The sequence below is a fragment of the Aegilops tauschii genome, chromosome 1 (assembly GCF_002575655.3).
Source record: "Aegilops tauschii subsp. strangulata cultivar AL8/78 chromosome 1, Aet v6.0, whole genome shotgun sequence".
Taxonomy (NCBI): Eukaryota; Viridiplantae; Streptophyta; class Magnoliopsida; order Poales; family Poaceae; genus Aegilops; species Aegilops tauschii.
In genome coordinates this window covers 164,681,825-164,753,913 of record NC_053035.3, presented here as the reverse complement: position 1 = coordinate 164,753,913, position 72,089 = coordinate 164,681,825, and positions in this window count along the sequence as shown.

Here is a 72,089-nt window from a genome sequence, read left to right as displayed (position 1 = left end):
TAAGGGACAAAGGGATACATGGGCCTCGACCCAGATGCGCTGCACGCAGGCAGGGAGGGGCCGGATGTCTGGGCGTCGGGCCGGATGTCTGGGCCTTCGCGAGGTGCCGGATGTCCGAGCTAGCGGGCCGGATGTCCGGGCTGGAGTGGCCGGTCTCGGAGCTCTCTGGATAGGCAGGGTCCGGATGTCCGGGCTGGGGGCCGGATGTCCGGCGGCTCGGGAAGAGCTGGATGTCCGGGCCTCTGGCCGGATGTCCGGGCTGACGGGGTTCAGCTTCGAGTGCATTCTGTGATGGGCGCCAAATTTCCGGGGGTCGGGCCGGATGTCCGGGCTGGGGCCGGATGTCCGGGGCCTGTAGCAGCTATCTCTTCTTCCTTCTCCTTCCTTTGCTTCCGCGCACGCTTGGCCTTGGTCCTTGGGTTCTCCATGGTCTCCCCGGGTGTACCTGAGTATGAACAAGGTCCGCGCTTGAAGTAGCATCCATGTCTTGCATGCGGAAAGGGAAGATTCGGAAAGGAGCGAGTTCACCTTAGGTCCAATGGCGTAGGCTCGAGTGTACATGGGGATGATCGTCGGATGCTCCGCATCATCTCCCCTCCCTTGGGAAAGATCCGACCTCGGATCGAAAACCTCATCACCATGGAAATGGTTGTCGTGGATGGACTTGTAGTTGGACGAAGTGGAAAACATGGCGCAATCCAAGTACTCGAAGGTGTGTCCAGAGTGGTACACATGCAAAAAGAGCAAACACAAACAACACTTGGAAATACAATGGTTAGCGCACACAAAGTGTCCATCATGTAAGAATGAGTCCGTGAGGCAAGATTGTTCATGACAAAGCACATGAAGCTTAGCAAGATGATATGGAATGAGATGTAAAGCATTCATGGGAGCAAAAGCATTCATTGTGCACATAAATGTGTTGTGAATGTGATCAATGCAACCACGGTGCAAAATGATGTCATAGTGAGACGGTTTATCAATAGCATGAATATGGTAATGGATGCTCAATATGAATAAGTTATCATGCAATTGATGGTAGGCAATATGACCATGATGTATGAATATGCCATCAAGAAAGATCACAACAAATTTGCTAAGGAAGTGTACAAGCCCATATATCATGGATGACATCGAAATACAAGATGCAACAAGGCAATCATAATGTGAGTCAATCCATGCATAAGATGCAAATTTTTTATGGGTGGTGTTGTACCATAGCTTGATGTCGTGGTAGAAGTGTTGGTCCGGTGGTGCATCCGCTAAGTCCGAGCACTTCTCAACTTGAAGGTCCATAGGGTCCATCTCCAATGTTGCTCCTCCATTCACGAGATGTATCATGTAGACAACAAGAAGGAAACAACAATGAAAGAATGACCCATCCAATATGCGTATTTGAGAATGGCTCAAAGGGAAGGAGGTCACCTTTAGGAGTTTCCCAAGGATGATGGAGTTGCACATCTTATATGCCTTCACATAATCAATATGTCTCGTGATGGTACCTCCTTTTGAATCCTTCAAAATGAAAGAACATGACAAACACTCGGAAAAACAAATGAGGTTAGCGTAAATGCAAAACCTATCATTCGAGTGGTAAGATACCCAACAAGTGTTCTCATCATTCTTATCATAAGAAAGGACAAAGTGTGACATGGTATGTAAGCATATGATGCAACTACAACCAAAGACAATAGGCTCAATCAACCAAGCATGCATCACAAGTGAAGTATCCAAGTCTCCAAGATCATTAAGCATAGAGGCAACTATTGGAGGCAAGCGACAATAAACAAGATATATCATGTGAGAGGCATGAGCATATATGTCATCAACCCAAGAAAGCGATTAATGGAACATGGGTGATGCAACCAAGCAAGTAATCATAGTGATCAAGTCAAGCAAGCTAGTAGTGCGAAGATGCAACGTACTAGAAGGAATCATGGCAAGCATGTCATGTGTGCAAATAGTGGTAATGAATAATGCACAAGACATATCACAAGCATGAAAGCAAGATATGAGCAATATATCATCAATGTATTAGCGAGAGGCCGTATGTAAATAGCAATGGGACATCATGATTCTCCCAACACAACAATCAACAATAGCATGAGGCACAAGGAAAGCATGGTAATAGCAACAAGTATCTCCACCAAGCATGCAAATACACATAGAAGTAGCATAATGGTGAATCATATGTAAGTGCAAGCAAGGGTCACAATTGCATGTCAAAGGCATGGAAATAGGTGTAACATGCAAAGTGAACACGATAGAATGGGCATAAGGTAACAAGTGATAAATAGCCCAAAGCCGTGTGAGAGCCAAGTAGAAGAGATGCGCGTAGTCCTTGCGCAAATGGAATGGTGGTAACGATAGTCCACGAGATCCCAAGTCATCATTGCTCTCAAGAGCTCGTTTCGTCAACTCTTGGGATTGAGAGGTTGACGAGTATACGTGAGTACCTACACAAAACAAAGACAAAGGAAAAATTGTGTGTGTGTGGTATATGTACACATCATCCATCATGATGCATACGTGCATGTGTTGGTTAGCACAAAATAGCCAATGCTCAAATAAATGAGATGCGTGATATAGAAACATGTCATCCATCATGAGAGGTTTGTTATTATGTATAGCATAATGGAGACTCAAATTGTGTAATGCATCACTAGTGATATCTAGAGCATTTTTATGAATGGAATGCATATGGTGCAAACAATTATGGGAATCATGCAAAGTATGGAATGCATCAAGATCTCCTAATATGTATGAGGAAACTATGGGGGTCTCCTCATGAGCATTTGTAGAAACATCGCATGGAGAATATTGACAACATCCAAAACAATGCATATTTGGAACAATGTGATCATGGCATGGTATAGTAGATGAATTGCGCAAATCATGTAAAGGAAGCATAGCAATATCATCACATGAAAAACAAAAGCCAATGACCATCATCTTGTCATCTATGCCATAAGTGCAAATGGGATTTATTTTAATGGGGCATGCATAGTTACTATGTTGAGACCGAAATGATGCAATATGGGAGATCTCACTCATAGCATATGACATGTTCAATGGATTGTCAAACATGAAGTGACCAATAGAATTTTCACATGATATCCTATGGAGCATAGCATCACAACTAGGTAACTCAACATGCTCATCATCATATTCATCATAAATTGGTAAGTCATGACATGAGGAAGTCGCACTAGCATGAAGCATGGGAATAGGTGGATCAACATCATGCAAGCAATCATTGGTAAGATAGTCCACTAGTGGGACAAGAGAAGCACTATCACCTATGTTACCTTTGGAGCGTAGCTCATGTGTTGTAGGTGAGGTTGCAAATTGATGGTACCATGTGGGGGGTTCATCATCGTCCACCATGGCCATCGGTTTTCCCATTGGAGGTATGGAATCGTCAAGGATAGGCATGTCGTCATGTAGGAGACCTAGCACCAAGGAAAACACACTCGGAGTAGAGGTTAAGTTGTTAGAAATCAAAGTGGCCTCACATGTCGTGTCAACTACCTCACTCACTAAGTGTTGTGGCTCACTCACTCCCGGTAAGATGCTCTCACTCATATGGTTGGTGGAGTCACTCAAATGGCTCTCAACCTCACATAGGATGCGTGGCATGCTCTCATGTGTGGGGCTAGTGGTGGTCACACTCATCCTCTCATAGGAAATGCACTCAATGTCACATATGGTGGAGTCACTCATATCATTCATGGTGGTGTGGCTCTCCTCACATGGGAATTGGGGCATCTCTTCATATGTGGGTGTCAGATAGATGTTGGTGCAAATGTCTCCATGCTCAATCATGTCGTAGTCGTAGCGTGGATGAAGGCCGAAGATGGCACATCATCACTCTCCGGCAAGACCAAATATAAGGTCTCATGTACGGTCTCGTAGCTTGACTCGGAGTATGAGTCCAATATGGGTGCCGTCTTCGTGTTGTTGAAGAGGTTCGCGCTCGTCGCCATGGTCGAAGGGATAGTCCCATGCTCAACCTTCTTGTCGCCGTCTTGTTGTAGGAGGCCCATATGATGTGGCACCTCATAGCTCGTCTCCATGACCGAAGGGAATTTCCCATGCTCGGCCATCTTCCTTGAGGGGCTTCCGAAGATGGAAGTGTCGCCCTCGCTCGTAGGTGGTCGCCTTGTTGTCGAAGATGTTGATGTAGGCGAACTCATGGGAAGTAGGCGAAGATGCCGTACGTCCGAAGGCGAAGATGCCTTCATAGCACTTGGCGAAGATGCCGAAGTGGTTGTTGTAGCCATAGCTCCGTCTTGGTGGTGCTCGTCTCGCGGTCTTCTCTTTTGCTCTTGAAGCTTGGCCTTGGCGTGAAGTAGGGCTTGTTCAGACTTGTGCATTTGCGCTTGTGGAGCATCTTCATGTTGATGTTGTCGTTGTCGCACTTGAGCTCGTAGTAGATGTCGTTCATCGTCGTCGTGCACATGATGCTTGGAGGTGACTTGCCCTTCATGACGATGTGGATCACGAACGTGATGGTGGTCGCCATGGAGATGTGGATGTGGATGACTTGCGCTTGCATCATTTTGGCGCTCCGAAGATGATCGACTTGCTCGCCGCCGCCTTGAGGATGATGAAGGGGAAGAAGACTTGTAGTCGGCCACCATGTCTCGGAGTTGATCCTTTAGCTCATCCAACTTGGTGTCGATGTAGTCCCTTTTCCTTGCTTCGAAGTGTCGTATGTCGATGGCGAGGTTGTCGAGGCGCTCTCGCAAGGTAGATTGTGCACCTTGCATTTCGTGTTGTAGTCCGAAGATGGACATTTTGGTGATGTAGTTGTTCGCACCGTCGTTGTTGTCGAAGACCGGAGATGAAATGCCTTGCCTATCCATCACAAGACTCGAGCAAATATGAGTGGGAGAAAGAGAAGAACTATACCAAATGTACCTTGACCGATGTTGAAGATGGATCAATGATCACTCAATGTGTAACAAGGAAATAGCATAATTGGTACCAATTCTTGTCGGTTTCTCACACCTACACAAGTAAGGCTTATGGTGGAGCTCGGCGAGGATAGTGGCACAAAAATTTGATGCAAAATGTTAGCAAGAGTCAATAATGTTGAAAGAGATTCACAAATTCGCAAGTGAAACAAGTAGACCAATAGCAAAGAATGGCACACGGAAACACACACACGGATAGATAAATGGGGTCGTGCAACCAAGGAAGGAGCACAAAATGTGGAATCCACGGAAAACGCTCATGTTGCACAACTCAAGAGAGACGCTAGAACGATTGCTCAATAGGCGGATACGACACTTGTGCACAACCTATGATATGCAAAATGGATAAACTTTCTATCCCAAGTATGCTATGTATGTATGGCTCCCGGTGTTTCTCTCAAGATGATCCAAGATGATCGGATATGACAATCTTATGTGCAATGTGGTATGATGCAATGGCACTTGCTTACAAGCTCTTTGCTCTTTCTCTTTTGCTTAAAAGCTTATTCTTTTTGTGTATGTATGGCCACTTTGCGAAATGCACAAACCAAGATAGCAATTGTGTATATGCGGGAACAAACTTGTGACACAAGGGATGATATGATACCAATATGATATGGTATGTATGCAATGGGAGGTATAGATCACTAATGTGCACAAGTAACGTTGCCGGCAATACTCAAATGGCTAGTCTCGATAGGCAAGTGACGCAAAATGGGCTAGGGGTTATCAATGCAATTGCAAGGGGAATATACAATGGTGTCGTCGAGGTTACCGTCCTTGGCGATGATGAGTGGAGGTGTTCTTGATGTAGATACCAAGATGATGGAGACTCGTCTCTAAGTAGCCGAAACACCTTAGGAAACGGAAAAACCACAACTCAAAAATCTCAAGGACAAAAGTCAAACGGTGGTAGTGGAAAGCGGTGGTGGTTTTGCGGAAGCTCAATCGGATTGCGGGAATGCAATGATGGGTTTTGAGACGCAATGCAGAAGTGGAGGGTAAGGTGGTGGACTATACATGGTGTCGGAGTTGGAAGCACGGTCCCTAAGTAGCCGAAACACCTTAGGAGACACAACTCACAACACAAACAAAAATTTGGTTAAGTTGGGTTGGCGGAAGTGTATGGTGGGCAAGCCTATGCGGAAGTTATTGTGGTGGTGGTGGTTGATTAAGAAGCAACCGTCCCTAAGTAGCCGAAACACCTTAGGACACTCAAATCACAACTCAAACAACCACTAATGCTAAGGGGTATCAAAATGTGTTAGGTTGCGGAAGTCGGTGGTGGTTACGCGGAAGTTATGGTGGAAGCCCTAGGCAAAGATGCCAAAGTGCCAAAAATTTGATGGAGTAAAATGGTGATGGGACCTATCTAGAGGGATAGAGGATGTCAATAGCTACTCAACGAGCTAAAGAACGCGAAAATCAGACTCCGGATGTGAAAGTTACGGTCAAAATGGTGAAACGGGTCAGGCTGAATTCCCAGGGGCCGGACATCCGGGGTCGGGCCGGATTTCCGGGACCTGATGTCCAGAACCGCGCGCGAAATTGCGCTCCAGGAGCCGGATGTCCGGGCCGCGGGCTGGATGTCCGGGGGGCCAGATGTCCGGGCTCCAAATTGTTGGAAATATGCCCTAGAGGCAATAATAAAATGATTATTATTGTATTTCCTTGTTCATAATAATTGTCTATTGTTCATGCTATAATTGTATTAACTGGAAACCGTAATACATGTGTGAATACATAGACCACAACATGTCCCTAGTAAGCCTCTAGTTGACTAGCTCGTTGATCAATAGATGGTTATGGTTTCCTGACCATGGACATTGGATGTCATTGATAACGGGATCACATCATTAGGAGAATGATGTGATGGACAAGACCCAATCCTAAGCATAGCACAAGATCGTGTAGTTCGTTTGCTAAGAGCTTTTCTAATGTCAAGTATCGTTTCCTTAGACCATGAGATTGTGCAACTCTCGGATAATGTAGGAATGCTTTGGGTGTACCAAACGTCACAACGTAACTGGGTGGCTATAAAGGTGCACTACAGGTATCTCTGAAAGTATCTGTTGGGTTGGCATGAATCGAGACTGGGATTTGTCACTCCGTATGACGGAGAGGTATCTCTGGGCCCACTCGGTAATGCATCATCATAATGAGCTCAATGTGACTAATGAGTTAGCCACTGGATCATGCGTTACAGAACGAGTAAAGAGACTTACCGGTAACGAGATTGAACGAGGTATTGGGATACCGACGATCGAATCTCGGGCAAGTAACATACCGATAGACAAAGGGAATTGAATACGGGATTGATTTCCCGACATTGTGGTTCATCCGATGAGATCATCGTGGAACATGTGGGAGCCAATATGGGTATCCAGATCCCGCTATTGGTTATTGGCCGGAGAGGTGTCTCGGTCATGTCTGCATGGTTCCCGAACCCGTAGGGTCTACACACTTAAGGTTCGGTGACGCTAGAGTTGTTATGGGAAATAGTATGTGGTTACCGAAAGTGTTCGGAGTCCCGGATGAGATCCCGGACTTGACGAGGAACTCCGGAGTGGTCCGGAGGTAAAGATCGATATATTGGACGAAGGGTATTGGAGTCCGGAAGTGTTCCGGGGGTACCAGGCTATGGCCAGCATGACCGAAAGGTGTTTCAGGAGCCCCCGTAAGTGTTGGAGGGCCTCATGGGCCAAAGGGGAAGGGGCAAACCAGCCCACTAAGGGGTGGTGCGCCCCCCACACCCTTTCCCACGTTACTTGGGGAGGTGGGGCGCCTCCACCTGGCTTGGGAGGCAAGCCTCCACCTGCTTGGCTTGGGGGGCAAGTCTCCCTAGGATTTTCCCTAGGGAGATCCAATCTGCTTGGCCGCCGCCCCCTAGGGGAAACCCTAGGGCACCTCCCCCTCTCCCCTTGACCCTATATATAGTGGAGGGGTGGGAGGGCAGCCGCACCTCTTCCCTTGGCGCAGCCCTCTCCTCCTCCAACTCCTCCTCTTCCTCCGTAGTGCTTAGCGAAGCTCTGCCGGAGAACCATGAGCTCCATTGCCACCATGCCGTCGTGCTGCTGGAGTTCTCCCTCAACTTCTCCTCTCCCCTTGCTGGATCAAGAAGGAGGAGACATCCCCAGGCTGTACGTGTGTTGAACGCGGAGGCGCCGTCCGTTCGGCGCTAGATCGGATCTTCCGCGATTTGAATCGCCGCGAGTACGTCTCCATCAACCGCGTTCTTGTAACGCTTCCGCTTAGAGATCTTCAAGGGTATGAAGATGCACTCCCTCTCTCTCATTGCTAGCATCTCCTAGATTGATCTTGGTGATATGTAGGAAAATTTTGAATTATTGCTACATTCCCCTACAGTGGCATCATGAGCTAGGTCTATGCGTAGATTCTATGCACGAGTAGAACACAAAGTAGTTGTGGGCGATGATTTGTTCAATTTGCTTACCGTTACTAGTCTTATCTTGATTCGGCGACATTGTGGGATGAAGCGGCCCGGACCGACCTTACACGTACTCTTACGTGAGACAGGTTCCACCGACTGACATGCACTTGATGCATAAGGTGGCTAGCGGGTGTCTGTCTCTCCCACTTTAGTCGGATCGGATTCGATGAAGAGGGTCCTTATGAAGGGTAAATAGCAATTGTCATATCACCGTTGTGGCTTTTGCGTAGGTAAGAAACGTTCTTGCTAGAAACCCATAGCAGCCACGTAAAACATGCAACAACAATTAGAGGACGTCTAACTTGTTTTTGCAGGGTATGCTATGTGATGTGATATGGCCAAAAGGATGTGATGAATTATATATATGTGATGTATGAGATTGATCATGTTCTTGTAATAGGAATCACGACTTGCATGTCGATGATTATGACAACCGGCAGGAGCCATAGGAGTTGTCTTAATTTATTGTATGACCTGCGTGTCAATGAAAAACGCCATGTAATTACTTTACTTTATTTCTAACCGTTAGCCATAGTAGTAGAAGTAATAGTTGGCGAGACAACTTCATGAAGACACGATGATGGAGATCATGGTGTCATGCCAGTGACGAAGGTGATCATGCCGCGCCTCAAAGATGGAGATCAAAAGGCGCAAGATGATATTGGCCATATCATGTCACTTTATGATTTGCATGTGATGTTTGTCATGTTTACATCTTATTTTCTTAGAACGACGGTAGCATAAATAAGATGATCCCTCACTAAAATTTCAAGAGATGTGTTCCCCCTAACCGTGCACCGTTGCGAAGGTTCGTTGTTTCGAAGCACCACGTGATGATCGGGTGTGATAGATTCTAACGTTCGCATACAACGGGTGTAAGCCAGATTTACACATGCAAAACACTTAGGTTGACTTGACGAGCCAAGCATGTACAAACATGGCCTCGGAACACAAGAGACCGAAAGGTCGAACATGAGTCGTATAGTAGATACGATCAACATGGAGATGTTCACCGATGATGACTAGTCCGTCTCACGTGATGATCGAACACAGCCTAGTTGACTCGGATCATGTATCACTTAGATGACTAGAGGGATGTCTATCTGAGTGGGAGTTCATTAAATAATTTGATTAGATGAACTTAATTATCATGAACATAGTCAAAAGGTCTTTGCAAATTATGTCGTAGCTTACGCTTTAGTTCTACTAAGATATGTTCCTAGAGAAAATTTAGTTGAAAGTTGATAGTAGAAATTATGCGGACTGGGTCCGTAAACTGAGGATTATCCTCATTGCTGCGCAGAAGGCTTATGTCCTTAATGCACCGCTCGATGTGTGAACCTCGAGCGTCGTCTGTGGATGTTGCGAACATCTGACATACACGTTTTCATGACTACGTGATAGTTCAGTGCGTAATGCTAACGGTTTAGAATTGAGGCGCCAAAGACATTTTTGAAACGTGGCAGAACATATGAGATGTTCCAAAGACTGAAATTGGGATTTCAGACTAGTGCCCACGTCAAGAGGTATGAGACCTCTGACAAGTTTCTTAAGCCTGCAAACTAAGGGAGAAAAGCTCAATCGTTGAGCATGTGCTCAGATTGTCTGAGTACTACAATCGCTTGAATCGAGTGGGAGTTAATCTTCCAGATGAGATAGTGATGGTTCTCCATAGTCACTGCCACCAAGCTATTAGAGCTTCGTGATGAACTATAACATATCAGGGATAGACATGATGATCCTTGAGCAACTCGCGATGTTTGACACCGCAAAAGTAGAAATCAAGTAGGAGCATCAATTGTTGATGGTTAGTAAAACCACTAGTTTCAAGAAGGGCAAGGGCAACAAGGGATACTTCATGAAACGGCAAATCAGTTGCAGCTCTAGTGAAGAAAGCCAAGGTTGAACCCAAACCCGAGACTAAGTGCTTCTGAGATGAGGGGAACGGTCACTGAAGCAGAACTACCCTAGATACTTCGTAGATGAGAAGGCTGGAAAGGTCGACAGAAGTATATTGGATATACATTATATTAATGTGTACTTTACTAGTACTCCTAGTAGCACCAGGGTATTAGATACCGGTTCGGTTGCTAAGTGTTAGTAACTCGAAATAAAAGCTGCGGAATAAACGGAGACTAGCTAAAGGTGAGATGACGATATGTGCTGGAAGTGTTTCCAAGGTTGATGTGATCAAGGATCGCATGCTCCCTCTACCATCGAGATTGGTGTTAAACCTAAATAATTGTTATTTGGTGTTTGCGTTGAGCATAGACATGATTGGATTATGTTTATCGCAATACAGTTATTCATTTAAGGAGAATAATGGTTACTCTTTTTTTATTTGAATAATACCTTCAATGGTCTTGCACCTAAAATGAATGGTTTATTGAATCTCGATCGTAGTGATACACATGTTCATGCCAAAATATATAAGATAGTAATGATAGTACCACATACTTGTGGCACTGCTATTTGAGTCATATTGGGATAAAACGCATGAAGAAGCTCCATGTTGATGGATCTTTGGACTCACTCGTTTTTGAAAAGATTGAGACATGCGAACCATGTCTATTGGTATATATGCATGAAGAAACTCCATATAGATGGATCATTTGGACTCACTTGATTTTGAATCACTTGAGACATGCAAATCATACCACATGGGCAAGATGACTAAAAGGCCTCGTTTTCAGTAAGATGGAACAAGAAAGCAACTTGTTGGAAGTAATACATTTTGATGTGCGCAGTCCAATGAGTGCTGAGGCATGCACTGGATATCGTTATGTTCTTACTTCACAGATGATTTGAGTAGATGCTAAGTATATTTACTTGATGAAACACAAGTCTGAATTATTGAAAGGTTCAAGTAATTTCAGAGTGAAGTTTAAGATCGTCGTGACAAGAGGATAAAAATGCATATGATATGATGATAGAGATGAATATCTGAGTTACGAGTTTGGCACACAATTAAGAAATTGTGGAAATTGTTTCACGACTAATACCGCCTGGAACACCATAGTGTGATGGTGTGTCCGAACATCATAACTGCACCCTATTGGATATAGTGCATACCATGATGTCTCTTATCGAATTACCACTATCGTTTATGGTTTAGGCATTAGAGACAACCGCATTCACTTTAAATAGGGCACCACGCAATTCCGTTGAGACGACACCGTATGAACTATGGTTTAGAGAAACCTAAGCTATCGTTTCTTAAAAGTTTGGGGCTGCGACGCTTATGTGAAAAAGTTTCAGGCTGATAAGCTCGAACCCAAAGCGGATAAATGCATCTTCATAGAATACCCAAAACAGTTGGGTATACCTCCTATTTCAGATCCGGAAGCAAAAGTGATTGTTTCTAGAAACGGGTCCTTTCTCGAGGAATAGTTTCTCGAAAGAATTGAGTGGGAGGATGGTGGAGATTTGATGAGGTTATTGAACCGTCACTTCAACTAGTGTGTAGCAGGGCACAGGAAGTTGTTCCTGTGGCACCTATACCGATTGAAGTGGAAGCTTATGATAGTGATCATGAAACTTCGGATCAAGTCACCACCAAACCTCGTAGGACGACAAGGATGTGTACTACTTCAGAGTGGTACGTAATCCTGTCTTGGAAGTCATGTTTCTAGACAACAATGAACCTACGAGCTATGGAGAAACGACGGTGGGCCCAGATTCCGACGAATGGCTCGAGGCCATAAAATCCGAGAGAGGATCCATGTATAAAAACAAAGTATAGACTTTGGAAGAACTACTTGATGGTCGTAAGGCTGTTGGGTGCAGATGGATTTTAAAAGGAAGATGGAAGTGTCACCATTAAGAAAGCTCGACTTGTCGTTAAGATGTTTTCTGACAAGTTCAAGGAGTTGACTACGATGAGATTTTCTCACTCGTAGCGATGCTAAGAGTCTGTTGGAATTATATTAGCAGTTACTGCATTATTTATGAAATCTTGCAGATAGGGTATCAAAAAACATTGTTTCCTCGACGATTTTCTTGAGGAAAGGTTGTATGTGATACAACCAGAAGGTTTTGTCAATCCTGAAAGATGCTAACAAGTATGCAAAGCGCCAGCAATCCTTCTAAGGACTGGAGTAAGCATCTTGGAGTTGTAATGTACGCTTTGATGAGATGATCAAAGATTTTGGGTTTTTACAAAGTTTATGAGAAACTTGTATTTCCAAAGAAGTGAGTGGGAGCACTATAGAATTTTTGATGAGTATATGTTGTTAACATATTGTTGATCAGAAATGATGTAGAATTTCTGGAAAGCATACAGGGTTATTTGAGAAGTGTTTTTCAATGGAAAACCTGGATTAAGCTACTTGAACATTGAGCATCAAGATCTATAAGGATAGATCAAAAACGCTTAATAGTACTTTCAAATGAATACATACCGTGACAAGATTTTGAAGGAGTTCAAAATAGATCAGCAAAGAAGGAGTTCTTGGCTGTGTTACAAGGTGTGAGTATTGAGTAAGACTCAAGACCTGACCACGGCAGAAGAGAGAGAAATGACGAAGGTCGTCCCCTATGCTTTAGACGTAGGCTCTACAGTATGCTATGCTGTGTACCGCACCTGAAGTGTGACTTGCCATGAGTCAAGGGGTACAATAGTGATCCAGGAATGGATGACATGACAGCGGTCAAACTTATCCTTAGTAACTAGTGGACTAAGGAATTTTCTCGATTATGGAGGTGGTAAAAGAGTTCGTCGTAAAGGGTTACGCCGATGCAAACTTTGACACTAATCCGGATGACTCTGAGTAGTAAACCGGATTCGTATAGTAGAGCAGTTATTTGGAATAGCTCCAAGTAGCGCGTGGTAGCTGCATCTACAAGATGACATAGAGATTTGTAAAGCACACACGGATCTGAAAGGTTCAGACCCGTTGACTAATAACCTCTCTCACAAGCGAGATATGAACAAACCCCATGGGTGTTGGATTCATTACAATCAAATAGTGATGTGAACTAGATTATTGACTCTAGTGCAAGTGGGAGGCTGTTGGAAATATGCCCTAGAGGCAATAATAAAATGGTTATTATTGTATTTCCTTGTTCATAATAATTGTCTATTGTTCATGCTATAATTGTATTAGCTGGAAACCGTAATACATGTGTGAATACATAGACCACAACATGTCCCTAGTAAGCCTCTAGTTGACTAGCTCGTTGATCAATAGATGGTTATGGTTTCCTGACCATGGACATTGGATGTCATTGATAACGGGATCACATCATTAGGAGAATGATGTGATGGACAAGACCCAATCCTAAGCATAGCACAAGATCGTGTAGTTCGTTTGCTAAGAGCTTTTCTAATGTCAAGTATCGTTTCCTTAGACCATGAGATTGTGCAACTCCCGGATACCGTAGGAATGCTTTGGGTGTACCAAACGTCACAACGTAACTGGGTGGCTATAAAGGTGCACTACAGGTATCTCTGAAAGTATCTGTTGGGTTGGCATGAATCGAGACTGGGATTTGTCACTCTGTATGACGGAGAGGTATCTCTGGGCCCACTCGGTAATGCATCATCATAATGAGCTCAATGTGACTAATGAGTTAGCCACGGGATCATGCGTTACGGAACGAGTAAAGAGACTTCCGGTAACGAGATTGAACGAGGTATTGGGATACCGACGATCGAATCTCGGGCAAGTAACATACCGATAGACAAAGGGAATTGAATACGGGATTGATTCCCCGAAATCGTGGTTCATCCGATGAGATCATCGTGGAACATGTGGGAGCCAATATGGGTATCCAGATCCCGCTATTGGTTATTGGCCGGAGAGGTGTCTCGGTCATGTCTGCATGGTTCCCGAACCCGTAGGGTCTACACACTTAAGGTTCGGTGACGCTAGAGTTGTTATGGGAAATAGTATGTGTTTACCAAAGGTTGTTCAGAGTCCCGGATGAGATCCCGGACGTGACGAGGAACTCCGGAGTGGTCCAGAGGTAAAGATCGATATATTGGACGAAGGGTATTGGAGTCCGGAAGTGTTCCGGGGGTACCAGGCTATGGCCAGCATGACCGAAAGGTGTTTCAGGAACCCCGGTAAGTGTTGGAGGGCCTCATGGGCCAAAGGGGAAGGGGCAAACCAGCCCACTAAGGGGTGGTGCGCCCCCACACCCTTTCCCATGTTACTTGGGGAGGTGGGGCGCCTCCACCTGGCTTGGGAGGCAAGCCTCCACCTGCTTGGCTTGGGGGGCAAGTCTCCCTAGGATTTTCCCTAGGGAGATCCAATCTGCTTGGCCGCCGCCCCCTAGGGGAAACCCTAGGGCACCTACCCCTCTTCCCTTGCCCCTATATATAGTGGAGGGGTGGGAGGGCAGCCGCACCTCTTCCCTTGGCGCAGCCCTCTCCTCCTCCTCCTCCCTAGTGCTTAGCGAAGCTCTGCCGGAGAACCACGAGCTTCATTGCCACCATGCCGTCGTGCTGCTGGAGTTCTCCCTCAACTTCTCCTCTCCCCTGGCTGGATCAAGAAGGAGGAGACGTCCCCGGGCTGTACGTGTGTTGAACGCGGAGGCGCCGTCCGTTCGGCGCTAGATCGGATCTTCCGCGATTTGAATCGCCGCGAGGACGACTCCATCAACCGCATTCTTGTAACGCTTCCGCTTAGCGATCTTCAAGGGTATGAAGATGCACTCCCTCTCTCTCGTTGCTAGCATCTCCTAGATTGATCTTGGTGATACGTAGGAAAATTTTGAATTATTGCTACGTTCCCCTACAAAAATCCGAGGATGAACTCGAGGAGCTCGATTTTGGGGGCGGAAATTGATGATTTCAAGGGCAAAATTGGAGAGATTTCGTGGATGGAAAGTGGGGAAAATTGGGGGAAAGCTAGATCTACAAGTAACAAAGCAAATCCACGGATCAAATTCAACAAAACATCATCAAACCAAGAAATCACAAAAAAATTTGGGGCTATTTTTGTGGGGCAATTTTTGAATTAGGAACAAAATCAACAAAACTAGGCTAGAAAACACAACGGGGAGGCTCCGAAATCGTGATCAACGTGGCTCATGATACCAAGATGATGTAGGGTGGAACCCTAGATGGCCGATCTTTCACGAAAGGAGCGGATCCCTACGAAGAACGCGATGAACACGAGGGGAAACATGAGGGAAACATGAGAGAAATCACTCAACCAACAAGAATAGATCACACATGCGCTAGATCGATGAACACAAAGGTAAGATACAAGATTCAAAGTCAACAAAGGACAATACAAAGGTAACCGGTTCTTCTCCGTGAGGAGGTCTTGATGGGGGCCACCCAAGAGGGGGGGTCTTGAATCCAAGGTGATCTACTCCGAACAGGGGCCGCAGTCTCTCTCGAGGAGGAGATCCGTAATGGATGAGCAAAGCTCTATCTCAACTATGAGCTAAACCAATGCTAACCCTAACTAGGAGGAGGTGGGGGAGTATATATAGTCTAAGGGACGAAGGGGTACATGGGTCTCGGCCCAGATGCGCTGCACGCAGGCAGGGAGGGGCGGGATGTCCGGGCGTCGGGCCGGATGTCCGGGCCTTCACGAGGTGCCGGATGTCCGGGCTGGAGTGGCCGGTCTCGGAGCTCTCTGGATAGGCGGGGTCCGGATGTCCGGGCTGGGGGCCGGATGTCCGGCGGCTCGGGAAGAGCCGGATGTCCGGGCCTCTCGCCGGATGTCCGGGCTGACGGGGTTCAGCTTCGGGTGCGTTCTGTGATGGGCGCCAAATTTCCGGGGGTTGGGCCGGATGTCCGGGCTGGGGCCGGATGTCCGGGGCTTGTAGCAGCTGTCTCTTCTTCCTTCTCCTTCGTTTGCTTCCGCGCACGCTTGGCCTTGGTCCTTGGGTTCTCCATGGTCTCCTTGGGTGTACCTGAGTATGAACAAGGTCCGCGCTTGAAGTAGCATCCATGTCTTGCATGCGGAAAGGGAATATTCGGAAAGGAGCGAGTTCACCTTAGGTCCAATGGCGTAGGCTCGAGTGTACATGGGGATGATCGTCGAATGCTCCGCATCACGTACCAATCTAGATCATCAATCAACCCAAAGACAAAGGATATCTACTCAAAACATCATAGGATGGCAACACATCATTGGATCATAATATGTGGCATAAAGCACCATGTTCAAGTAGGGATTACAGCGGGGTGCGGGAGAGTGGACCGCGTAAAAGAGATGAGGATGGTGATGATGATGGTGATGTTGATGGTGATGTTGATGGTGATGTTGATGAAGACGATCACCGCGGCGATGATTCCCCTCCCGATGGCACTCCGGCGCCACCGAGAGAGAGGAGGAGAGGTTCTCCCCCTTGTGCTTCCTCCTCCATGGCCTCCCCCTGGATGGGGAGAGGTTCTCCCTCTGGTCCTTGGCCTTCATGGCGATGATGGCCCCTCCGGGATCCTCCTCCATGGCCTCCGGTGATGATGGCCCCCTCCGGCAGGGTGCCAGAGAGGGCCTAGATCGATTTCTCGTGGCTACAGAGGCTTGCGGCGGCGGAACTTCTGATCTAGGTTATTTTCTGGGGGTTTCTGTATTTATAGGAATTTTTGGCGTCGGTTTCACGTCAGGGGGGTCTCCGAGTCATCCACGAGATAGGGGCCCACGCCCAGGGGGTAGGGCGCGCCCCCCACCCTCGTGGACAACTCGGGACTCTTCTGGCCCAACTCTTTTACTCCGGGGGCTTCTTTTGGTCCATAAAAAATCGTCAAAAATTGGCACGTCAATTGGACTCCGTTTGGTATTCCTTTTCTGTAAAACTCAAAAACAAGGAAAAAACAGAAACTGGCACTGGGCTCTAGGTTAATAGGTTAGTCCCAAAAACCATATAAAATAGCATATAAAACATCTAAGATGGATAATATAATAGCATGAATACTTTATAAATTATAGATACGTTGGAGACGTATCAGCATCCCCAAGCTTAATTCCTGCTCGTCCTCGAGTAGGTAAATGATAAAAGAAATAATTTATGAAGTGTGAATGCTAGCAAGTGCTTAAGTTTGATCAATGATAGTTTCAATCACTTTTTATAGCATCATTATATATCATAACAGTAGCTCAACTCATAAAACTTCTCATGATCAAGTAACAAGCTATTCACATGTTAAAGTATAGATCATAAACTTTTTTAAAACTAACAAACCGTGCTCTTAGTCATCAAACAATTGCAATTCATCTTATTTTCGGGAAGGGTCTATGTAAGAGCTTTGATTCAGCAAACTCCACATACTCAACTATCATTTAATCTTTCATAATTGCTAACACTCACGTCATATTTATGGGTTCAAAGTTTTAACCGGACACAGAGAAAGATAGGGGCTTATAGTTTCGCCTCCCAACCTTTTACCTCAAGGGTAATGTCAACAATAATAATTCATGAAAACCTACATCCAAGTGGATATATATATTCGGATCTCTCCAACACAAAGTGCTTGCCAAAGGAAAAAGTGTAAAAAGGAAAGGTGATGATCACCATGACTCTTGTATAAGGGTAGAAGATAAAAGTAAAAGATAGGCCGTTCGCAGAGGGAAGCAGATGTTGTCATGCGCTTTTATGGTTGGATGCACAAAATCTTAATGCAAAAAAACGTCACTTTATATTGCCTCTTGTGATAAAGACCTTTATTATGCAGTCCGTCGCTTTAATTTTTCCCTATCACAAGTTCGTTTAAAGCTTATTTTCTTTGCACTAATAGATCATACATATTTAGAGAGCAATTTTTTATTGCATGCATCGATGACAACTTACTTGAAGGATCCTACTCAATCCATAGGTAGGTATGGTGGACTCTCATGTCAAAACTGGTTTAAGGGATGTTTGGAAGCACAAGTAGTATTTCTACTTGGTGCAAAGAATTTGGCTAGCATGAGAGGGAAAGGGAAGCTCAACATGTTGGATGATCCAAGACAATATAATGTTTCGGATATAGGAAAACATAACCCATTAAGTTGTCTTCCTTGTCCAACATCAACCTTTTAGCATGTCATATTTTAATTAGTGCTCACAATTACAAAAGATGTCCAAGATAGTATATTTATATGTGAAATCTCTCTTCCTTCAATATTCTTTCATGAATTGTTCAAGTGACCAGTTCTGCATTTGCTAACTTTCAACAAGTTTACTACCTATACTTATTATGTGTGAAGTCATTACTCCCCATGTTATAAGCATATGAAACGTATATAAATTCAGATTTATGATATTCAATTCATTCAACCATTTACTCATAGGATATACGTGAAGCACGTGAGTAAATGACAAACTACTCCAAAAGATATAAGTGAAGAACACTGAGTAGTCAAATAATTAACTAGCCATGGGATGATTCTTTTTCATTCAAGATTTCAGATCCAATGATTTTATTCAAATAGCAAGTAAAATTGAAAATACGCTCCAAGAAAAATACATATCATGTGACGAATAAAAATATAGCTATGAGTAAGGTATACCGATAATTTTGAAGAAGAAAGAGGGGATGTCTTCCGGGGCATCCCCAAGCTTAGGCGCTTGAGTCTTCCTTGAATATTACCTTGGGGTGCCTTGGGAATCCCCAAGCTTAGGGTCTTTCCACTCCTTATTCTCCTCATATCGATATCTCACCCAAAGCTCGAAAACTTCAATCACACAAAACTTAACGGAACTTCGTGAGATAGGTTAGTATGATAAAGAGTAAACCATTCACTTTGGTACTGTCAAAGACAAGGTTCATAATTGTTCTCACACAATGCCTACTGTACCATACCATTTCTACAATTTATATTGAGAAATATAAGCCATAGAAACTAGAAAACAGGCAAACTATGCAATAAAAACAGAATCTGTCAGAAACAAAACAGTCTGTAATGATCTGAACAACAACCATACTTCTGCTACTCCAAAAATTATGAAATAAATTGGTGGACGTGAGGAATTTGTCTATTAACTTCTGCAAAAAGAATCAACTCAAAAGCACTCTTCTGTAGAAAGTTACAGCTAATCTTGTGAGCGCAAAGTTTCTATTTTTACAGCAAGATCAGATTAACTTTCACCCAAGTATTCCCAAAGGTCTTACTTGCACTTTATTGAAACAAAAGCTATAAAACATGATTACTACAGTAGCTTAATCATGTAAACACACAAAAACAATAAGGGTAAATATTGGGTTGTCTCCCAACAAGCGCTTTTCTTTAATGCCTTTTAGCTAGGCATGATGATTTCAATGATTCTTACATAAAAGAAAAGAATTGAAACATAAAGAGAGCATCATGAAGAATATGACTAGCACATTTGAATCTAACCCACTTCCTATGCCTAGGGAATTTTGTGAGCACATAATTTATAGGAACAAGAATCAACTAGCATAGGAAGGCAAAACAAGTATAACTTCAAAACTTTAAGCACATAGAGAGGAAACTTGGTATTATTGCAACTCCTACAAGCATATATTCCTCCCTCATAATAATTTTCAGTAGCATCATGAATGAATTCAACAATATAACCATCACCTAAAGCATTCTTTTCATGATCTACAAGCATAGAAAATTTTCTACTCTCCACATAAGCAAAATTCTTCTCATTCGGAATAGTGGGATCACTAATTCCTAAAGTTGACACTCTTCCAAACCCGCTTTAGATATAGTATTATTCATACTCCAAAGGATATAAGTGAAGTTCATGGAGCATTCTACAATTAATAAAGACTAACCAATATCCAAGCTCAACATATATAAGTGAAGCACACGAAGCATTCTATAAAACCATACTCAAAAGATTTAAGTGAAGCACAAAGAGCATTCTATAAGGTCATACTCAAAAGATATAAGTAAAGCACATGAATCATTCTATAAATTGATGAAGGGACATCTCATACTAGCATGGTTCTTAAAGAAAAAGAAAAACACAAAGGACACAAATCATGTGAACAAAACAAAAACCGAGGTATACCGATAATTGTTGAAGAAGAAAGATGGGATGCCAACCGGGGCATCCCCAAGCTTAGATGCTTGAGTATCCTTGGAATATTTACTTGGGGTGCCTTGGGAATCCCCAAGACTGAACTCTTGCCTCTCTTTATTCTTCTCACATCGGTAACTCCTCGTTCTTCGAACACTTCATCCACAAAAACTTAACAAAAACTTTGTGAGATCCGTTAGTATACTAAAGCAAATCACTACCTTTAGGTCCTGTTGCAAACTCATTCCAATTTCATATTAGCACTTTATTTACTGTATTCCAAATTCACCATGGTTCATACCCCTCGATACTACCCATAGATTCATCAAAATAAGTGATCAACACATAGAAAACAGAATCTGTCAAAAATAGGACAGTCTATAGTAATCTCGAAGTTTAGTGAACTTCTGTAACTCCAAAAATTCTAAAACAAATATGAAAATTTAAACAATTTGTACAGAAGTAATGTGCAAAAAGTTTCAGACCCATTTGATGAGGACATGACTACCTTGGATACGACCAAAAATATTGCATACATGCATATTTGTCAGGTGATTTCTAGTGTAAACTATTCAATAATCTATTTATGTTATCCAGAACAAAAATACTTAACACACTTTTGTGTTTTGTCTAATTGCAAGTGTATGGGACATTTGTACAATCCACATATGAAGATAAGGCAACATGAGAAGTTTAGGTTCTGTTCAAAAAGTCCTCTCACGTCACTTTTGGGCCAAGAGAAGATAGAGTCCAAGTCTGTTACGTTCTGGATTCAGATTCGGACTGCACAGACATACCTGACTCAAAACCCAACAACTTTTTCATACGGACTCCGAATTGGGTGATTCCTTTTTTGTTGGAAAGTAGATTTCGTCCTCTTTCCAACCCAATTGGATTCACCTTTAAATTTGTCCGGAGCGTTGAGATATGGATGAAACAATCTGACGCTACACCAGAATCCAAGTCAAACAACAAGTCCAAAGGTGTTGCATCACCTCCACTTGGGCCCATGAGCCTTGTACGACCTAGGGTTGGTTTTAGGCTGCCTTGGGACGTCCTCCCACCTCCTTGGACGCCACCCCTTGTTCCTATATAAGTAGATCCATCTAGTAGCTTTTTCCTTGGGATTTGTTTAGTTAAAAGTTAGCCATCACAACTTCGTGTACTTCGTTTGTGTCCAACGACCAGACCAAGACAGCTTACGGATCCCCACCATTATCATTACTTCATATATATTTGCAATATTCAGATTGCTTTTATCATATTCTTGCTTGCTCTTTGATTGCTTGCAGGAATAGACCTTCGTGGTCAGGTTGATCGTGCTCCGGCGTGGTCAATAACCTCTCGGAGTTGGTTTAGCGATTGCTAAGGCGCAACGTCATGCACGTTTGTAGTCGGATCGTCAAAGTCGTCTCCACCAAATCGATAGTTATCATCTCATCGAAAGATCGGGACACCCTCGCCTCTATCACCATTTGACTTTCCAGTAAAAAAAATGTAAATTCACGCGCTACACCCAAAGTTTCTGTTTTTGTACTACACAAAGTAAACAAGCAATCTAATCATCCTAAAACCAAAGCTTGGCACATTATTTTTATAATACAATGGGATAATTATTTTCAGAGAAGCTTCCATGAAAAATTCTACATTGTTTCCATGAGCATGAACACAAGTGCTCAAGGTCGACCCTCACTTCTTCAATGCATAATCTTCCAATCACTTCTCTTATTGAAAAACTTTTTAGGCATAAGAGACAAGTATTTTTTTTTGTATTTTCATTATTTTATTTATTTTTTATGTTTCATAAACAGAAACAAAAAGGAAAAACAAAATCTACTTAGTGAAGAAAGCAAACAAGCACACACGAGAATATCAACCCCACGCTATTGCTCCCCCTGCAACGGTGCCAGAAAAGAGCTTGATAATCCCCAAGTGCAGGGAATCATCGTAGCAATTCCCAAAGGTGGAAGTGATAAGTATGGAGTGTCGAACCCACAAGGAGCTAAAGGTAAGATCAATATTCTCTCAAGTCCTATCTGCCACTGATACGACTCTACGTACACCAAACGTTTGCTTCCAACTAGAAACGAGAAATAAAACTACGTTGTGGCTATGAAGAGGATAACTTTGCATGATATCAGAGAGCTAAAACATAAAAGTAGGTGCTGTTATCATAAAGTTAGAATATATTACTAAATATTATAAATAGCGAGTGTGGAATAATGATGGGTCGGTGTGCGGAATTATCCTAGGCAATCGTTAACAAGACCGGTAGTCATCATTGCAATTTCATATGAGGGAGAGGCATAAGCTAACATACTTTCTCTTCTTGGATCATATGCACTTATGATTGGAACTCTAGCAAGCATCCGCAACTACTAAAGATCATTAAGGTAAAACCCAACCATAGCATTAAAGCATCAAGTCCCCTTTATCCCATACGCCAGAACCCCCTTGATACGGGGCTAACCCGGTGTAGGCCGATCTTTCACGATTGGAGTGGATTCCCTCGAAGAACACGATGAACACGGGAAAGAACGGGGAGAAAACACAAGGGGAAACACTCAAGAACAAGTCCAATCACACATCCACTAGACAATCAAACACATAAGATCCACAAGGTACATGAACAACAAAGGGAAAGATACAAGGTAAAGTTCATCTCCATGAGGAGGTCTTGAAGGGGTCCGCCCGTGAGGGTGTCTTGATGATATGTCCTGCAGGATCTTCTCCTAGATGGAGGTCTTGGCCTCCAAAGGAGTACTAGTCTCTCTCTCTCTCAAGAGTAGAGTGGTACAAGGAGCAAAGCTCTCTATCAAATGAGCTATCACTTTGCTAACCCTAGAAAGGATGAGGGGGAGGTCTATTTATAGTCTAAGCCACGAAGGGGTAAGTGGGAGAGGGATACAAGGCCAAAGGCCCGGCTGCGCACAGGCATGATCGGACGTCCGGTCAGCGTCGGACGTCCGGTCGCTCGCGGGGGTCCGGTCGTCCGGAGGGCATCGGTCGTCTGCTAAAAGTGTTCTATGATCGGGACACCGGACGTCCGTAGATGCTCGGACTTCCCTTAATATTACCGGTCGTCCGGTGGGGCCCGGACGTCCGCTCGCTGGGAGGTGCTGTAGCTGGCGTTGGCTGGGCTTCAGGCGCCAGTCGTCCGGTGGAGGCCAGTCGTCTGGGCGCTGTAGAGTGTCGGACGTCCGGTGGCACATCGGACGTTCGGCCGCTGTAGACTCCGCAGCTCCGTCTTCTTTCGTCTTCTCTTCCAAGCTTCCCTCGCGGATGGTGTAGGTGTTCCTTGGCGCTTGCACTCCTCCTCGTCGTCCGTAGTGTTCCGACAATACCTATGCATGCACACGAGAGGAGTGTCAAGTAGTATACCATCCTCGAAGGGGTCAAGTGAGCACGTGTAAAGGAGATGATTCACCTTTGTGTATGTGGAGTAGATGTCGCACGTGTCACTTGCCAAACGGACTCTTGACATGGTGATGTCCATAGGATGCTCCGCATCACCCCCTACTCGGGTTTATGGTTTTGTCACTCAAGCAACCCACTATAAGCGAATCATGAACGTATTGCAACACCCTACAACGGGAATCCCTCACGCTTGCACGACACGGAGGGCACAATAGGACATCACCAAAATAAAACATACAACTCATACCAATCTAGATCATCAATCAATCCAAAGACAAAGGATATCTACTCAAAACATCATATGATGGCACACATCATTGGATCATAATATGTGGCAGAAAGCACCATGTTCTAGTAGGGATTACAACAGGGTGCGGGAGAGTGGACCGCGTATAAGAGATGAGGATGGTGATGGTGATGTTGATGAAGACGATCACTGCGGCGATGATTCCCCTCCCGATGGCACTCCGGCGCCACCGAGAGAGAGAGAGGAGGAGAGGTTCTCCCCCTTGTGCTTCCTCCTCCATGGCCTCCCCCCTGGATGGGGAGAGGTTCTCCCTCTGGTCCTTGGCCTTCATGGCGATGATGGCCCTCCGAGATCCTCCTCCATGGCCTCCGGTGATGATGGCCCCCTCCGGCAGGGTGCCAGAGAGGGCCTAGATTGATTTCTCGGTGCTACACAGGCTTGCGGCAGCGGAACTTCCGGTCTAGGTTATTTTCTGGGGGTTTCTGTATTTATAGGAATTTTTGGCGTCGGTTTCACGTCAGGGGGGTCTCCGAGTTGTCCACGAGATAGGGGCCCACGCCCAGGGGGGTAGGGCGCGCCCCCCACCCTCGTGGACAGCTTGGGACTCTTCTGGCCCAACTCTTTTATTCCGGGGGCTTATTTTGGTCCATAAAAAATCGTCAAAAATTGGCACGTCAATTGGACTTCGTTTGGTATTCCTTTTCTGTAAAACTCAAAAACAAGGAAAAAACAGAAACTGGCACTGGGCTCTTGGTTAATAGGTTAGTCCCAAAAATCATATAAAATAGCATATAAATGCATATAAAACATCTAAGATGGATAATATAATAGCATGAATACTTCATAAATTATAGATAGGTTGGAGACGTATCAAGAGACAAAGTGAGTGTGGTCTGACATTCATTGAAAAGATATATATGCTCTGGAGAGATATTGTCGGATTAAGCTTTTGGGAAGGGTAATGGCTGTAAGATAGAGCTTGAGAGATGATCCAGCCACATACATGTAGATATATTTTGTGCATTGGAGGAAGCAAGGTCAATCGATTACATATATAAAGGGAGAGTGATTGAGCGAGTGTGGGTCGTCGTGCGATCGAAAGAGTGAGACGGGTTGGAGAGAGTGACCTAGATAGACAATGTGCATGAGAGAGTATACAATATGAATATGTCGATTTGGGCTCAAACATGGAGATATATCGTTTGTGTCCGAGGAAGAGCGAGGTCAATCGAGACATACAGAGAGAGAGAGAGGGAGCGAGAGAGCAAGCGAGAGAGAGAGAGAGAGAGATTGAGCGAGCATAGCCCGCCATGAGGTCGAAGAGTGGGGGCGGCTTGGATGGACTGACCTAGATAGACAATCTGCGTGAGAGAGTGTAGAGTGTGTCGATCGAGGCCCGAACAGGGAGATATATCATTTGTGTGTGAAAGAAAACGAGGTTAATCGAGACTCAGATAAAGAGAACGAGATTGAGCGAGTGTGGCCTGCCGTGCGGAAGAAAGAGTGAGACAGTCTCGAGGTAGTGACCTAGATAGACAACGTGCGTGCGTTCGCACGAGAGGTTGGGGGGCTAGATAGGCAATGCATGTATCTAGCAAGAGAGAGTGGGAGGGAAAGAGAGAGAGAGAGGGAGAGCTTGGCATGGGGTGCAATGGTGGGTGTGTGAGGTAAATACATTTGGTAACAGAGTGGAAAAAAGGGGGTTGTGTAGTTGTGAGAGTTAGAGATCGAAACATGGAGAGAAAGAATGAACGTGAGTCGGAAACCGATAGCTTCCTAAGGTGGTTAGGAGAGGAAGATTGAACGATACAGGAAGTATGTAGCGTGTGTGCCGAGGGGGGGGGGGGGGTGGGGCTAAAAACAACATTTGAATGTAGATAGTACGAGACTTAATATCGATGTTTCAATTCTGTGTACATTGTAAGATTTGAACTGAGGACCATGCATATGGGTAATTATTTCGAATTCGTGCCATATTAGGTTTGGAAAAGTTGACATTGACTCGACTGTTGTGCTATTTTGTAGGTCATATGTTTGAATCCATCCAAAGTTTTCTCACTACCATGGTGTTCATCATATACATATGAATTTGTATTAAAAAAGTAGCGTGGATACCATGAAATGCGAAATCCACGATAGAATTGGAGACTGCTATGTGACACACACTCTAATTCAAATAACTAATTATGTAACACACACTCCAATCCACGTTAGCGTGGATACCGTGGATACCGTTTCGATTTTTTTTTCAAATAACTCCTCATTAATTAATTTATAGTATCTCGTTTCGAATGACTAATTATTTGCAAGGAAAACACGGGCATGGTAATACCTACAGATTCGTTTGCAAATGAAGATTCTTTTGCATTCTCAAATGTAGGCGCACCAGGCAGACCAGGGTCGTGTCGTGGTGGTCGCGTGTGTCGTACAAACGGTTAGCACCCAGCCATCCACCCCCTCCTCCCCAAAAAGAAAAATGACAAAATAAGTTCGCGCTTCCATGTTTCGGATTGAAATATCTGGCGGCCCCAATTCCAGCCCTGCAAAATCTCCCTTCTCCGCCGTCCCCTTCCGCGCCCAGATTGGTCAAATCCCTAATTCGCCGCCAACCCAAGCAAAGTTCGAATCGCCCCTCGTCTCGTCTATTTCCCCACCTCTGTGCCGGACGACGACGACGGTCGCGCTTCACCACCGCACCGGATCTACCTCATCTATGCCCCCGTCCACCGCACCGGGTGGTCCACCGACAATGTCGGTGATGACCCACAAGTATAGGGGATCTATCATAGTCCTTTCGATAAGTAAGAGTGTCGAACCCAACGAGGAGCAAAAGGAAATGACAAGCGGTTTTCAGTAAGGTATTCTCTGCAAGCACTGAAATTATCGGTAACAGATAGTTTTGTGATAAGGTAATTTGTAACGGGTAACAAGTAATGAAAGTAAATAAGGTGCAGCAAGATGGCCCAATCCTTTTTGTAGCAAAGGACAAGCCTGGACGAACTCTTATATAGAGTAAAGCGCTCCCGAGGACACATGAGAATTATCGTCAAGCTAGTTTTCATCACGCTCATATGATTCGCCTTCGTTACTTTGATAATTTGGTATGTGGGTGGACTGGTGCTTGGGTACTGCCCTTTCTTGGACAAGCATCCCACTTATGATTAACCCCAATTGCAAGCATCCGCAACTACAGAAGAAGTATTAAGGTAAACCTAACCATAGCATGAAACATATGGATCCAAATCAGCCCCTTACGAAGCAACTCATAAACTAGGGTTTAAGCTTCTGTCACTCTAGCAACCCATCATCTACTTATTAATTCCCAATGCCTTCCTCTAGGCCCAAACAATGGTGAAGTGTCATGTAATCGACGTTCACATAACACCACTAGAGGAGAGACAACATACATCTCATCAAAATATCGAACGAATACCAAATTCACATGACTACTTATAGCAAGACTTATCCCATGTCCTCAGGAACAAACGTAACTACTCACAAATCATATTCATGTTCATAATCAGAGGGGTATTAATATGCATAAAGGATCTGAACATATGATATTCCACCAAATAAACCAACTAGCGTCAACTACAAGGAGTAATCAACACTACTAGCAACCCTGATGTAGGGTGGAACCCTATATGGCCGATCTTTCACGAAAGGAGCAGATCCCAACTAAGAACACGAAGAACACGAGGGGAAACACGAAGGAAAACACGAGAGAATCACTCAAACCAACAAGATTCGATTACACATGTGGTAGATCCTCGAAACACGAGAGGAGGTACACGATCCAAAGTCAACAAAGGACGATACAAAGGTAACCGGTTCTTCTCCGTGAGGAGGTCTTGATGGGGCCACCCAAGAGGGGGTCTTGAATCTAAGGGGATCTTCTCCGTAGAGGGGCCGCGGTCTCTCTCGTGGAGTAGATCCGTAATGAATGAGCAAAGCTCTATCTCACATATGAGCTAAACCAATGCTGACCCTAACTAGGAGGAGGAAGAGGTCTATTTATAGTCTTAGTGCAAAAGAGGGGCGAAATGAAGGGGTACATGGGCTTCGGCCCGAAACTGTGCGCAAACAGGTACCGGACGTCCGCTGGGGACCGGTCGTCCGGTGGCTCGCGGGGACCGGACGTCCGGAGTCGTCGGTCTTCCGCTAAATCCGTTCTGTGAAGGATGCGCCGGACGTGCGGTGGCTTCGGACTTCCGTTAATTCTGGCTCGGGTGCGGAGTCGCCGGACGTCCGGACCTTGTCGGTCGTCCGCTCGCTGGAGGGTGTGGCCGGTCGTCCGGTCCTGGCTGGACGTCCGCTCGCTGTACCTTGTGTTGGCTGGGACTCGGGCATGTTGAGCTTCAGGCGTCGGACGTCCGGTCCCGACCGGTCGTCCGGTGGCTGTAGTTTCTTCGGCAATCCTTCTTCTTGTCCTTCGCACTTGGTGTCCTCGCCGTCTTGTCCAATGGATGTAGATGTTCCATTGTTATCCTCCAAGTACCTAAGCACACATAGTGTTTCCGTTAGAGGTAGTAGCCATGTCTCATGTGTCGAAATTAGTAGTTCAGAAAGGAGCGAGTTCACCTTATCTTCGATAGCCTTTGTTCGGGCTCTTGTCATGGGTCCAGTGGTGTCGTGGGAGACGTAGGTTGGTCCATGGGGATGACCTTGGGATGCTCCGCATCAAACCCATAGGTAACAATCTGAGGTTTTGAGACAAAGATTGGATACAAGAGATGAACTAGGGTTTTAGAGGAGATGATGCTGGTGAAGATGTTGATGGAGATTGACCCCCTCCCGATGAGAGGATCGTTGGTGATGACGATGGCGATGATTTCCCCCTCCCGGAGGGAAGTTTCCCCAGCAGAGCAGCTCCGCCAGAGCCCTAGATTAGTTCCGCCAAGGTTCCGCCTTGTGGCGGCGATGTTTCTTCCCGAAAGCTTGCTTATGATTTTTTCCAGGGTAAAAGACTTCATATAGCATAAGATGGGCACCGGAGGCCTGCCAGGGGGCCCACGAGGCAGGGGGGCGCGCCCAGGGGGGTAGGGCGCGCCCCCACCCTCGTGGCCAGGGTGTGGGCCCCCTCTGGTTGATTCTTTCTCCAGTATTTTTTATATATTCCAAAACGTGCCTCCGTGAAGTTTCAGGACTTTTGGAGTTGTGCGGAATAGGTCTCTAATATTTGCTCCTTTTCCAGCCCAGAATTCCAGCTGCCGGCATTCTCCCTCTTCATGTAGACCTTGTAAAATAAGAGAGAAAAGGCATAAGTATTATGACATAACGTGTAATAACAGCCCATAATGCAATAAATATCGATATAAAAGCATGATGCAAAATGGACGTATCAACTCCCCCAAGCTTAGACCTCGCTTGTCCTTAAGCGGAAGCCGATATCGAAAAATATGTCCACATGTTTAGAGATAGAGGTGTCGATAAAATAAAATACGGACATGAGGGCATCATGATCATTCTTATAACAGCAACATATATGGATATTGTCACATGATTTCTTATGCTCAAGTAATAATCTATTCACAATGTAAAGTATAAATAAGAAACTTCATTGAGAACCAACAAACTATAATCTCAGTCATTGAAGCAATTGCAATTTATCATAATATCGGAAAGAGTCAATATAAGAGCTTTTCAGCAAGTCCACATACTCAACTATCATTTAGTATTTCATAATTGCTAACACTCACGCAATACTTATGGGTATGGAGTTTTAATCGGACACAGAGAAAGATAGGGGCTTATAGTGTTGCCTACCAACCTTTTACCTCAAGGGTAATGTCAACAATAATAGTTCATGCTAACTTACATCCAATTGGATATATATACCAGGATGTTTCCAACACAAGGTGCTTGCCAAAGGATAAAATGTAAAAAGGGAAAGGTGAATATCACCATGACTCTTGCATAAGGTATAAGACAAAAGTAAAAGATAGGCCCTTCGCAGAGGGAAGCAGAGGTTGTCACGTGCTTTTATGGTTGGATGCACGAAATCTTAATGCAAAAGAACGTCACTTTATATTGCCACTTGTGATATGGACCTTTGTTATGCAGTCCGTCGCTTTTATTGCTTCCATATCACAAGATCGTATAAAGCTTATTTTCTCCACACGAATAGATCATACATATTTAGAGAGCAATTTTTATTGCATACAACAATGACAACTTACTTGAAGGATCTTACTCAATCCATAGGTAGGTATGGTGGACTCTCATGGCAAAACCGGGTTTAAGGATATTTGGAAGCACAAGTAGTATCTCTACTTGGTGCAAAGAATTTCGCTAGCATGAGGGAGAAAGGCAAGCTCAACATGTTGGATGATACATGACAATATACTTTATTTCGGATATAAGAAAACATAACCCATTACGCTGTCTTCCTTGTCCAACATCAACTCTTTAGCATGTCAAATTTTAATGAGTGCTCACAATCATACAAGATGTCCAATATAGTATATTTATATGTGAAAACCTCTCTTTCTTTATCACTTCCTATTAGTTGCAACGATGACCAAAACTATGTTTGTCAACTCTCAACAACTTTTATTCATCATACTCTTTATATGTGAAGTCATTACTCTCCATAAGATCAATATGATCTCTTTATTTCTTTTTATTCTTTCTCTTTCTTTTATTTTTATTCCCTCAAGATCATAGCAAGATAATCAAGCCCTTGACTCAACATTAAGCTTTATTATATATAGCTCACGGACTCGATTACATAGAAGGAGCATAAAGCTAAGATCAAAACTAAATCATACTAAAACTTTATTCTACTAGATCAAGTTATTACTAAAAGGATCGAACTAAGAAAAACGGTAAAGATAGGAGTGTGATGGTGATACGATACCGGGGCACCTCCCCCAAGCTTGGCAGTTGCCAAGGGGAGTGCCCATACCCATGTGCTTATGTCTCTTTCTTCGGAGGTGGTGATGTGATATTCTTGGCGATGATGCCCCTCAGGATACAATTCTCTTCCTCGAGCTTATTGACTTGCTGCTTGAGGTCCATTATTTCCTTACGGAGCTTGCCGTGACGGCTAAAGCTCCTTTCACCCATGGGTGTTGCATAGCTGCGGGACAACAAGTAACACACTTTTTCATACTTTCATAAGAAAGAAATCTAACATTGGAAGGGATGACCGAGTTTGGAATAGCTGAGCTCTGTAGTTCCCCCATCGTGAATCCGGGCCGGAAACGATAAGTAACTTCTTGATCCTCTTCCATGGCATCTATCCTTTTCAAGTCAGCCTCCATCTCTTCCTCCGTTGATGGCCAAAGTGGTCAGCATCACTGTTTGCTCCTGGTCCCGGTGTCGGATGAGACACCTGACTCTCCCCGACTGACTCTTGAGAAGACATCTTGCTCTAATCTGCGGCAGAAACAACTTGAAACAAAAACATAGGATATTTGCGTGGTACGGTGGTCAAAACCTTAAGGAGATTATATAATGAATTTTTACTGACTAAAAGAAGTATCGTGCAAGACAACGGAGTCCGGAGAGCACACGAGGTGCCCACGAGGCAGGGGGCGCGCCCAGGGGGTAGGGCGCGCCCTCCACCCTCGTGGATGCCTCGTGTCCTTCCCGGACTACTTCTTATTTTCCTATTTTCTTAAATATTCCAAAACGGAGAAAAATTGCCATTAGAACCGTTTTGGAGTCGGTTTACTTACCGTACCCCATACCTATTCCTTTTTGGAGTCTGAAACATTCTAGAAGGTGTCCCTTATGTACTCCTCCGGGGTTATGGTTTCAATAACATTAGATTCAACATTTATAGGATTACCTGAGATATAATGTTTGATTCTTTGACCGTTCACCACCTTCAGATTTGTGCCTTCGAAGTTGTTGATTTTTATGGCACCGGAACGACAGACCTCCTCGATAACGTAAGGCCCTTCCCATTTAGAGAGATGTTTTCCTGCAAAAAAATCTTAAACGTGAGTTGAATAGCAACACATAGTCACCTACATTAAACTCACGCTTTTGTATCCTTTTGTCATGCTATCTTTTAACTTTTTTTAAACAGTTTGGCATTCTCATAGGCTTGAGTTCTCCATTCATCAAGTGAGCTAATGTCAAATAGGCTTTTCTCACCGGCAAGTTTGAAATCATAATTGAGCTCTTTAATGGCCCAATATGCCTTATGTTCTAGTTTGAGAGGTAAGTGACATGCTTTTCCATAAACCATTTTATACGGAGACATACCCATGGGATTTTTATATGCAGTTGTATAGGCCCATAATGCATCATCAAGTTTCTTGGACCAATTCTTTCTAGATCTATTAACAGTCTTTTGCAAAATTAATTTGAGCTCCCTATTACTGAGTTCTACTTGACCACTAGACTGCGGGTGATATGGAGATGCAATTCTATGATTAACGTCATACTTAGCAAGCATTTTACTAAAAGCACCATGAATAAAATGTGAACCACCATCCGTCATTAAATATCTAGGGACTCCAAACCTCGGAAAAATAACTTCTTTAAGCATCTTAATAGAGGTGTTATGATCAGCACTACTAGTTGGAATAGCTTCTACCCACTTAGTAACGTAATCAACAACAACTAAAATATGTGTATACCAACTAGAGGAAGGAAACGGTCCCATATAATAAAAGCCCCAAACATCAAATGGTTCAATAACAAGTGAATAATTCATAGGCATTTCTTGACGTCTACTAATATTACCAATTCTTTGACATTTATTACAAGACAAGACAAACTTACGGGCATCTTTGAAGAGAGTAGGCCAATAAAAACCGGATTGCAATACCTTATGCGCAGTTCTATCTCCAGCATGGTGTCGTCCATAAGCCTCGGAGTGACATCTGTGTAGGATCTGTTCCTGTTCATGCTCAGGTACACAACGTCTAATGACACCGTCTACTCCTTCTTTATAAAGGTGTGGGTCATCCCAGACGTAATGTCTTAAATCATAGAAAAACTTTTTCTTTTGCTGGTATGTGAAACTAGGTGGTATAAATTTAGCAATAATGTAATTAGCATAATCAGCATACCATGGAGCAGTACGAGAAGCATTTATGACAGCTAATTGTTCATTAGGGAAGCTATCATCAATAGGTAGTGGGTCATCAAGAACATTCTCTAACCTAGACAAGTTGTCTGCAACAGGGTTCTCAGCTCCCTTTCTATCAATAATATGCAAATCAAATTCTTGTAGCAAGAGAACCCATCTAATAAGTCTAGGTTTAGCATCTTTCTTTTCCACAAGATATTTGATAGCAGCATGGTCAGTGTGAACAGTTACTTTAGAATCAACAATATAAGGTCTGAACTTATCACATGCAAATACAACTGCTAAAAATTCTTTTTCAGTAGTAGCATAATTTCTCTGGGCACTGTCTAGAGTTTTACTAGCATATTGGATAACATTTAATTTCTTATCAACTCTTTATCCTAGGACAACACCTACAGCATAATCACTAGCATCGCACGTAATTTCAAAGGGTAAATTCCAATCAGGTGGTTGAACAATGGTTGCAGAAATCAAAGCTTTCTTAAGTATTTCAAATGCTTCTACACAATCATCATCAAAGACAAAAGGAATATCATTTTGTAAGAGATTAGTCAGAGGCCTGGAAATTTTAGAGAAGTCCTTAATGAACCTCCTATAAAAACCGGCATGACCCAAGAAACTTCTTATACCTTTAATGTCCTTGGGACATGGCATCTTTTCAATAGCATCAACTTTAGCTTTATCAACTTCAATACCTCTTTCAGAAATTTTATGCCCCAAGACAATACCTTCATTAACCATAAAGTGGCGCTTTTCCCAATTCAAGACAAGATTAGTTTCTTCACATCTCTGCAAAACTCGATCAAGGTTGCTTAAGCAATCATCAAAAGAAGTTCCATATACGGAGAAATCATCCATGAAAACCTCAACAATCTTTTCACACAAATCATAGAATATATCCATCATGCATCTTTGAAAGGTAGCAGGTACATTGCATAAACCAAAAGGCATACGTCTATAAGCAAAGGTACCGAAAGGGCAAGTAAAAGTGGTCTTTTCTTGATCCTCTTTTGACACAGGTATTTGAGAGAAACCAGAATAACCATCTAGAAAGCAAAAATGTGTATGTTTGGATAATCTTTCTAGCATTTGGTCAATAAAAGGTAAAGGGTAATGATCCTTTTTAGTAGCTTTATTTAATTTGCAAAAATCAATTACCATTCTATAACCTGTAATAATTCTTTGTGGGATCAATTCATCTTTATCATTAGGAACAACAGTAATACCTCCCTTCTTGGGGACACAATGGACAGGACTTACCCACTGACTATCAGCAACAGGATAAATTATACTTGCCTCTAGAAGCTTTAGTATTTCTTTTCTTACCACTTCTTTCATCTTAGGATTTAACCGTCGTTCGTGATCAACAACTGGTTTAGCGTCTTTCTCCAATTTTATTTTGTGCTGGCATAAAGTGGGACTAATGCCCTTAAGATCATCAAGAGTATATCCAATAAAAGCACGGTGCTTCTTCAGAGTTTTCAATAATTTCTTTTCTTCATGCTCTGAAAGGTTAGCACTAATAATAACAGGATATATCTTCTTTTCATCAAGATAAGCGTATTTAAGAGTATCAGGTAATGGTTTAAGCTCAAACACGGGATCACCCTTGGGTGGAGGAGGATCCCCTAGGATTTCAACAGGCAAGTTATGTTTCAAGATAGGTCCCTGTTTAAAGAATACTTCATCTATTTCCCTTCTTTCATTCATAAACATATCATTTTCATCGTCAAGCAAATATTTTTCTAAAGGATCATTAGGAGGCACGACAATAGAGGCAAGACCAATAATTTCATCTTTACTAGGCAATTCTTTATCATGGGGTTGTCTAAGAAATTTAGCAAAATTAAACTCATGAGACATGTCCCCCAAACCAATAGTAACAACATCCTTTTTGCAGTCTCTCCTAGCATTAACAGTATTCAAGAAGGGTCTACCAAATATAATGGGACAAAAGTCATCTTGTGGGGAACCAAGAACAAGAAAATCAGCAGGATATTTAACTTTCCCACATAGGACTTCAACATCTCTAACAATCCCAACTGGTGAAATAGTGTCTCTATTGGCAAGCTTAATTGTAACATCAATTTCCTCTATCTCAGCAGGTGCAATATCATGCATAATTTCTTTGTATAAGGAATGAGGTATTGCACTTGCACTAGCACCCATATCACATAAGCCGTGATAACAATGATCTCCTATTTTAACAGAAATAACATGCATGCCTACAACCGGTCTATGCTTATTTTTAGTATCTGGTCTAGCAATTCTAGCAGCTTCGTCACAGAAGTAAATAACATGCCCATCAATATTATCGGCCAAGAGATCTTTAACCATAGCAATACTAGGTTCAACTTTAATTTTCTCAGGGGGTGTAGGTGTTCTAGTGTTACTCTTACGAACCGCAGTTGAAGCTTTAGCATGATCCTTTATTCTAACAGGGAAAGGTGGTTTCTCAATATAAGCAGTAGGAACAACATGATCAACATTATAAGTGATAGTATTTTCTTAACCTTTAATAGGTGCAACTACTTTTAATTCAATGGGAGGATTATATCTAAACCACTTCTCCTTAGGGAGATCAACATGAGTGTGACGCCCGGATAATTATGCTACAGTAAACCTACGCTAATGATGCCACGTCACCTCTGTTAGTGTTGATAATCTCGTGTTAGTTCAAAACTGGATCAAAATTCAAATTCAAAATATGGCAAACAACAAAAGTTTTCAAATATTAAAATTAAAATGTTCGGAGTGAATCAAATATTACATAGGTAATTATGGTGAAGAAACCATAATTTTAAATAATGCTTTAATACTCTAAAGAGATTTAAACAGTAACAAACAATTAAGTAAATGCCTCTTTTAAATTAATAAAACTCTAAACCAATTTATTTCGGGGTAAAACTTTTATGTCAGTGGGTGGTTCTGAGACATTATTTTAGGAGTTGTCATATTTTACTAAACTAAAAATAATGTGTATCTAAGATAAAACAGAAAATAAAAATAGAAAAGTAAAGGTAAAAATAAAACAAATAAAAAATGAGAGCAAAGCCCTCTCCCCCTTTCCCTGGGCCGAACAGCCCAACTAGCCATCTAGGTCACCAGGAGGCCCACCCCATCCCACCTTATCCCCACTCCCTCTCGAAACCCTAACCAACCACCCGCACCCCCACTCGCTCTCTCCCCCTCCCTTCGATCCAGTTCTGGATCGGGGTCGGGCCGACGACCGCGCCCCGACGCCGTCGCCCTGACCTCGCCGCCTCATCCTCAACCGCCCATCGCCGGACCGCCTCGCCTCCCCCTCTTCCCAAATCTGGATGCGCCGCCGCCCGAGGAGCTTGCCGGAGGCCACGACGCCGGAGCCACCCCGTCGGCCTGCATCCTCTCCGCCGCTCGTCCCCCTCGCGCCCCGCTGCCCTGACCCTACTCCTCCTCTGTGAGCTCCCGCCCCCTCTCCTCGCACTCCCTCGCCCCGCGACCATCGCCGCGCCCCGCGACCATCGCCGCGCCCCGCGCGCTCCGGCCCCGCGCTCACTGCGGGCGGGCCGCGCCCTGGACACGGGCGGCACCGACCGGCCGTGCCCGTCGTCCCGCGCCCTCTACCGCCCCGGGGCCGCGGCCTCCTCCCTGTGCTGGCCTCACCCCGCCATTGTCTGCGCGCGTGCCCGCCGCGGCCGCATTCGGTCACCAGACCACATCGCCTCGTCTGCCCGTTGCCGTGCTCCGGCACCTGGAGCCCCCTCTGCCCCCAGCGGCCTTCGGCCCGTGCCGCGTACGCGCTCGACCCGGCGGGCCCGCGCCTCGGCCGCGCTCACCGCGGCCCCGCCTCCATCGTTGTGACGCCCCCGATTTGACCGTACACTAATCATGCACGCAAATGTGTACGGTCAAGATCATGGACTCACGGGAAGATATCACAACACAACTCTACAACATAAATAAGTCATACAAGCATCATAATACAAGCCAGGGGCCTCGAGGGCTCGAATACAAGTGCTCGATCACAGACGAGTCAGCGGAAGCAACAATATCTGAGTACAGACATAAGTTAAACAAGTTTGCCTTAAGAAGGCTAGCACAAACTGGGATACAGATCGAACGAGGCGCAGGCCTCCTGCCTGGGATCCTCCTAACTACTCCTGGTCGTCGTCAGCGGCCTGCACGTAGTAGTAGGCACCTCCAGTGTCGTAGGAGTCGGCGTCGACGGTGGCGTCTAGCTCCAGGACTCCAGCATCTGGTTGCGACAACCAGATAGAGAGGAAAGGGGGAAAAGAGGGAGAGAAGCAACCGTGAGTACTCATCCAAAGTACTCGCAAGCAAGGAGCTACACTACATATGCATGTGTATATGTGTAAAGGGCCATATCACTGGACTGAACTGCAGAATGCCAGAATAAGAGGGGGATAGCTAATCCTGTCGAAGACTACGCTTCTGGCAGCCTCCATCTTGCAGCATGTAGAAGAGAGTAGATTGAAGTCCTCCAAGTAGCATCGTATAGCATAATCCTACCCGGCGATCCCCTCCTCGTCGCCCTGTTAGAGAGCGATCACCGGGTTGTATCTGGCACTTGGAAGGGTGTATTTTATTCAGTATCCGGTTCTAGTTGTCATAAGGTCAAGGTACAACTCCGGGTCGTCCTTTTACCGAGGAACACGACTATTCGAATAGATAAACTTCCCTGCAGGGGTGCACCACATAACCCAACACGCTCGATCCCATTTGGCCGGACACACTGTTCTGGGTCATGCCCGGCCTCGTAAGATCAACGCGTCACAGCCCCACCTAAGCACAACAGAGCGGTCAGCACGCCGGTCTAATCCTAAGCGCGCAGGGGTCTGGGCCCATCGCCCTATGCACACCTGCACGTTGCGAACGCGGCCGCGAGCAGACCTAGCAACCCACACGATCACGGCGGTTACGTCAAAGCGGTCCAACACGGCGCGCGCCACTCAGTCGCTGACATCACGAAGGCTTCGGCTGATACCACGACGCCGGGATACCCATAACTACTCCCGCGTAGATGGTTAGTGCGTATAGACCAAATGGCCAGACTTAGATCAAATACCAAGATCTCGTTAAGCGTGTTAAGTATCCGTGAACGCTGACCAGGGCCAGGCCCACCTCTCACCTAGGCGGTCTCAACCTGCCCTGTCGCTCCGCCACAAAGATCCACTTGCGGGTACTCCTACGAGCCGACCCGACTTTAGTCATCACATGTGTCATGTATATAGTATATAATTATATACCCGTGATCACCGCCCAGGTGATCACGGCCCGATAGTATAGCACAGCAGACGGACAAGAATGTAGGGCCACTGATGGAAAACTAGCATCCTATACTAAGCATGTAGGATTACAGGTAAAGATAACAACAGTAGTAGCAAGGATAGGCTATGCATCAGGATAGGATATCGGAAAGCAGTAACATGCTACACTACTCTAATGCAAGCAGTATAGAGAAGAATAGGCGATATCTGGTGATCAAGTGGGGGGGCTTGCCTGGTTGCTCTGGCAAGTAGGAGGGGTCGTCAACTCCGTAGTCGAACTGGGCAGCAGCAGTGTCGGTCTCGTAGTCTACCGGAGAGAAAGAGGGGGAAGAAACAGTAAATACAATGCAAACATAAACATGACGATGCGTGACATGACAATGAGCAGTGCGAGGTGTGTCCTAACGCGACAGTAGGTGGTACCGGCGAAGGGGGGGGGGACATCCGGGAAGTATTCCCGATGTTTCGCGTTTTCCGACAGACGGACCGGAGGGGAAAGTTTCGAGTTCAATAGGTTAGGGATGTGTGGTGGACGAATGGGCTGCGCATCCGGATTCGTCTCGTCGTTCTGAGCAACTTTCATGTTGAAAATATTTTAATCCGAGTTACGGATTAAAAGATATGATTTTCTAAAGATTTTATTAATTTATGGAATTTAATTAATTATTTAAATTAATTCGAAAATGGATTTATGACATCAGCATGATGTCATGCTGACGTCAGCAGTCAACAGGGGTTGACTGGGTCAAACTGTCGCGTGGGTCCAGTGGGAGGGGCAGTTGGGCCAGGGTCCAGTGGGGGGAGGGGGGTTCCTCCTTTCTTCTTTTTTTTGTTTGTTTCCTCTGTTGCATTTTCTTTTCTTTTTATTTATTTTCTTTTCTCTTTTACATCATTTTAAAATAGTTAGGCATTTTCTAAAAATATGTTTTCTCCACAATAATCTTCAGTGCAATATCTGGCACCCACCGAACATTTTTGTTTAAATTTTTGAAAACTTTTATTATTGACATTAATTTGAATTTAAATTTTGAAACGGTTTCGAATCATCGCGAGGTTAACAACAGTAACCGTGGTGATGTGGCATCATTAGCGTGGGATTACTGTAGCTTAATTATCTGGGCGTCACAAATCTCCTCCACTACAAGAAATCTCGTCCCGAGATTTAGGAGGTAGAAGGAAACAGTGCGGGGTATTCTTCGCGCAGACGATCCTCGCGTTCCCAAGTGGCCTCATCTTCAGAATGGTGCAACCACTGGACTTTGAGAAACTTGATCGCCTTCTGACATGTGCGACGTTCAGCTTGGTCGAGAATGCGGACCGGATGCTCCTTATAGGAGAGGTGTTGCTGCAATTCGAGCACTTCATGATCCACTGCTCGGATTGGGTCCTTGAAGCAACGGCGGAGCTGTGACACATGGAACAGATCGTGAACCTGAGAAAGGTTCGGCGGAAGCTCCAGTTGGTATGCCACTTTTCCACGCCTTTCGAGAATAGTGAATGGGCCAATATAGCGAGGAGCTAGTTTGCCCTTGATCCCGAAATGGTGAGCACCCTTCATAGGTGTGACTCGAAGATAAGCCTTTTCGCCAGGTTGATAGACCATGTCTTTATGATGACGGTCATACTGACTCTTCTGACGTGACTGAGCAGTCTTGAGATTCTCACGGATAATGCAGACTTGTTCTTCGGCATCTTGGATAATATCCGGACCAAAGAGTGGACGTTCCCCAGTTTCTGACCAGTTCAGAGGGGTTCGGCACTTTCGTCCATATAACACTTTGAAGGGGGCCATCTTCAGACTAGCTTGATAGCTATTATTATAAGAGAACTCAGCATACGGGAGAGATTCCTCCCATTTCTTGCCGAAGGAGATAACACAAGCTCGAAGCATGTCTTCGAGAACTTGGTTGACGCGTTCAACTTGCCCTTGCGATTGAGGATGAAATGCAGTACTGAATGACAGACGAGTTCCCATGTCTTCTTGGAAACTTGCCCAGAATCTTGAAGTGAATAAGCTACCACGGTCTGAACTGATAACCAATGGAATACCGTGGAGTGAAACAATCCTGGACATATAGAGCATTGCCAACTAGCTAGCAGTGATCGTTTCTTTGACCGCCAGAAAATGTGCAACTTTGGAAAGCCGGTCAATTACAACAAGAATAGATCATTACCTTTCTGTGATTTGGGAAATCCAGTGACGAAGTCCATCTCAACATGGTCCCATTTCCATTCAGGAATAGAGATAGGTTGCAGAGTTCTAGCAGGCCTTTGATGTTCTGCTTTGATACGACGGCAAACATCACACTCAGCAACATAACGAGCAATGTCTTGCTTCATATTAGACCACCAGAATCTCTGACGGATGTCTTGGTACATCTTTGTACTACCAGGATGGATACATAGAGGCGTATCATGAGCTTCTTTCATAACTTCCTGTGTCATATCCAGGTTTTTCTCTGCACATGGCACCACTAGGCGGCCCTTGAAGTATAAGGTGCCATCTTCAGCAATAGTGAAGAATGAGGGCTTTCCTTCTGCGAGGTAGCGCTTAATCTTGTGGGCTTCAGAGTCATACTTCTGTAGCCTTTTGATGCTATCCACGAGATCTGGTTTAGCAACTAGGGTATTGAGGGAACCCTGGGTAACAACGTGGAGGTTCACCTTGCCAAACTCCTTAGGAGGGGGAGCGAGTGCACCCGGAGGAACAATATGGAGGTTCAGCTTCCTGAATTCTTCAACAAGCGAGGGCTGAACTTTGTGAACCTGGAGGTGGTTGCAGTAAGACTTGCGGCTCAAGGCATCAGCCATTACATTAGCCTTGCCTGGCGTATAGGAAATACCCAAGTCAAAGTCTGCAACAAGCTCCATCCATCTCTGCTGACGGAGGTTCAGATCTGGCTGAGTAAACAGATACTTCAGACTTTGGTGGTCAGTGAAGATCTCGCAACGATTACCAAGAAGGTAATGTCGCCACTGCTTCAGCGCATGAATGACAGCAGCAAGTTCGAGGTCGTGAACTGGGTAGTTCTCTTCGTGAGGGCGCAATTGCCGAGAGGCATAAGCAATCACTTTGCGGTCTTGCATTAGGACACAGCCTAATCCTTGACGGGAAGCGTCGCAGTAAATGACGAAGTCCTTCTTAGTATCAGGTGGAGCTAGAACTGGGGTAGAAGTCAACTTGTCTTTGAGTGCCTAGAAACTTTCCTGACATTTGTCTGTCCATTGGAACTTGACGCCCTTATGCAACAGGTTAGTCAGAGGCCTGGCGATCTTGGAGAAGTTCTCGACGAATCGACGACAATAGCTGGCGAGACCGAGAAAACTTCTGACTTGCTTAACGTTCTTGGGAGGAGTCCAATCAAGGATAGCCTGGACTCGTTCAGGGTTGACGACAATACCATCCTTAGAGATGACATGCCCAAGATAGGTTACTTCCGGTAGCCAGAATTCACATTTGGAGAACTTGGCATATAGTTGATGCTCTCGTAGCTTCTCCAGCACAAGTGGAAGATGTTCAGCATGTTCTTCTTCGTTCTTGGAAAATACCAGGATATCATCCAGATAAACCACAACGAACTTGTCGAGGTAATCCATGAATATATAGTTCATCAGACGAGAGAAGGTGGCTGGAGCATTGGTTAAACCGAAAGACATGACGGTGTACTCGTATGAACCATATCGAGTCACGAAGGCGGTCTTTGGGATATCCTCTTCGCGAACGCGGATCTGGTGGTAACCCAACCTCAAGTCGAGCTTTGAGAACACTGACGAACCCGCCAGTTGATCATACAGATCATTGATCCGAGGAAGAGGGTATTTATTCTGAATGGTAGTTTGGTTTATAGGACGGTAGTCTTGAACTAATCGGTTTGTCCCATCCTTCTTCTTGACAAAGAGAGAAGGTGCTCCCCAAGGAGAGCAACTTGGGCGAATGAATCCTTTGCGAAGAGAATTGTCGATTTCCTCCTTAAGCTCAAGGAGTTCATGCGGCGGCATCTTGTAGGGTCGCTTGGCTATAGGAGTGGTGCCTGGTTTCAAGTCAATGATGAATTCAACAGCTCTAGCAGGGGGAATCCCTGGAAGTTCTTCAGGGAAGACGTCGAGGAATTCACGCACGGCGGGAATGTTTTCAATGCCCTCGAGTGGTGCAGCGTTCAATGCATTCAATGCATAGAGCCTTGCCTTGGCATTTTGCACCAGATGGGCTTGGTAAGTAACTATCTCATCTGAAGGGTGTAGCAGATGGACGGTCTTAGTGGTGCAAACGATTGAAGCAGTATGCGCTTTTAACCAATTCATTCCCAGAATGAGATCAATGCTACAGGACTTCAGTACGATGGGAGAGACAAGAAATTCCAGTCCTTCAATTTCAACAGGAACGTCGTGACTAACCATAGAGGTTTGACATTGGCCCGCAGGGGTGTGTACCACTAGCGGAGTGTTCATCTCTTCATATTTAATGCCATGCAGGAATGCAAATTCTGTTGATATGAAAGAATGGGATGCTCCTGTATCAAATAAAACGGATGCTGGTACTGAATTTACGAGGAGTGTACCCATCACAGTAGCGGGCTGGTCTTGAGCTTCGTTGAGATCAACGTGGTTGGCATGAGCACGACCATAAGACTTAGCATTGTTGTTGCGGGGCTGGTTGTTACCATGGCCAGCTGCTGGAAGGGCCAGTTGATTCTGGTTCTAATTCTGATAGCAGTTCCTGGCAAAGTGACCCGGTTGACCACACTTGAAGCACAGACCATTATCGGAAGTGGGAACAGGAGCCCCAGGTGGGGGAGCTGGTAGCTTTGACTGCCTAGATGGTGGATGAGGCAGACGCGGTGCAGCATAAGATTTCCTTGGGGCAGATGCATTTGGACGGTACATGCTGTTCGGGATCCATATCTTTCGCTTCTGCGAGGGCGGGCCCGAAGATGAGCCCGTGTCACGGTTGCGCCTCTGAGAGCTCTGGTATTCCTGCAGACCAGTCTCGACATTGATGGCCTTATTCACCAAGGTGGCGAAATCGGCGAAGTCATGCACTAGAAGTGCGAGCTTGATGTCAGCTTGTAGTCTATCACGGAACTTCTTCTGTCTGCGAGCATCAGTTGCAATGTCTTCTTCAGCATAGCGGGACAAGTCCAGAAACTCCCGTTGATAAGCTTCAACAGTTTTGTTGCCTTGGGTGAGGTTGCGGAACTCACGCTTCTTCCGGTCCATGACTCCCTGAGGAATGAAGCGGGCACGGAAAGCAGCTTGGAAGTCTGGCCAGGTGATGATTGTTCCAGCTGGCAGAGTACGCCTGTGGCTGTCCCACCATTGAGCTGCGGGTCCCTTCAGAAAGAAGGAAGCAAAGTTGACATAGCTGGCAGGGGCTACATCGGCAGACTCCATCTCATAGGTGACGTCACGGAGCCAGTCATCAGCATCCAGAGGCTGAGTTGAGCTGCGGTACACAGTTGGGTTCAGGCGCATGAAATCCTGCGGAGTTACTGGGGTTGGTTGCTGGTCCATATTGGGGCGAGGAAACTGAGCCATCATATTTTCCATGAATTGGTGGTTCAGTTCAAACTGTTGGATCATACCAGCCATGTACTCAGGTGGTGGTGGTGGGGCATTGCCACCACTACCACGACCACCTGGTCTAACCATCCTGCTAATATATAACAGGGGTAGTTCAGCATTGAGAAATTTGCAAAGACAAGAATCATTCATGATGAAACATGCATAATGAAAGGAGCACGATAGCTACTACATAGTAGTCGGCATAACTTACAAAAGGGGTCATGCATAGAGTTCAGTACATAGACTAAAACAACATAGGCGGCACACAGGCTCGCGGCGAATGCATCTAATACTACAAGCAAGCCTACATCAGTCCCAAGAGGTACTGTGGAGGTAATCGTAGCCCGACAGCTGGTAGTGAGGCAACGGATAGCCCTCCACGTCAGCAGACTGGGGGCCGCGGATACTCAAGTGTACAGCCCGACGCTCAGGTGGCAGAAGAGGACCAAGTGCGGGAGAGTAGCCTCCCACCTCTGGCCAACCGACACCGTGGGGCATCACGGTCCTGGCTGGGTAGATCGCAGTACCCGGTAGCTGTCCAGATCGGACAAAGGGGTGCAGCAGCGTCAGAGCACGGTAAAGGTGCTGACGGGTGGTGTACATCTCGTGGCGAAGAGCTCTGTTAGCTCGATCCAGCCCATCAGCATGCAGAACCAGGTTCTGATGGTAGAAGGGCTCTCGGGTGACAGTGGAGTAGGCAGCAGTATAGTATCCCTCCGCACCAACATTAGATGCGATAGCAATGTGCCTAAAAGGGGAGGTGTCCAACTCCCGATACTCTCCACAAAGACGTGTCAGAGCAGCATAGGCAGCATCGTGGACAGCCATATCGATGGTCACACCAACACCATGTGCGGTGTGCAGCACAGTAGTGGAGTCATACTCCCGCGAGTAGAGGTGGACGATGGCACGGTACTGCTCCTGGTTAAAGTCCTGGTACTCCTCGTAGACGGTGTACTCAGGGTGCCAGCGATAACCCAGATAGGTCATCATCTCAGCTAGCACCGCAGGTGATCCCGAGGCACCAATGGCCGTCGTGTGGCGCATGACCTGCCTCGTGGGTTCCATCTGAAAGCAAAGACGTTTCAAAGGAGTCAAATGACAGTGTGTGAATTGTTCAAAATACTATACTAAGAAACAACTATGGCTTATCCAACTTTGGGGTGAATGCGGTCACGGGATCCTAGTGTTAGAGTTAGTAAATTCGTTTAACCCGAGTAGAAGAGAGTTCAGAGTCCCAGAGTAAGGGTCGAGGAGTAAAAGATCCTAGTACCAACCAATGGCGACGTGGGCCCGTAAGACACACAACCATGTTAGTAAAAGTTTTGTAATGTCTAGACTCGACTTCGGCCAAGGAGTGTGGAAAGGGGGGTTCCTACAGGCAGTCGGCTCTGATACCAACTTGTGACGCCCCTGATTTGACCGTACACTAATCATGCACGCAAATGTGTACGATCAAGATCAGGGACTCACGGGAAGATATCACAACACAACTCTACAACATAAATAAGTCATACAAGCATCATAATACAAGCCAGGGGCCTCGAGGGCTCGAATACAAGTGCTCGATCACAGACGAGTCAGCGGAAGCAACAATATCTGAGTACAGACATAAGGTAAACAAGTTTGCCTTAAGAAGCCTAGCACAAACTGGGATACAGATTGAACAAGGCGCAGGCCTCCTGCCTGGGATCCTCCTAACTACTCATGGTCGTCGTCAGCGGCCTGCACGTAGTAGTAGGCACCTCCAGTGTCGTAGGAGTCGGCGTCGACGGTGGCGTCTGGCTCCTGGACTCCAGCATCTGGTTGCGACAACCAGATAGAGAGGAAAGGGGGAAAAGAGGGAGAGAAGCAACCGTGAGTACTCATCCAAAGTACTCGCAAGCAAGGAGCTACACTACATATGCATGTGCATATGTGTAAAGGGCCATATCAGTGGACTGAACTGCAGAATGCCAGAATAAGAGGGGGATAGCTAATCCTGTCGAAGACTACGCTTCTGGAAGCCTCCATCTTGCAGCATGTAGAAGAGAGTAGATTGAAGTCCTCCAAGTAGCATCGTATAGCATAATCCTACCCGGCGATCCCCTCCTCGTCGCCCTGTTAGAGAGCGATCACCAGGTTGTATCTGGCACTTGGAAGGGTGTATTTTATTCAGTATCCGGTTCTAGTTGTCATAAGGTCAAGGTACAACTCCGGGTCGTCCTTTTACCGAGGGACACGGCTATTCGAATAGATAAACTTCCCTGCAGGGGGTGCACCACATAACCCAACACGCTCGATCCCATTTGGCCGGACACACTGTTCTGGGTCATGCCCGGCCTCGTAAGATCAACGCGTCGCAGCCCCACCTAAGCACAAGAGAGCAGTCAGCACGCCGGTCTAATCCTAAGCGCGTAGGGGTCTGGGCCCATCGCCCTATGCACACCTGCACGTTGCGAACGCGGCCGTGATCAGACCTAGCAACCCACACAATCACGGCGGTTACGTCAAAGCGGTCCAACACGGCGCGCGCCACTCAGTCGCTGACGGCACGAAGGCTTCGGCTGATACCACGACGCCGGGATACCCATAACTACTCCCACGTAGATGGTTAGTGCGTATAGACCAAATGGCCAGACTCAGATCAAATACCAAGATCTCGTTAAGCGTGTTAAGTATCCGCGAACGCCGACCAGGGCCAGGCCCACCTCTCACCTAGGCGGTCTCAACCTGCCTTGTCGCTCCGCCACAAAGATCCACTTGCGGGTACTCCTACGAGCCGACCCGACTTTAGTCATCACATGTGTCATGTATATAGTATATAAGTATATACACGTGATCACCGCCCATGTGATCACGGCCCGATAGTATAGCACAGCAGACGGACAAGAATGTAGGGCCACTGATGGAAAACTAGCATCCTATACTAAGCATGTAGGAGTACAGGTAAAGATAACAACAGTAGTAGCAAGGATAGGCTATGCATCAGGATAGGATATCGGAAAGCAGTAACATGCTACACTACTCTAATGCAAGCAGTATAGAGAAGAATAGGCGATATCTGGTGATCAAGGGGGGGGGGGCTTGCCTGGCTGCTCTGGCAAGTAGGAGGGGTCGTCAACTCCGTAGTCGAACTGGGCAGCAGCAGTGTCGGTCTCGTAGTCTACCGGAGAGAAGAGGGGGAAGAAACAGTAAATACAATGCAAACGTGAACATGACGATGCGTGACATGACAATGAGCAGTGCGAGGTGTGTCCTAACGCGATAGTAGGTGGTACCGGCGAAGGGGGGGGACATCCGGGAAGTATTCCCGATGTTTCGCGTTTTCGGACAGACGGACCGGAGGGGGAAAGTTGTGAGTTCGATAGGTTAGGGATGTGTGGTGGACGAACGGGCTGCGCATCCGGATTCGTCTCGTTGTTCTGAGCAACTTTCATGTTGAAAATATTTTAATCCGAGTTACGGATTAAAAGATACGATTTTCTAAAGATTTTATTAATTTCTGGAATTTAATTAATTATTTAAATTAATTCGAAAATGGATTTATGACATCAGCATGATGTCATACTGACGTCAGCAGTCAACAGGGGTTGACTGGGTCAAACTGTCGCGTGGGTCCAGTGGGGGAAGGGGGGGTTCCTCCTTTTTTTTTCTGTTTGTTTCCTCTGTTGCATTTTCTTTTCTTTTCTTTTTATTTATTTTCTTTTCTGTTTTACATCATTTTAAAATATTTAGGCATTTTCTGAAAATATGTTTTCTCCACAATAATTATCAGTGCAATATCTGGCACCCACCGAACATTTTTGTTTAAATTTTTGAAAACTTTTATTATTGACATTAATTTGAATTTAAATTTTGAAACGGTTTCGAATCATCGCGAGGTTAACAACAGTAACCATGGTGATGTGGCATCATTAGCATGGGATTACTGTAGATAATTATCCGGGCGTCACAATCGTGCCCGCACGTCGCCGTCCTTGCCCGGCCCCGTGAGCGCACGGCCCCTGCCTCCCTGCGTCGCCAGCGCCCCACCGTGCCTCGCCAGTCCCGCGCCGCGGCTGGCCTGGGCGAGTGTCCGCTCGGGTGCGCCCGCACCCGGCGCCCCAGCGCCCGCTAGCAACCGCCCCGCGGTGGCCCTGTGTGCCACTAACTAGGGGGCCTCACCTCTCAGAACGAAAAATGATTTTTTTTAAAAAAATTATTATATAAAAAATAAAATAATAATAATAAGAATAATAAATTAATTAATAAAAATTAATAAATGAATAAATAAAGAAAATAAAAATAAAAATAAAACTAATTAATTAATTAGTTAATTAACCCTGTTTAGGTTAATCTAATTTAATTAATTAGTTTAATTATTAGTTAATTAATTAGTTAACCCTAATTACCCTAATCAGTCTATGACAGGTCGGACCCACGTGTCAGATGACTGCTGACGTCAGCATGATGTCATGCTGATGTCATCGCAACACTGTTTAGGATAATGTATATATTAAATAATTAAATAAATTCCACAAATTAATAAAATCTTTAAAATTTAATATAAAATAAACCGTAGCTCGGATGGGAAAACTTTGTACATGAAAGTTGCTCAGAACGACGAGACGAATCCGAATACGTAGCCCGTTCGTCCACCACACCTCCCTAACCTATCGAACACGCAACTTTCCCCCTCCGTTTCATCTGTCCGAAAATGCGAAACATCGGGAATACTTTCCCGGATGTTCCCCCCCTTCGCCGGTACCACCTACTGCCGCGTTAGGACACACCTAGCACCGCTCATTGTCATGTCACGCATCGTCATGCTTATGTTTGCATTGTATTTACTGTTTCTTCCCCCCTCTTCTCTCCGGTAGACTACGAGACCACACTGCTGCTGCCCAGTTCGACTACGGAGTTGACGACCCCTCCTACTTGCCAGAGCAACCAGGCAAGCCCCCCCCCCTTGATCACCAGATATCACCTATTCTTCTCTATACTGCTTGCACTAGAGTAGTGTAGCATGTTACTGCTTTCCGATATCCTATCCTGATGCATATCCTATCCTTGCTACTACTGTTGTTACCTTTACCTGCAATCCTACATGCTTAGTATAGGATGCTAGTTTTCCATCAGTGGCCCTACATTCTTGTCCGTCTGCTGTGCTATACTATCGGGCCGTGATCACCTGGGCGGTGATCACGGGTATATACTTATATACTATATACATGACACATGTGACGACTAAAGTCGGGTCGGCTCGTAGGAGTACCCGCAAGTGGATCTTTGTGTTGGAGCGACAGGGCAGGTTGAGACCACCTAGGCGAGAGGTGGGCCTGGCCCTGGACGGCGTCTGCGGTTACTTCGACATAACACGCATAACGAGTTCTTGGTATTTGATCTGAGTCTGGCCATTTGGTCTATACGCACTAACCATCTACGCGGGAGTAGTTATGGGTATCCCGACGTCGTGGTATCAGCCGAAGCCTTCGTGACGTCAGCGACTGAGTGGCGCGCGCCGGATTGGACTAGAACGCCACTAGGCTAGGTCTGCTTTTGGCCGCGTACGCAACGTGCAGGTGTGCATAGGGCGATGGGCCCAGACCCCTGCGCGCATAGGGTTAGACCGGCGTGCTGACCTCTTTGTTGTGCTTAGGTGGGGCTGCGACGCGTTGATCTTACGAGGCCGGGCATGACCCAGAAAAGTGTGTCCGGCCAAATGGGATCGAGCGTGTTGGGTTATGTGGTGCACCCCCTTCAGGGAAGTTTATCTATTCGAATAGCCGTGTCCCTCGGTAAAAGGACGACCCGGAGTTGTACCTTGACCTTATGACAACTAGAACCGGATACTGAATAAAATACACCCTTCCAAGTGCCAGATGCAACCCGGTGATCGCTCTCTAACAGGGCGACGAGGAGGGGATCGCCGGGTAGGATTATGCTATGCGATGCTACTTGGAGGACTACAATATACTCTCTTCTACATGCTGTAAGATGGAGATGGCCAGAAGCGTAGTCTTCGACAGGACTAGCTATCCCCCTTTTATTCTGGCATTCTGCAGTTCAGTCCACTGATATGCCCCTTTACACATATACCCATGCATATGTAGTGTAGCTCCTTGCTTGCGAGTACTTTGGATGAGTACTCATGGTTGCTTCTCTCCCTCTTTTCCCCCTTTCCTTTCTATCTGGTTGTCGCAACCAGATGCTGGAGTCCAGGAGCCAGACGCCACCGTCGACGACGACACCTACGACACTGGAGGTGCCTACTACTACGTGCAGCCCGCTGACGACGACCAGGAGTAGTTAGGAGGATCCCAGGCAGGAGGCCTACGCCTCGTTCGATCTGTATCCCAGTTTGTGCTAGCCTTCTTAAGGCAAACTTGTTTAACTTATGTCTGTACTCAGATATTGTTGCTTCCGCTGACTCGTCTATGATCGAGCAATTGTATTCGAGCCCTCGAGGCCCCTGGCTTGTATTATGATGCTTGTATGACTTATTTATGTTTTAGAGTTGTGTTGTGATATCTTCCCGTGAGTCCCTGACCTTGATCGTACACATTTGCGTGCATGATTAGTGTACGGTCAAATCGGGGGCGTCACAAGTTGGTATCAGAGCCAACTGCCTGTAGGAATCCCCCTTTCCAACTCCTTGGCCGAAGTCGAGTCTAGTCATTGAAAAACTTTTACTGACATGGCTGTGTGGCTTACGGGCCCACGTCGCCATTGGGTGGTATTAGGATCTTTTACTCCTTGTCTATACTCTGGGACTCTGAACTCTCTCCTATTCGGGTTAAATGATTTTGCTAAAAGGACTAACTGTAGGTTGTCGTAAATGCTTTCTCCCGGAGAGCCCTTTTTCACAGATGGTCGCCGACTGCACCAGAAGATGTTGAAGATACTCTTCGATCATTCCCGAGACCCTTGTGCCCTCTGCCTTTTCAATTCCCTACTACCGATATATCCATCTGGATAACAACATACACTTTTTGTTCATACAATTACTCTGAGTTTCTCGTGTTATTACCAGATACATCGAATTGCTCTCCGTTTTTTTTTGAATCCCTTGTACCACTGCCTTGCAGTTCTTTTCCACCTGAATACCCCTACGAATAATTTCTCGCACTTATCGAGTATCCGCTCATCCCCAAATGATTCATGTATTTCACAAAGTCTTCGACATACCATTCGATCTTTCGAAAATCCTCAGCAACCTATTGCTCTGGAATTTGTTGCTTGCTTTAATTATGATTAATCCCATAAGTCTGGTAATCTTATTAGCATCCTTTGTCATTATCATTTGAGTCTGTTGATTCAATATGTTGCGATGCTCGCATTCCTCACTCGAATCCTAGAATTCATCCTTCCGGCTCAGATGTCATTTGAATAGGAGCTGGTTCTCGACTAATCAAATTGCCATCGATTGTACCCCTAAGCCTACTCAACTTATCCATCCTTGATCAGAGCGTTGCTTCTGACCCCCTGATTTGGAAGTCATAATTCTTTTGCATTTGAACTTTGAGTTAGTCAGTTGTTTCTATAGTCAGATCTCCTTGCATTCTTCTTCCTCTGGTTGAGTACCGATGCTCACATCAGATCCCTTGTGGACCATCAGTTCCTTTGTTGAATTTTATCCGACAGTGTCCTTCCTATTGAATAACCTTGTGAGCCTTTCCATGGGTATATAATGCCTTTGGTAAATTGTATCCTCTGTTTTCTCAACCATGCTCTGTTTTTGAGCTGGTGGTATTTACTGTTGAAGCTGGTGGTATATGTTTCCACGATACCCTAACGGGTTGAACCTATGCCTTCCTTAATATGTGTGAACTCAGAAGTTTTCACGAGTCATACTCATCTGGTATTTCACCAGGTAAAACTTTCAACACTAATGCCTTCATCAAAGCGAGGGGTGAATGGAAGGTTTTACATTGAAGAAGTGGGGAGTCGACCTTGAACCTTGCGTTCATGCCCATGGACACGATGTATAACTTATCATGGAAGCTGCTTGTAAAAATAATTACCCCCTTGTTATAAGTTCATCTTGTGTTTGTGGTTCGATCATTTACGATCGTGGTTTCTGACCATGTTCTCCTTTAAATACCATTTCTCGTGCAAGTTTAAGCACTTGTCTTCTGCAGAGTAATACCCCAGTCCAACCTCTACTTTGGTTTGTCGTCGAGTATTACCCCCCTCGTATCTCGAGATTATCACGGAACTGCATAACTTCTTATGAGTTCTCCATCAAGTATTACATTCTCATTGATTCCAATTTTTCACGGGCTCCGAGTTATTAAACACTCAAGGACATCGATAACTGAATCGAGTCCGCATCACGATTTAACAACTCTTAGTAATCTCCTTTGTTAACGAGTTCGTACTCGATCACGTCATCCCTAGCCTGCTCGGCTATGTCATTATCGTGCCGATTTTAACTGTGCTACCTGGTCTTTATTCCCGGAGCACCACTTTCGACGCTGAGCTAAGCTTACGTCGATTTTCCTCATCATATCATTTCGCCTTGAACAGCAAGCTTGATTTCGAGTTGTGTCGTACCCCTGGTTCCAATAACTTTTCGCTTCATCATTCCTTTGACTTGATGTCATCGCCGATCGATTACCTCTTCATAAATCCTCGCTACAAATGTGTCGTGAACATCATCAACATTCTGAGCTCTTCCAAGATATCTATCGAATTCTGGATGAGAAATACCATCCTTGCCCTCGATGATTTGTTTTATCATCGACCATTTTATTGCCTTCCATTCAACACAAACTTGTTCGTGTTTTGTGTTGTACCTTGATTTCCTTGCTATCTAGCTTATGATATGTTCTACCTTGGAGTATTACCATCTTTTATGTCAAGTATGTCGTAAGAATTTCACCACCTCGTATGACATCTTGGTACAGCGATACTTCTCCCCATCACCATTCTTTCTTGGTCCCCGTGTTGTTTCTAAAAGGAATACCGACCAATGGTCTGTGATGTGTAAATTCTAAACTTCTAGCAACCCTATTGCTTTGAAGTTATTGGTCTATAGTTTCATTCTACGTCTATGGCTTAATGAATCATCATTCGAACATTGATTGTGCTACCTAGCCCATATTTCGGGTGCACATTTCAACCAATGTTTTAACTGTGTATGTTTTCCTCGAGCATACATCATTAAGTCATTCGATCTAGCTAATGTTATCTCCTTGTTCACATAGTGGTGGAAATCCATCTTTTGGAAATCTCAATGGATTGTCGCTAAGTCAATCAGTCACCTCCTCACCTCTCCTTGATGTAATGATGAACCCTTGTTCGGAACTCGCTTCCATAGTTCATCTCCCGAGAATCTTCGATGGCGTTTCAACAATTTGTGTTGCACCTTTCTTCTCAGGCATCCTGAGTCTGAGTTATCCTGACACCAATCAGATCTGAATCTCGGTCAGATATGATGGTTGGAACATATTTCCAAGAGTTATAACATTGGCCTATTTATGACCCGGTAAGGTGATGATACCCAGCACACCTGGCGGGAGGACCTATTGTTATAAGTTTCCCCTTTTAGCAAGGTTAGCTATTCTTCCATGAGGAAATTGTAAGACTTATTCTATAAGTTGTTCCTGATGGATCCTTTTTGTTTCCAAAGTCTGATCTTCACCTGTTGACCATGTCAATGCTATCTCGAAGCATGTCTATGGTACTCCGATTTTCAACAGGAACATTTGAAGCCCAATGCTAAATGTTTCCTGCTCAATTATCCAAACACCGTTGTATGGGTATTGTCATGAAATTTCTCTCCCCTACCTAAAGAGTTTTCTACATTATATCCTGTCATGAATATCATGCTCAGCTTGTCCTTGGGAAGGATATACCCTTGAAATATGTGTTTAAACACATTTTCCTTTCCATTCTTCTGTTTAATCTGATAATCATATTTTCCTTTCCATTGTTTGGTTTAACCTTTCTGGTGATCTATATGATCTAAGCAGTAATATTCTCCTGCTTATGTAAACACCTCGGTGTACAACTCTGTCAGTAAGACCCTGTTACTATTGTTGGTGACATTTCGGTAACCACCGATGGACGAGAACTTTGCCTAATGGTCCGCCTCGTTTCAACGAGCAGGAAAATGGTTCTCTTCGTCCCTCGCCCTTGGTACCGACGATGTTGCTGACATATAACTGACAGGCTACCCTCTGACATGCCTTGCTATCATGATCGTGCAAGATGTCACCGCCCTTCCTACTTTTAACCCACATGGTGGGCCCATAACCCACAGTTCCATAGGATCGAAACCTGACTCTCCTGTGCACCCCCTGTTCCCAAATTTATTCATCGCGCGTGGCCTCATATGTAATTCACGGACCACCGTCCTACTGATCTATACTGGCATCAAACATAATACTTATTCCGATTGCTTTGAACCCCTTTCACACTTTGTTTCAGGCTTCGAACGATTGCCTACCCGTTTGAAACTTCTCATGGTACTTTCTTACTTGCTCTCGGCTTTTCTTAAGATTTAGTTCGAGAGATACTTTCCGCCACCTTCCCCGATGATATTGACCAGATAGTAAACCCTACAGAAGTCCGTTCTTCCAGAATACTCCCCTTACTCTGTCGTAAGTACGATGGAGTTCCCGAAGAAAGGACGACAACTTTATCATGATGACCTGAAACAGCAGAATGAAGACATCAATGTATTGGACCAGCCTCTTCGAGAAGAGCAAGCCAGGATGAGAAGACCCGCTAGATTCGTTACCAAACCTTCCCCCCTTACTCCCCTCTTAAATCTCGGGACGAGATTTCTTGTAGTAGAGGAGAATTGTGACGCCCGGATAATTATGCTACAGTAAACCTACGCTAATGATGCCACGTCACCTCTGTTAGTGTTGATAATCTCGCGTTAGTTCAAAACTGGATCAAAATTCAAATTCAAAATATGGAAAACAACAAAAGTTTTCAAATATTAAAACTAAAATGTTCGGAGTGAATCAAATATTACATAGGTAATTATGGTGAAAAAACCATAATTTTAAATAATGCTTTAATACTCTAAAGTGATTTAAACAGTAACAAACAATTAAGTAAATGCCTCTTTTAAATTAATAAAACTCTAAACCAATTTATTTCGGGGTAAAACTTTTATGTCAGTGGGTGGTTCTGAGACATTATTTTAGGAGTTATCATATTTTACTAAACTAAAAATAATGTGTATCTAAGATAAAACAGAAAATAAAAATAGAAAAGTAAAGGTAAAAATAAAACAAATAAAAAAATGAGAGCAAAGCCCTCTCCCCCTTTCCCTGGGCCGAACAGCCCAACTAGCCATCTAAGTCACCAGGAGGCCCACCCCATCCCACCTTATCCCCACTCCCTCTCGAAACCCTAACCAACCACCCGCACCCCCACTCGCTCTCTCCCCCTCCCTTCGATCCAGTTCTGGATCGGGGTCGGGCCGACGACCGCGCCCCGACGCCGTCGCCCTGACCTCGCCGCCTCATCCTCAACCGCCCATCGCCGGACCGCCTCGCCTCCCCCTCTTCCCAGATCCGGATGCGCCGCCGCCCGAGGAGCTTGCCGGAGGCCACGACGCCGGAGCCACCCCGTCGGCCTGCATCCTCTCCGCCGCTCGTCCCCCTCGCCCTCCTCGCGCCCCGCTGCCCTGACCCTACTCCTCCTCTGTGAGCTCCCGCCCCCTCTCCTCGCACTCCCTCGCCCCGCGACCATCGCCGCGCCCCGCGCGCTCCGGCCCCGCGCTCACCGCGGGCGGGCCGCGCCCTGGACACGGGCGGCACCGACCGGCCGTGCCCGTCGTCCCGCGCCCTCTACCGCCCCGGGGCCGCGGCCTCCTCCCTGTGCTGGCCTCACCCCGCCATTGTCTGCGCGCGTGCCCGCCGCGGCCGCATTCGGTCACCAGACCACATCGCCTCATCTGCCCGTTGCCGTACTCCGGCACCTGGAGCCCCCTCTGTCCCCAGCGGCCTTCGGCCCGTGCCGCGTACGCGCTCGACCCGCCGGGCCCGCGCCTCGGCCGTGCTCACCGCGGCCCCGCCTCCATCGTGCCCGCACGTCGCCGTCCTTGCCCGGCCCCGTGAGCGCACGGCCCCTGCCTCCCTGCGTCGCCGGCGCCCCACCGTGCCTGGCCAGTCCCGCGCCGCGGCTGGCCTGGGCGAGTGCCCGCACCCGGCGCCCCAGCACCCGCTAGCAACCGCCCCGCGGTGGCCCTGTGTGCCACTGACTAGGGGGCCCCACCTCTCAGAACGAAAAATGATTTTTTTTAAAAAAAAATTAATATATAAAAAATAAAATAAATAATAATAAAAATAATAAATTAATTAATAAAAATTAATAAATGAATAAATAAAGAAAATAAAAATAAAAATAAAACTAATTAATTAATTAGTTAATTAACCCTGTTTAGGTTAATCTAATTTAATTAATTAGTTTAATTATTAGTTAACCCTAATTACCCTATTCAGTCTATGACAGGTGGGACCCACGTGTCAAATGACTGCTGACGTCAGCATGATGTCATGCTGATGTCATCGCAACACTGTTTCGGATAATGTATATATTAAATAATTAAATAAATTCCAGAAATTAATAAAATCTTTAAAATTTAATATAAAATAAACCGTAGCTCGGATGGAAAAACTTTGTACATGAAAGTTGCTCAGAACGACGAGACGAATCCGAATACGTAGCCCGTTCGTCCACCACACCTCCCTAACCTATCAAACACGCAACTTTCCCCCTCCGTTTCATCTGTCCGAAAATGCGAAACATCGGGAATACTTTCCCGGATGTTCCCCCCTTCCCCGGTACCACCTACTGCCGCGTTAGGACACACCTAGCACCGCTCATTGTCATGTCACGCATCGTCATGCTTATGTTTTCATTGTATTTACTGTTTCTTCCCCCCTCTTCTCTCCGGTAGACTACGAGACCGACACTGCTGCTGCCCAGTTCGACTACGGAGTTGACGACCCCTCCTACTTGCCAGAGCAACCTGGCAAGCCCCCCCCTTGATCACCAGATATCGCCTATTCTTCTCTATACTGCTTGCACTAGAGTAGTGTAGCATGTTACTGCTTTCCGATATCCTATCCTGATGCATAGCTTATCCTTGCTACTACTGTTGTTACCTTTACCTGCAATCCTACATGCTTAGTATAGGATGCTAGTTTTCCATCAGTGGCCCTACATTCTTGTCCGTCTGCTGTGCTATACTATCGGGCCGTGATCACCTGGGCGGTGATCACGGGTATATACTTATATACTATATACATGACACATGTGACGACTAAAGTCGGGTTGGCTCGTAGGAGTACCCGCAAGTGGATCTTTGTGGCGGAGCGACAGGGCAGGTTGAGACCACCTAGGCGAGAGGTGGGCCTGTCCCTGGACGGCGTCCGCGGTTACTTCGACATAACATGCATAACGAGTTCTTGGTATTTGATCTGAGTCTGGCCATTTGGTCTATACGCACTAACCATCTACGCGGGAGTAGTTATGGGTATCCCGGCGTCGTGGTATCAGCCGAAGCCTTCGTGACGTCAGCGACTGAGTGGCGCGCGCCGGATTGGACTGGAATGCCACTAGGCTAGGTCTGCTTCCGGCCGCATACGCAACGTGCAGGTGTGCATAGGGCGATGGGCCCAGACCCCTGCGAGCATAGGGTTAGACCGGCGTGCTGACCTCTTTGTTGTGCTTAGGTGGGGCTGCGACGCGTTGATCTTAGGAGGCCGGGCATGACCCAGAAAAGTGTGTCCGGCCAAATGGGATCGAGCATGTTGGGTTATGTGGTGCACCCCCTGCAGGGAAGTTTATCTATTCGAATAGCCGTGTCCCTCGGTAAAAGGACGACCCGGAGTTGTACCTTGACCTTATGACAACTAGAACCGGATACTGAATAAAATACACCCTTCCAAGTGCCAGATACAACCCGGTGATCGTTCTCTAACAGGGCGACGAGGAGGGGATCGCCGGGTAGGATTATGCTATGCGATGCTACTTGGAGGACTACAATCTACTCTCTTCTACATGTTGTAAGATGGAGATGGCCAGAAGCGTAGTCTTCGACATGACTAGCTATCCCCCTTTTATTCTGGCATTCTGCAGTTCAGTCCACTGATATGCCCCTTTACACATATACCCATGCATATGTAGTGTAGCTCCTTGCTTGCGAGTACTTTGGATGAGTACTCACGGTTGCTTCTCTCCCTCTTTTCCCCTTTTCCTTTCTATCTGGTTGTCGCAACCAGATGCTAGAGTCCAGGAGCCAGACGCCACCGTCGGCAACGACACCTACGACACTAGAGGTGCCTACTACTACGTGCAGCTCGCTGACGATGACCAGGAGTAGTTAGGAGGATCCCAGGCAGGAGGCCTACGCCTCGTTCGATCTGTATCCCAGTTTGTGCTAGGCTTCTTAAGGCAAACTTGTTTAACTTATGTCTGTACTCAGATATTGTTGCTTCCGCTGACTCGTCTGTGATCGAGCAATTGTATTCGAGCCCTCGAGGCCCCTGGCTTGTATTATGATGCTTGTATGACTTATTTATGTTTTAGAGTTGTGTTGTGATATCTTCCCGTGAGTCCCTGACCTTGATCGTACACATTTGCGTGCATGATTAGTGTACGGTCAAATCGGGGGCGTCACAATGAGTAGCAAAGGATTCACAGAAAGAAGTTACTATCTCAGAATCAAGTCCATATTTAGTGCTAAATTCACGGAAAACATCGGTATCCATAAAAGATTTAACACAATCAAATTTAGGTGTTATACCTGACTCCTTACCTTCGCTGAGGTCCCAATCTTCAGAGTTGCGTTTAATTCTTTCCAATAAATCCCATTTGAATTCAATAGTCTTCATCATAAAAGAACCAGTACAAGAAGTATCGAGCATGGAGCGATTATTGAGAGAAAGCCGAGCATAAAAAATTTGAATAATAATTTCTCTTGAGAGCTCATGATTGGGGCATGAATATAACATTGACTTAAGACTCCCCCAAGCTTGAGCGATGCTTTCTCCTTCGCGAGGCCAAAAATTATATATATAATTACGATCACAATGAACAAGATGCATAGGATAAAACTTCTGATGAAATTCCAATTTCAATCGGTTGTAGTTCCATGATCCCATATCATCACATAGCCTGAACCATGCCAATGACTTTCCCTTCAAAGATAAAGGGAAGACCTTCTTCTTGATAACATCCTCGGGCATACCTGCAAGCTTAAATAATCCACAAACTTCATCCACATAGATTAGGTGCAAATCGGGATGTAATGTTCCATCTCCTGTAAAAGGATTAGCTAGCAGTTTCTCTATCATACCCGAAGGAATTTCAAAGTAAACATTTTCAGTAGGTTCAGTAGGTTGAGGAGCAACTCTTTGCTCTACTGGTCGTGGTGAAGATACCCCGAACAAGCCCCTCAAAGGATTATGTTCCATAGTAACAAGTGACTGTAAATTTCAGCACACTATATAAATTTTTCCTTACCAAATTCTACCTACCAAAGGCGCTTCACTCCCCGGCAACGGCGCCAGAAAAGAGTCTTGATGACCCACAAGTATAGGGGATCTATCGTAGTCCTTTCGATTAGTAAGAGTGTCAAACCCAATGAGGAGCAGAAGGAAATGACAAGCAGTTTTCAGTAAGGTATTCTCTGCAAGCACTGAAATTATCGGTAACAGATAGTTTTGTTGAGGTAATTTGTAACGGGTAACAAGTAATGAAAGTAAATAAGGTGCAGCAAGATGTCCCAATCCTTTTTGTAGCAAAGTACAAGCCTGGACGAACTCTTATATAGAGTAAAGCGCTCCCGAGGACGCATGGGAATTGTCGTCAAGCTAGTTTTCATCACGCTCACATGATTCGCGTTCGTTACTTTGATAATTTGGTATGTGGGTGGACCGGTGCTGGGGTACTGCCCTTTCTTGGACAAGCATCCCACTTATGATTAACCCCTATTGCAAGCATCCGCAACTACAAAAGAAGTATTAAGGTAAACATAACCATAGCATGAAACATATGGATCCAAATCAGCCCCTTACGAAGCAACTCATAAACTAGGGTTTAAGCTTCTGTCACTCTAGCAACCCATCATCTACTTATTACTTCCCAATGCCTTCCTCTGGGCCCAAACAATGGTGAAGTGTCATGTAGTCGATGTTCACATAACACCACTAGAGGAGAGACAACATACATCTCATCAAAATATCGAACGAATAACAAATTCACATGACTACTTATAGCAAGACTTCTCCCATGTCCTCAGGAACGAACGTAACTACTCACAAATCATATTCATGTTCATAATCAGAGGGGTATTAATATGCATAAAGGATCTGAACATATGATCTTCCACCAAATAAACCAACTAGCATCAACTACAAGGAGTAATCAACACTACTAGCAACCCACAGGTACCAATATGAGGTTTTGAGACAAAGATTGGATACAAGAGATGAACTAGGGTTTTAGAGGAGATGGTGCTGGTGAAAATGTTGATGGATATTGACCCCCTCCCAATGAGTGGATCGTTGGTGATGACGATGGTGATGATTTCCCCCTCATGGAGGGAAGTTTCCCGGGCAGAACAGCTCTGCCGGAGCCCAAGATTGGTTCCGCCTCGTGGCGGCGGTGTTTCTTCCCGAAAGCTTGCTTATGATTTTTTCCAGGGTAAAAGACTTCATATAGCAGAAGATGGGCACGGGAGGCCTGCCAGGGGCCCACGAGGCAGGGGGCGCGCCCCCCACCCTCGTGGCCAGGGTGTGGGCCCCCTCTGGTTGATTCTTTCTCCAGTATTTTTTATATATTCCAAAACGTGCCTCCGTGAAGTTTCAGGACTTTTGGAGTTGTGCAGAATAGGTCTCTAATATTTGCTCCTTTTCCAGCCCAGAATTCCAGCTGCCGGCATTCTCCCGCTTCATGTAAACCTTGTAAAATAACAGAGAAAAGGCATAAGTATTGTGACATAACGTGTAATAACAGCCCATAATGCAATAAATATTGATATAAAAGCATGATGCAAAATGGACGTATCAGTCAGCCGCCGCAACCGATGTGCCTCACAGACACCGACTTCCACCGCATCAGGTGCGCTTCACCGACGCCGTCTCCCACCTCACCGGGGCTACTTCACCAAGCACATCGTCGCACCTCCGCCCCCCGAGGCCGTTGGGGCTTCACCAACGGTCTCGTCCACCGCATCGTAGCGCTCCGCTGCCACTCTAGATTTGCATCCGTGCGCGGCCAGCCAACGCCAACGCATCACCCTCAAAGGCTCTGAAGTGACCCGCACTCTAGCTAGGCGAGCATGCCCAAACGCCGGCCCAAACTAGGTATCCACACATCACTCCCTTGTGCACTGTTCCGACAATGTTTGGATATCCTTTCACTGCTCTCTTAGCTTACACGCCTATGCAACTCCAACTTTAACTCTTGTTTCTTCTAGAGATATCATCTGAAACAAGCAAAACCATTTTTTAGCAAAGCATGATGGCTCTACGGGATCTGGTACACATCCTGCACACCCGTATAACCTTGTAAGTATCTGTCCTCCGGTACAACAGCAAGGTTGATTCCTCTGATTTGATCAACCATTCACCGTGTCAAAAATGCAGAGGGGGATGCAAGGAGCACAAGGCCTGCACATCCAAGCAAGTGGTAACATGGACTTGTACATGGAACATCCCAAGCGCAAGCAGAGCTGCAGTGGGCCTGTACAACGAGCTAGCGTAAGTCCCTGCATTTCATTTAATTCGTACTGGCCTGTGTGTATGATTTGTGTGCAGTGGCGGATCCACGAATTCAAGTTACCAGGCTTCCAACATTTAACTTAAAAAATACGAAGGCACTTGCACTCCGGAAATCAACATAACTTGAGAAATGTGAAGCTACATGCACTTTGAAAACTAGCTAATGATCCAAAGTAGTTCAGATTATAAAATACTAAATGATGCAAGCACCAAAAACACAAAATGCAACATGGTGTACAAGGACTACTAACATGGTCTACACCTGCTTCTATTATTCGTTCTCTAGCTGAAAATGTCGAAGTGTAATTGCACCTATAACCAGTGTGCAAACTGCATATCAATATATCTATCCTGCACAAGTATGCCAATAGTTTCAAACAACAAATTAGAAAAGTATTTATGCTACGTTGTCATGATACGGGGACTTTCTGGTAGATGGCCTCGACGTTTCCTGGAGCCATGAAAATGTACTATAATTTGCTTGTCATCAATGCCTGCAAATCTCTATGTCTCTCTCAACATACCAGATCATCATTAGACACTAAATCCTTCAATGGGAGCTTGCAAAACGCTTGCATTAGATCCCTCATTAGACACTATATGTTCATCACCAGGAGCATGTAAAATGTTTGCATCAAATCCTTCATTAGCAGTCTGTTCATTAGACACTTCAGGCTCAAGAACAACATGAGCATGTATGTTTGCACCGCAAACTTGATTAGATACATCAGATTCAATCAGTTCAGTATTGATTGGGGGAGTTATAAAATAAGCAGAAATTGTTTCATTTTCTCATAGATTCCCTACATACAAGCAGTTTCACAACACCGTCAGGTTTAACTATTGGCCAGAAATTGAACAGTTGAATTAGATATAATCAGGGATGTGATGTACCTGCTCGTTGTGCATGCTGCTCTTGCAAGTTGCGACTATCTATTTGCGCAAGCTCGATGCCATGCCTGTGCGTTGGGACGAACATAACTAGCCTGGGCCAACCTAGACGACTCAAACTAGGTGCACACTTTCCAGCCACCCGAGGCGGCCGCCCATACCAGCCCCTACGGTGGTGTCGCCCCTTTTTGCGTGTATGATTGGGGCAGTGAAAAATATTCCAGTGACGCTTTTGATTTACCCACAGAATGGTTGAATTGCTTGTTTTTATGAACTGAGTTCGCCAATAGTGCGAAGGATGCCAGTCTTTCATCCTATTGTAGATTGTTTAGATCTCGATATGCCAAATGTAATCGCATGAAATATATAGTAAAAGCCAGTGTGATGTGTGTGGCTACAACTAGTCTGACTACACGTCCTCATATAACATATCAAGGATGCACCATCTTACCAGATTAACCATTCGACTTACCAATGCAGTGTGGAAAGAAAGAAGTATTAGGACTGTGTATCCAAGCAATTGATGCCATGGACTCCTTCGTAGAACCTTGTAAGCGAAAAAAGTTGTAGTGTGCCTGTACAAAGAGCTAGCGTAAGTTCAGTTACCTGCTTCTCAGAATTTTAGTTAGCCACTTATTGCAAATTGTTCAATTACGTTACTTAGCTTAATTTAGTTTGCCACTGATTACATGATGCCATAGCCTGTTAATCCTATTATAGACTGCGCCTATCTATGTGTTTGATACTTACTGTTAAGAATTACCTGTTTGCCTAAACTTAAATAGCTACTTAAGCACGTAGATAGCTGGTCATATGTACTTCTAGGGTGCAGCAGAATTCACGTGTAATTTACGTTCTGATACCCTGTTTGTTTAAATGGTTTGCTGTTATCACTTGTAGCACTAGTAATGTTTGCATGTTCATAGATAGACAACTATCAGGTTTATATGAGGGACACCGTCTTTTTAACTTATATCAGTTTTGGAATCCTTTTGCTTACATCAAAAAATTTTACAGATGTCTGTGTTGCTGGTAAACGGTACCGACTTGTTACTTTAATACGTTGCCAAGAACTTGTTAGTTTTACTAGTTCATGTGTAATTAAATACATTGCCAAAACTGGTTAGTTTTACTAGTTTGATGTTAGTTTCTTATGGCTCTTGCAAAACTTTATTTATTGATTGCTAACATTCAAGTTTGCAGGATCCAACTGAAACTCCGTTGGCACAATAGGTATGTTTTCAGAAACTTCCTTGTTTACCTGGTTTGCTGATGTAACTTGTTGCTGTAATCATCTTACGAACTTCAAGTTTTCAGGATCCAATTGGAAGTCCAATTGCACAGCAGGTACATTTTCAAAATATATTTGTGTAACAGGTTTGCTACTGTAACTTGTTGCTCTAATCAAGTTACTGACTACTCAACTTTTCAGGATCCAAGAGAAACTCCAATGCCACAACATGTTCCTTTTGCAAAACTTGTTTGTTTAACTGCTTTTCTGCTGCAACCGTTTGCTCTAATCACGTTACTGGCTACTCAACTTTTCAGGATCCAAGAGAAACTCCAATGCCACAACAGGTACCTTTTGCAAAACTTGTTTGTTTAACTGCTTTGCTGCTGCAACAACCGGTTACAATGATGTTAATAACTACTTTTCAGCACCCAATTGAAACTCTTTATTTCTTTGTTTGTTTAACCGGTTTGCTGTTATAACTCCCAGTTTAGATGTTTTGCTAACTTCAACTTTTCGGAATCCAATCGGAACTTTAATGGCAAAACAGGTTAGCCCAAGATCAAAGAGCGAGGTCCCCATGGACGTTGTATCATGCCACAGCAGTGGCACCGGCCCAATCGTGCATCATGAATTGCCAACTGCTCATGCTCTAGAGGCTAAACTAGTGGTAGAAAGAGATTCTGCTTCTGCACTTAGAGATGAAGTTGACATGTTGAGGAAGCAAACAGCACAATCACAAGCAGTACTCAAGACAGCCATTAAATATTTGGTGGATTTCAAAACGAAGCAAGCTGAGACTGACCGCAATGTTAAGGTCCTGAAGGAAAAAAAGGAAATTAAATTCCCACTTGGTAAATCATAGGTGAAATGTTCTTTCCACCGTTGAATAACCTTGTGCTGTTTCTTCATGTAATCGATCAAACCATTTGTTTTAGAGATCATGTAATAATTGTTTTTTGTTTTTGGTTTTAATTTTATTTGAGCACAAGTCTGTATTAATTGATAAGACTCAGAGACATTTCATTTTGATTGTTGTGCCAGACCTACAAATATGCCAATTGGGCTGAATTTGCATTCAGCAATAATAGTAGTATAGATGGACCATAAGTGGCACGCATAGGAAAGGGCCAAGATGCTGTACTAGCTTCGCTAAAAAAGGATGCTCTTCTAGCAAAAAAAAGTACAGCGGCATGGCTTATGTATGTTAGTTGATATTATTGATCCATATACTCTATAAGTGTTTATATGTGTGTTAGTTTTGTACATTATTGGTTGATTGACTCGGTATTTGAATCTTGATACATCGCTTGTGTACATATCCAAATGGGAGTACACATTATGCTGCGTGTGACATTTGAGTTGGATATAAAGTGTTCCAAATATTCAAAATCACATTAAACTGGATTCTAGCTTGATGAGGACATGACTACCTTGGATGCGACCAAAAATATTGCATACATGCATATTTGTCAGGTGATTTCTAGTGCAAACTATTCCATAATGTATTTATGTTTTCCAGAAAAAAAATACTTCACACACTTTTGTGTTTTGTCTAATTGCAGGTATATGGGACATTTGTACAATCCACATATGAAGATAAGGGAAATGGATAAGTTTAGGTTCTGTTCAAAAAGTCCTCTCACGTCACTTTTGGGCCAAGAGAAGATAGAGTCCAAGTCTCTCACGTTCTGGATTCAGATTCGGACTGCACAGACATACCTGACTCAAAATGCCAACAACTTTTTCATACGGACTCTGAATTGGGTGATTCTTCTTTTTGATGGAAAGTAGATTTCATGCTCTTTCCAACCCAATTGGATTCACGTTCAAATTCATCCAGAGCGTTGAGATATCGACGAAACAATCTGACGCTGCAGCAGAATCCGAGTCAAACAACAAGTCCAAAGGTGTCGCATCACCTCCACTTGGGCCCATGAGCCTTGTACGACCTAGGGTTAGTTTTAGGCTGCTTTGGGACGTCTTTCCACCTCCTTGGCCGCCACCCCTTGCTCCTATGTAAGTAGATCCATCTAGTAGCTTTTTCCTTGGGATTTGTTTAGTTAAAAGTTAGCCATTGCAACTTCATGTACTTCGTTTGTGTCCAACGACCAGACCAAGACCACTTCCGGATGCCCACCTTTATCAATACTTCATATATATTCGCAATATGCAGATTGCTTTATCATATTCTTGCTTGTTGTTTGATTGCTTGCAGGAATAGACCTTCATGGTCAGGTTGATCATGCTCCGGCGTGGTCAATAACCTCTCGGAGTTGGTTTAGTGATTGCTAAGGCGCAACGTCGTGCACATTTGTAGTCGATCGTCAAAGTCATCTCCACCAAATCGATATTTATCATCTCATCGAAAGATCGGGACACCCCGTCCCTACCATAGCTTCTGAATTCGAATATCGGCATTTGTAAATCATATTCATATATGACAGTGGAATACATCTTTGTCGTGCTTTTGAAGATATATAAAAACACATAGAATGATTTATAAAGATTCGTATAGGAATACAAAATGGATTCGAATTTAGTTGCCAGGGTAAAAGTGGATGCTTATTGTCCCAAAATTCGAAAGAAGCGGCAAAATGTCCACTCCCACGTCGGCTGTCCGAAGCCAAGTGTTTGGGAGATGGAAATTACTGTCTACCCCTTACACGGACAATCCATCGGCCCGATTTCCACTGCTCTCAATAGGGGTAGGTTAGTAACTTCAATTAGACGTGACATGACCGCCTCTGAGCCCATTCCGACACGGTGGGCGCCAAACACGGGCGGAAAACACACATTTGGTTCAAGCTCACCCGAAAGACCTCTGTTTCTCGCTCCATTTCCCCATTCATACACGGTGGGCGGCAAAACAAACTCGACTCGGCCGAAATCGATGTAGGCAAATATTTTCAGTAGGGGCAGGTTTGTAACTTCACGCAGACGTGACACAACCGCCCTACCTGTCAGCCCCATTCATACACCATGGGCACCAACCATGGGCGCCAAAACACCCTCTCCTCGCCCGAAATCGCTCTGGGCAAATATTTGCGAGATGCGAGATTACCGTCCTATCCCCAACCGACGAGACGTCCAAAATTTTAAACGGGGGCTCAGTTCGTAACTTTCCCATATTTCAGACATGCGCGTCCCAAAAACATGGTTCCCCGTACCTCTCCCTCCATTTTCCCATTCATACACCGACTGCGCTAGAACACCATCCCCACACCAGCCTCCTCCGTCCGCCACCCCATCCATCGCCGCCGTCCTCCACCCCATCCATCACCGCCGTCCTCCACCCCATCCATCACCGCCGTCCTCCACCCCATCCATCGCCATCGTCCTCCACCATGCCGGAGCGCCTACCAAGACCGCGTCTTCCACTGCTAGAGATGGACGTTTCTCATCCAAAGTGACGGACCAAGAGCCTTGCATTGCGTCCTCTGGATTCATCGGTGATAGAGCCGAAGGTGTCCCGATGTTTCGATGTGATGGCAATCGTTTTCTGTGGGAGTCGACTTTGACGATCCGACTACGAACGTGCGAAGACATCGCGCCTTAGCAATCGCTAAACCAACTTCCGAGAGGTTATTGACCACGCCGGAGCACGATCAACCTGACCACGAGGGTCTATTTCCTGCGAGCAAACGAAGAACAAGCAAGAAACTAAGATTGCAATCTGGATATTGCGAATAAAAGAGGAAAGCTTTATTAATGAAGGTGGGGTTCTGTGACGCCTTTGTCTGGTCGTTGAACACAAATGAAGTACGCGAAGTTGCAGCTATGGTGAACTTTTAATCTAAACAAAAACCAAAGTCTAAACGACGCCCTAAGGGTTGTATATATGGAGGAAGAGGGGGGGCATTTCGTGGCCCTTGGAGGAGGTGTCCGAAACCATCCCTAACTCTTGTTTCCCCACACATACGGACTCTAAAAACAGCCTATACTCAAGTATTTGGAAATTACATGGGCCTGGCCCAATAATAAGGTGACACAACACCTATAATAGCCTCTGGACGAAATTTATGAAGTGGCATCTTGTATATTTTGTCCAAGGCTTCACACACTCATTATGGTGGCTTCAAAGTCCTGAAATCATCACTTGTAACTCCGTTTTTGTTCCCCTTGCACATGCCATCATCTCCATGCTTGATCTTGCTCCAATGATCATCCTTCTTGTCAAGGCTAGGCCCTTCATTTGCAAGCAAAACAAATGTATCCAATTTAGGCAGCATCATATTCTCATGAACATTAGAATCATTACCAAGAAACGAAAGTACCTGGTAATTTAATTGGCGTGCGCGAGCTCTACTAATTGGTCCTGTATATGTATTAGTAGGGGCTGTGGGTGTAACTTTGTTAGTGATGTCCTCATCATCCTCCCCTTCTTGAATTGAAGTCGTCCTCGACGGAAACTCATCTTCCTCTAAGGCTTCAAATCTGCAATGTTAAAAGTGGGGCTAACCCCAAAATCTGCAGGCAACTCAAGTTTATATGCATTATCATTTATTTTCTCTAACACCTTGAAAGGACCACCAGCACGTGGCATTAGCTTTGATTTGCGCAAATTAGGAAACCTATCCTTACGCAAATGTAACCAAACAAGATCTCCAGGTGCAAAGACAACATGTTTTCTACCCTTATCTCCAGCAAGTTTATATTTAGCATTCATACGCTCAATGTTTTCCTTAGTTAACTCATGCATTTTTAAGATCAAATCAGCACGTTATTTAGCACCAAAATTAACCTTCTCCGAAGATGGAAGAGGCAACAAATCAATAGGTGCACGAGGTATAAAACCATACACAATTTCAAAAGGGCACATCTTAGTAGTAGAATGCAATGAACGATTATAAGCAAATTCAATATGAGGCAAGCAATCTTCCCACATTTTCTTATTATTCTTCAAAACAGCCCTAAGCATAGTAGACAATGTTCTATTGACTACTTCAGTTTGTCCATCAGTTTGGGGGTGACAAGTAGTACTAAAAAGCAGTTTAGTCCCCAACTTAGCCCATAAACATCTCCAGAAGTGGCTAAGAAATTTAGTATCATGATCTGAAACAATAGTATTTGGCACACCATGCAAGCGAATAATTTCACGAAAGAACAAATTAGCAACATTAACAACATCATCGCTTTTATGACATGGTATAAAGTGTGCCATTTTCGAGAACCTATCCACGACAACAAATATGCTATCCCTCCCCTTCTTTGTTCGAGGTAAACCTAAAACAAAGTCCATAGATATATCCTCCCATGGAACACTAGGTACAGGCAAAGGCATATATAAACCATGAGGATTGAGTCGTGACTTAGCTTTTTGACATGTAGTGCAGCGAGCAACAAAGCGCTCAACATCCCGTCTCATCTTTAGCCAAAAGAAATGTGTAGCAAGTATATCCTCCGTCTTCTTCACGCCAAAGTGTCCCATTAATCCTCCTCCATGCGCCTCCTGCAACAACAAAAGACGAACGGAGCTAGCTGGAATCCATAGCTTGTTAGCACGAAACACAAATCCATCGTTAACAACGAACTTGTTCCATGTTCTCCCTTCTTACAATTCTGGAATACATCTTTAAATTCAGCATCATGCACATATTGATCTTTGATGCTCTCCAAACCAAATATTTTAAAGTCAAGTTGTGAAAGCATAGTATAATGACGAGACAATGCATCAACTATAACATTTTCTTTACCCTTCTTGTGTTTAATGACATAAGGGAAAGTCTCAATGAATTCAACCCATTTTGCATGTCTACGGTTTAGTTTTGCTTGACTTTTAATGTGTTTCAAAGATTCATGATCAGAATGTATAACAAATTCTTTGGGCCATAAATAATGTTGCCATGTTTCTAAAGTCCGAACAAGAGCATACAATTCTTTATCATAAGTAGAATAGTTCAGACTAGGCCCACTCAATTTTTCATAAAAGTATGCAACAGGTTTGCCATCTTGTAAGAACACACCTCCTAATCCAATTCCACTAGCATCACATTCAAGACCAAAAGTCTTATTAAAATCAGGAAGTTGGAGTAAAGGAGCATGTGTCAACTTATCTTTCAACACCATGAAGGCTTCTTCCTGTGCGGTACCCCAAACAAAAGGCACATCCTTCTTTGTAAGCTCATTGAGAGGTGCAGCAATTGTGCTAAAATCTCTCACAAAACGCCTATAGAAACCAGCGAGTCCAAGAAAACTCCTCACTTGTGTGACCGTTTTGGGCTGCGGCCAACTCTCAATAGCTTCAATCTTGGCTTTATCAACTTCAATTCCACGTGGAGTAACAACATAGCCAAGAAAAGACACTCGATCGGTGATAAAGTGCACTTCCCAAGGTTACCAAACAAACGTGCATCACGTAGAGCAATAAAAACAACACGTAAATGTTCCAAATGTTCTTCCAAAGATTTGCTATAAATCAGTATATCATGAAAATAGACTACCACAAATCGTCCAATGAAAGCACGTAAAACTTCGTTCATTAATCTCATGAAAGTACTAGGTGCATTAGTTAACCCAAAAGGCATGACTAACCACTCATATAAACCAAACTTAGTTTTAAATGCAGTTTTCCATTCATCTCCCAATTTCATACGAATTTGATGGTATCCACTACGAAATCAACTTTGGAGAATATTGTAGAGCCACTCAATTCATCAAGCATATCATCTAGCCTAGGAATAGGATGATGATAACAAATAGTAATATTATTAATGCCTCTACAATCAACACACACACACACGCGATGTACCATCCTTTTTCGGCACTAGAATAATAGGAACAACACAAGGACTAAGGGATCGCGAATATAACCTTTGTCGAGCAGCTCCTGGACTTGACACATAATCTCCTTCGTCTCCTCTGGATTGGTACGGTATGGTGCACGGTTGGGTAGCGAAGCACCGGGAATTAAGTCAATCTGATGCTCAATCCCTCGAATAGGTGGTAACCCTGGTGGCACGTCTTATGGAAAGACGTCAGCGAACTCCTGCAAAATGTTAGTAATTGCAGGAGGCAAAGAGGAAGGTACGTCCTCGAATGAAAATAATGCCTCTTTGCAAAAAAAGCATAGCAAACAGATTTGCTGAAATCAAGATCATCAATGTCAGATTTGGTGGCAAGTAAACATGCACTTTTCAACTTAATTTCAGAAGCAACACTAGATGGTTTATTACCAGGCTTCATTTGTTGCTCAAATTCTTTTGCCACAATCTGATTTTCACTCTTATTTTTCTCCTGTTTTGCTTTATTAGCTCTATTAATATCATCTTTCAAAATGGAATTAGGAGACATAGGAAGTAAAGTGATATGTTTATCCTTATGAACAAGAGTATACTGATTGTTTCTACCATGGTGTACATAATTTTTATCAAATTGCCATGGTCTACCAAGTAATAAGGAACATGCTTGCATAGGTACCACATCACAATCAACATAATCAGCATATGTAGAGATACTAAAATGCACACGAACAGTACGTGTTACCTTAACCTTGCCGCTGTTGTTGAACCATTGGATGTAGTAAGGATGTGGATGTGGTCGTGTGGTGAGAGATAGCTTCTCCACCATCTCCATGCTAGCCAAGTTGTTGCAGCTCCCTCCATCTATGATGACGTGAACAGAACGTTCCTTCACTACTCCCTTTGTATGGAACAAATTATGCCTCTGATTTTTCTCAGCTTGTGTGACCAGCACACTCAAAACACGTTGAGCAACCAAATATTCATACCTGTCAGCGTCTTCAGGAGCCATGTATTGCGTCTCATGATCAGAATCATCTCCACCGTGTTCTTCACGTGTAACAAGAGCCAAAGTATCCTCATCATAGTCACTAGCGGACTCATACCCACCATCCTCAGTAGCAATCATCACACGCTGAGATTTGCATTCTCTCGCGTAATGACCTCGCCCCTTACAACGACGACAAATAATATCACTTGTGTGCCCTGTTGATGCCATGGAAGAAGAAGAACTCTGTGCAGCCCCAATAGGTGTGCTCTTGGCAGATAGTGGTGGTTGTGCCTGCTTCCTTGTATCACGGCTGGAGGTGGCAGCTGATGGAGGTGTCAGTGCAGTACACTGTGTGGAAGTGGAGGATGCACGCTGTGTCCATGATGAAGGTCGACCTGCAGAAAAGTTAGTCCGCGCCAATGCCTGTCGATCCTGCACTTCACGTTCAGCTTTACAAGCAATGGAATAAATGAGTGATATTATTATACTCCTTATACTCTAGAATGGTCTGAATCTCTCTATTTAATCCACCCATAAAACGTGTAAGCATAGCTTCATTCTCCTCAACAATACCACATCTAATCATGCCAGTTTGTAATTCCTGATAATA